A 72,089-nucleotide genomic window follows, 5' to 3' on the forward strand; every position below is an offset into this window, starting at 1 on the left:
CTATAAAATTATAACCATAAACATCACAAAATGTGCCATTTAAAAAACATAATGGCCAATCAAGAGCAAGGAAGTATGAATGATAAGATGCAAATTAACACCATTATAAAGTTTAGTGAGATTTAAAGATATTGAAATCCCTGGCACCAACCCTGCAATATTTGAAAGTGCAAAATAGAACTACATTTTTAAACTCATAAATATTTCTTTTATTTTTTTTTTCAATAGCAATTTTTTTAAAAGTAGTAACATTCTCTCCACTAAAGTTAACACTAAAAATTGCAGATCCTGGATGTAACTTGAAGTTCTCTTTGCCTTTACTAATGTAAGTAATGGTCAGACCAAATTTCCACACAATTTCCTGAAAATAGCCATGCCATTTTGGTTCTAAGAGGTATCACCTGTTTGTTTTTTCTACCAGTCAGGATTTGCAAATCCCCTGAATGATGAACACAAATCATTATTTTGCCCACTCAGTTATTATCATAGTGTTGGATGGGATCTCTGAAGTCACCCACCTGAAACTGAAATCCCCTTTTACGTTTCCAAGTTAATTACTGAGCCTCTGCTTAAGATTTCTAATGAAAGGAACTTGCTACCTCCCAAGATATCCCATTCCACTTTTGGATGCCTCTGTCGAGAAGTGTTTCCTTCCAGTGAGCCAAAATTGGCCTAAATTAGTATTGCTGTTCTCTTGTGCAGCGCCATTAGCTACTTTAGTAAAAATATTTAATTTCTTGCTTTTAAATCTAAAGGTAAAATTGTTTTCTTTTGACAGCAGAATCCCAATCCAAGTTTCTACCAGCTGATATCTTAAAAAGATAGGGAAGACAGAGAACATTCCATAGTATACACTTATCTCTGGAATTAGAAATAGTTCTTTAAAATGATATTAATAAATTATAAAATACAGCAATCATATTTAGTATTTTCATCACTGGCAGTGTCTTGAATGTCACTCAGTCTGCTTCCTCTCTTCACATCTCTCTCCATTCTAAACAGAAAAGCTCTTCTTAGTACTGCCCCTATAGAATCAAATAAAACGAATTCTGTATTTCATGTATTTTGTAGTAACAGAATTCTCTAAACAAGTGACCCATAAGCTCATTTTCTTTATTAAATACTACCATTTCCATCTCATAACTTACTTTATATTTAAAATTTGTCAACACGTGCCTTCTGGACACAAGGATGCATGGACAAAGCTGCTGTAAAATCATTCAGTTCTCATTGTGGAACTTTGCCATGCTTTTAAATGGATTTTGTTATTTTCTTTTCAGCTTGCATGAAGAATACAACTATGCTGGCACAACTTAGATTAAGCTTTTAAAAAAGAATCTCATAACCTGTCTTTAATTATTTATTAAGTGAAAATAGGTCAAGAAAAATGTTCAACTTTCAACGTTAGCCAGCATGTGATTTTTCAGGTACAGATGATCCCACTTGTGGATTACTCAGGCTCCTAGCGGCTTCTCCTAGGTCTCGCTCTTTGTTTTCTGGCCGTCTCATGGCAAACTAGCACTTCCACCAGAGGAGAGATGTTGAGCAGGGAATGGACTTGTGAGCAGCTCTGGAAAGAGGGTCTGTTGAGGGTAAATACTGGAACAAATTGAGTATTCATGGATTCCCTTTAGTCATCATCTCTTAATTTCTGTCCAATTATTACTGGAGGGAATGAAAATTGACTGTTTTTGATTGCAATGTGCCCATAAGTAGAAGCCATTATTCCCAAACACTCTACTGATGCTCTCTTTTCCGTCAATCTCATTTTCTGCCTTAACTGGGCCACACTGTGCTTTAAGATTGATCAGAATACACTACTATAGCCCCAAAGTAAAAAAAAAAAACAAAAACAAAAAAAAGAGTTGTTACAAATTCTACATACAGGCAAAATAGGTTTACTGGAATGTCTTTAGTCACAGTTGAAAGTAGCAGTATTGAAAACATTAGTTTCTCCATAAATATATGGAAACCATTTTCAAAACCTATTTTTTTACATGAGAAAAATTATACATTTTATAGTCATTAACTGAATGGTTGCCATCCCTTTTTACATAACGTTTCACCTCTTATCTCCCACCCTATCCCTGAACTTGATGCAATAAATCCCCACCTCTCTAGTTTACAGTAGGAAATTGTGTTAAATTATAAATATCATCATCAATGTTTAACTCTATATACAAATAACGTATTGGCAAGTATCTAGTTTCAAATCAGATTCCTATAACATGGCAAAGCAGATGCTTCTGTTTTAAAATAAATTAATGACAGCATATTTTGGTGAAGGGCAGGAGGTGAATTGGGAACTTGTCAATGCTCCAGTTTGAACTGGACACTTGCCTCTTTACTTCTTGAGAAAAAACAATTGAAAGTCATATACATATTTCATTAAATTATGCAGCAATCTTTTTTTTTTAAATTGTCCCAGAACTGTTTTACTGGAGATCTCTGGTCACCGAATCAAGTCCGATATTTCAGGACAATAGGAACTATGAGAGAAAAGAAAAACCAACAGTATGTCAATTAGTTAAGGAGCATTTATTAAGTGCCTACGACATGCCCAGAAAGTGTAATACAAAAATAAAAGTACAGAAGATCCTGCTCTCACAGAGCTTACATTCAATTGTAGATTATCTACAAAATGCAGATATATGTAGACATCCACAAAAAACATATAAAACAAAAGGCATTGGTGGGGGGGGTAGGGAGAAACAGTAGCAGCTAGGGGAAAGAGGAAAGTTTCATATAGAAGATAACACTCGAGCTTAGTTTTGAAGGAAACTAGAGATTCTAAGAGTAGGAGAAAGGCATTCTAGGCAAGGGGATTAGCTAGTGCAAAGGCCCAGAGATGGGAGGCCAGTTTGGCTAGGCCATAAGATTCATGCAGGGGCCGGAAAGACACATTAGGGCCAAATTAAAAAGCACTTTAAATGGCAAATAGAGGAGTTTATTGCTGATTTTAGAAGAGGTTGTTACCTGAATTTAAAGAGTGGAGGAGTAACATGGTCACACCTATGCTTAAGGAAAATCCCTTTGGCAGCTGTGTGGAAGATGGAATCATGTAGGGAAATGCTTGAGGGAGGGAGACTAATCAGAGGGCTACTGCAATTGTCCAGGCAAGAAGCCTGAATTGAAGAAGTTGCTGGGTAAGTGCAGAGAGGTATTCAAAGACCGTGTTGAAGTAGAAATGACATGATTTGGAAATTGATTAGCTATGTGGGTCAAGTCAGAGTGAATGAAATTCGACATGTAAATGCTACATTTGGCTGTCTACCTTTGGAAAGTGAAATAGAAGTTATGGCAAAGGTTTCTGGGTTACTTTTTTTTAACTTTTGTCTTCGACCTTATCCAACCAAACAGGAGATGCTATATACTAATAAACAATAATAGCAAATCAGAGGTCTTCAAAAGACTGTCTTGAGGAAATTTCAAATTTAAAAAATATCCACAGATCCCTTATAAAATAGGCATGGAAAGCAAAAATAATCTTATTTTGTAAATGGAGATATATTTAACTTTCTTGGTCAATCTTCAAAATGACAAAGTCCAAATAAATAAAGCCATCAAATATAAGTATCAACAACAAAATGGCCTGACAATATTCAGTCCATTCTTGAATCAAAGAACATTATTTTCATCGAAGCTAAGCAGCAGTGTGGAGTTGATGCTTTGGTCTAGAGCACAAGGCCAGAAGTCATGTTTCTAACTAGATAAATGACATGCCCTTAACTTAGTTATACTACATCAACTGGATAAAAATAAAAAAGCAAATTAAAGTCAACTCCAATGGATATTCTTCAATATTCTCCCCCAACAGCTATCAATACTTACTGATAATCACCAGCAAAAGGATAAAAGCAACCAGAGCCATGATGGCCTTCATCTGCAACACAACAAAAAGGATAGAAAAACCATTAATACCTGCTAATAACGAACAGGTAAGCTTTAGAAAAAAATCACAGTGAAATCTCAGTTAACCAAAATGCCCCCAGGAATGGGTTGTTTTTACTAATTAAAATTTATTTCAACCCACGTTGTTGAAAACCTGTGTAAAATGTTTTAATTACCAATATACTTTGATGCCTTAATAAATACAGTACTCTGCACAAGGCTGAATCTTGCAGGGTTATAGAATCATTATTTTAAATCAAATCCTCCTTGCAGAGGATTGTGAAGATTGAAGCTATGACTCAAAGGAATCCAGTTCACAGGAAGTACTAAGAGAACTGATATCTCCATTTGTTCTCATGGTTGCAAAAATGCATCACGGTTTTAAGCTTTTAACCATAATATCTTAAAAGGCCCCAAGGATGCAGGGTATAGGTGGGATAACATAGAGGTCTGTGTCTGGGAATCATTTTGTCCCCTCTCCTTATGCATTGTTCTCTCTCATTCGGAATCTCTACCTTTCTATTAATCTCCGTCTTAGTATTTTACAGTCTCTTCTTTAGGAAAAACTGAAGTGTATAATTTCATTATTTGTTGTCATTACTGACTAAAATGTTTTCTTAAATAATATTTTATTTTCTTCAATTGTGTGTAAAAACAATTAATAGTATTATTTATTAATAATACTAAAATGTTTAAATTTTTTAAAGACTAGTAGAAAATTATTTTTAATTTTTTTTACTCTCAAATTCTAAAACTAAATTAAGATTTTTAAAAATTTATATGACTTTAGATCAATTCCATTTTTACTCATTTCATTTAAAACACTTTGGATAAGTGGTCTTAGGCAGAAAAGAGGTTTCTTATCCTTGCTGGAAGAAATCAAGTGAAATCCACACCAACTTTAAAACATTTTGATGAAACTGATTTAAAAACAAAACAAAACAAAACAAAAAAAACAAATCTGTGATATGAGTGAGCTTTAGATATTTTGCCTCTTTATCCTAAAGGTGGAGTGACAAATATTTGGACTATAGGCATACCCCCTAGATGGTTTCATGAAAACATGATTTTATAGGGTATGTTTAATGTCGATACAGTATAGGAATAATGTTATAAACAGGAGATGTATTACTGTGCAGATAGTACTAGGGCTGAATGTAATAGAGCAGAATAAGTGAAGAACACTGAAGGGAAAGAAGCATATTCCAGACATAGTGGATGACCATTACAAAGGCATGGAAACAGTAGATGGAGTGTTGTGAGATAGGAAGAGCTAGAGGACCAGTTTATCTGTATTTTACCTAGAAGATATAGAGGAGAGTTATATACAATGAGGCTGGAAAGGTAGCATAAGACCAGACTGTAAAGAGCTTTAAGTGCCAAAGAGAGGACTTTTTATTTCATCTTAGAAATAGGAAGGAACCACTTGATATTGAGTAAGAGCATAACATAGTCAGACTGCTTTAGGAAAACCATTTCTCCTAAATGATTTTGTATGGCGGATGGATTGGAGGAGGGGGGGACTTGAGGCAAGGGAACCAACCAGAAGACTATTGTAATCATCCAGGTGAGAGATGATGGCCTGAACTAAAGTAGTGACTGTGTGAGTGGGAAGAAAAGGAAATATTCGAGAAATGTTGCAGAGGTGGAATTAGCAAGATTTAGCTGCTGACCAGATACAGGGGCTGAGTGGGAATCAAGTTCAGGATGACATCAATGTTGCAAACCGGGTGGATGGAAGGATGGTGGTACACTCAAGAGAAACAGAAGTTTAGACGAGGGCTGGGAATGTTCACAGTAAGCCTAATAAGTCATAGGGTGTGGTAAGACCAATAGCCTCACCCCCTCTTTACGTATGCATTTGAAAATGTCCTATTGACTGCTAAATACTAAAAATGAATTGATAAACTGATTTTTGATGACTTTAAATAGAAGTCCTCATGTAAAAATTTCTATAATATTCTACTCCCTTCTCCATGCAACTTTTGAGAAAGGCTAAGTTCCTTAAAGGGTATTGCTGAAACCATTCTTGAGACCTGATTGACTCAGGAGAATAAGGTAGTTGACTTTACCTCCTGGGTGTCGGAAGCCAAACAGCCTTACAAGCTTCAGTCTAGATTGGAGGCTTGGCTAGCCCACTGCACTAGGGAGCACAGAGGCAGGTGCCCTTCAGTCATCTGAATCGACCTGTTGTGTCCTTGATGCACACACAGCCTTGTGGAATAGCCTTCTGCTATGAGTTACTATAGCTCCTTTGGCTAACTCCTGAGTGTCTCACATTCCAGTATTTTTAAATAGTATTTTCTCTTTTCCAATTACATGTAAAGACAATTTTTAACATTCATTTTTTAAAATAAAATTCTGAGTTCCAAATTTTCTAGCTCCCTCCTTTCCCTCTCTAAGACGGTAATCAATTTGACATAGGTTATATATCACATTCCAACACTGAGCCTAAATTACCCGAGGGACCTGACTGAGTCAGGCCCAGCCTGGGCCTCTTCATACGCACTTGAAAATGTCCCACTGACTGCTTGGTACTGAAAAGTGAATTTATAAACCGATATTTCTTGATGACTCTAAACAGAGGTCTTCCAGCAAAAATGTCTGTAAATAATACAGAGTAGCTCACACTGAACAGAACACACATGGCTACAATCAGACAAAACATTTTTTTCGGTGCCACAAATTGTAATCACTCAGGACCTGACCGAATATCACTTAAAGACAAATCTGTAACATTTTAGCGGCAACACGTTCAACATTCTGTTGTATAAATATACAAAACTAAAATGAACTAGAGGACATCCTGTAGATCTTTGATTTGGATTATTTTAACCAAGAAAGAAAAAATGCAGAAAGCCAAGCCAGATGGAAACAACTGCCATATTTGGGGGGTGGGGGTTTCCACATACTAACTTAAGTACTTTAACATTTTTTGTCCGAACACTAAGTTGGTACGGACAAACTTCTAAGAGTTTTATAACCTTACCCAAAAAGATATATCATAAAGTCCTATCAAGTTGTGCTAGATTCAAAATTCAGAAGATAGGAAAGGAAATTCTTACATAACTTTTAAAACACTTCAATGAATAGTGTTTTCTTTCTGGAATATACAACTCTGCCAAGGACTGCCTAAATGCAACAATAGTAGTACTGTATCTGTTTGTGAGAAAGAAAGGGAAAGGGGCCAATTTAAACTAAGAGTCAAAGCTCAGGGAAATGAAAAAAAAAAAAGAAATTTAACTCTCCTAATTGTAACCACTTTCACTTATTTTATAAAATTATTTCAGATTTGTTAAAAAAATCTTTCTAAGTCCTTCCTATAATACAATTTGGTGGAATTCAATACAATACAGCCTAACCTTGAACTCCGGGCAAAGGGGTTTAATCACTAGTCCTGGATGGATAGACTTTGTGATAAGGTTTCAGTTAAGATAATAAGATTTAAAGCTGGAAGATTAGAGATCAAAAAAAAAGAAAAAATTTCATTTTCCAGATGAGAAAATGAAGACACAAAGAGTTTATGTTCATTTCAATGAAATCTTGCTCACTTGAAAAAGTCACCTCATTATAGATACAGAAGCAGTGGTGTAGCACAGCATAAAGAGTTCTTAGAGTCAGAAAGAGATCAAACTTTTTGGCTCATTCACATCCTATGTAACTTCATTTCACTGAATCTCAGTTCCCAAATACGTAAAATGGTGACATTAATATTTATAAAGCCTACTTTACAGAGTTGTGGAGCTCGAATGGGAATATACATGAAACATGTAACAAAGTGCTATATGAACATCACTGTAAAAAAATAAGTATTTTCATAAGATCACAAAGTTAATAAGTAGCAGGTCCTGGATTTGAGCCTAAATCCTCTGGCTCTCAATCTCCTGATCTTCCTACAATATTATGCTGTCTTCTCTTTACTGAAGCTTTTGACACATACCTTGATGATTATATCAAGTGAGCCCTATTTCAGAGAATTAACTACATATAAAGATAGGCTTGCCAAATGTTGGTTTACAAGTTGTATGGTAAAAATGATGAAAAGGTCTACTAGAATCATTCTATTGATTTTCTATGCTTTTTTGTTTTTTCATCCTGTATTTTAGGTATTGAGCTGGGTACGTGGAGGGTAGAAGAAATACGAATTTAACTCTCCTTTTCTATTGATAATCTTCAAACTGTTAACTAAAAAAAAAGTATACCTCAATAAATCTTCAAAATCGGAATATGGTTTCCAAAGCCTCCTGCCTTTCCCAAGAAGGTAGAACTTGTACATACTTAAATCTGGATTAGCAAAAATTTCAGACTAACCACTGAAGCCAGAGCTGCCCCGGGTCTGTAGCTCACATATTGCCTTAGGTCATAGGATTCTTTCCCCAGATGGATCATTCTCCCTGCACCACTATTACAGCGATTAGTCAAAAATGCAATAAGGATGGAAAGGCAGCTCTGGCTGAAGATTGGCAAAGCAAAATGCCAGCCAGGGAAGCAATGGGCAGAGAAAGCAGAAAAACATTGCTAATCCCAAAAATGAGATTTGTGTCTGTTAACAGGCACTAACTACAAAAGGAATGAATCTCTCAAGTTCTCAAGAAAGCCAAGAATGACAAATAGGTCAAGGGGAGAACTGAAATTTCAAATTCATCATTTGAGCATAAAAGAAATATTTTTCCTCTAATGCCTGGTAGTCACGCTAAATTAAAGAGGTATGAATGGTTCACATCAAATTTTCTACAGGAATGTCTCTGTAAATATACTTTTCTCCATTAAAAATTTTTGTGAGACTAGTAGAATTGGCTGGAATGATGTTGGATACTTAGATTTTTGTTAAAAATGAATTTGCCAAATAGTTGATTTCAACATTGCCTACTATTTTTCTTTTCTGTTTGTTTGTTTAAAATAACAATATCATTTCTTCCCATACTTTAATGGAATGTTGCATTTTTAGGTGGGGAACTACAGATGTGCAATACTGCATATACTACAAATAAGATCAATGTGATGATTGATTTTGCTGAACTGTTTTTTTCTTCTTTTCTGATCACTGTCATGAGAGTGGGAATAGATATATTCAGAAATGAATGTGATATGAAAAGAAAAGGCATCAATTAAAAAATATGGGGAAAGGATGAATGGACAAAGAATCCTGATGAGGACTTAGAGGGAGTGACTGAAAATTGTTATGATATTTTATGTACTGAAATTAATTTAAATATAACTAAACAAGTTCAGCTCACTGTGGGGCAGCTAGGTGGTATAGTGGATAGATGCCGGGCCTGGAGTCAGGAAGATTGATCTTCCTGAATTCAAATCTGACCTCAGACACTTACTAGCTGTGTGACCTTGGGCAAGTCACTTAGCCTTGTTTGCCTCAGTTTCCTTATCTGTAAAATGAGATGGAGAAGGAAATGGCAAACCACTCCAGTATCTCTGCCAAGAAAATCCCAAATGGGGTCATGAAGAGTCAAGTACGACTGAAAAATGAACAAACAACAACTCAGTTCACTGTATTGATGTTCAATATTAAGTTTTTAATAAAACACTTCACTACAAAAAGACCCATTCTTAAGGCTGCGAATGGTCTACAGAGGGAAAGCACAACATAAACCACGAGGACTACAGCTTTTCTAATATGATAAATCTATCTAGAGGGAATAAGCTATTGAAAAGATACTGTAAATTATGTTTTATAAAAGAACTGTGCGGCTCAGCTTTTGAAAGTGTTCTTGAAATCCCTCTGCTTCCCATTGCCTCAATAGAATTTATCACACCTTTTTTTTTTTTACTGCTTTACTTCACTATAGGATGATAACCCACCACCTTCCCGTGTACTCACTTTGCATCCACGCCACCACATTTGTCTTCGAAGCTGTTTAGATCTGTTGCTAAAAGCTGTTGCGTTATCTGATAAGCTTTCTAAATCACAGAGGAGACAGAGAATGATTAAAAGACACAGCAGGATATCCTTATCAGGTCACACAAGGACAAGAAAATATCAATTTCTAGTTCTGCAAACTTACTCCTCTAATCATAAATATAATATCACCCCCAAAGAAATGTTACAGTATCTATTTCAAATAAAAGAATTTCAAATGATTATGGTTTGATTATGTTGAACTAAGGCATAACTTTACAAATAGTAGGAGATTAATAAGTGATTCCTGAATAAATCAATGAGTACAAATCATTCCCCACAGGCATGAACTTCAGTGAGGAAATATTTAAAAATTAAGTGGCTTAAGTGTTTAAGTGATTAGGGGTTTAGACAAGAAAATGATTTACTATATAAGTTAGAGAATGCCAGGAACTGAACTGAGCCAAACCAGTGAATTTTAAAAAAACAAACAAGTTTCTTGTTTAAACAAATCTATAAAGGACAGACTATAAATAACACACGAGGAGGAAAATCTGTGGGTAAATGAAGGTAACCAAACCAAGACTAGCAAAACAAAGAGCATGAATGGTAGAAAAGCCTGACAGACCGTCTTGCTAAGAACTAACTAGTGAGCACAACTAAGCAGAAGCCTCTGACTCCTTAGAAAGCCTATTAGAATTCTAGAAGAAAATAAACTCTTACTCAAAAGATAACTTTTCCCCTCAGTTCTAATCTCCACTTTTTAGGAGGTGATCAAGTAAATACTTGACAGCTGATTTGTATGGAATAATGAAAAATTATTGGTAAAAATGTCTTACTTAAATGTACCGATGTTTTACTTAGAAAAACGCTGGCAACATTTAATCATATAACCAATTCTGAATTTTGAGTTATTGATGCTAATATTGTTTATTAAATCTGAAACACCAAAATAAGAATATAAGCAGTATTAGCTATAAAAAGAAAGTATTTGCACCTGATTTGTCTTGTAGCTCATCCAGTCTCTCCCCTCTTTCAATCACTTTTGTAATATTCTCTTGCATGACATCAATTACTTCATCCACCTGATTCTGTACACTAAATTAAAAAAAAAAAGCAACTATTCTTAGAGACATGGCAGCAGAAAGTACTACATTTTAGCTCTTTCACCTTAGTACCCATGGATCATACGAAGAATCGGCAATGACGTTTAAGATGCAGAAATTGGAAGTGGGGAAGGACTTGATTAAACCTATACGCAGAAAAAAATCCACATATAAGAACAGACCACAATTTTCTCTTCCTTACTATTCCCCAATTCATGGGTACATATTTTGTTTCCAACTCTTTGCTACTGTAGAGAGCACTACCATGGATACTCCGGTATACACTGGACCTTTGTTTCCCTCTTAAATATCCTTGAATGCCACCAGTGGGATTTCTGGATGAGAATATGAACCATTTAATCCCTTTTTTAAAAAAAGCATTTTTAATTTTGAGTTCCAAGTTCTCTCCCTCCAGCCCCTACCACACCTATTGTGAAGGTAAGCAATATGATACCCAGCATACATGTGAAGTCACATAAAATATATTCCATATTAGCCATGTTGCAAAAACAAACAAAAAACAAAACAAAACAAAAAAAACAAAAACAAGAAGAAGAACAAAGAAAGTGAAAACAATATGCTTCAATATGTTTCCAGAGTTCATCAGTCCTCTCTCTGGAGAGGGACAGCATTTTTCATCAGAAGTACTTTGGAATTGTTGTGGATCATTGTATTAATCAGAGTAGATAAGTCTTTCACAGGTGATAATCATTGAACTATTGCTATTACTGTATACAGTGTTCTCCCGGTTCCACTCACTTCACCTTGAATCAGTTCATATATGTTTTCCAAGGTCTTTTAATCACTTTTTGATAGTATAATTCCAAAATACTTTCCAGAATGGTTAAACTAATTCAATATTCTACCAATAGCATCCAAGTGTGCCTTTCTTCCTGTAGCCTCCCAAAATTGTTTTGTCCCATTTTTTTTTTATCTTTTCCAATTTTCAGAGTTCGAGGTAAAACTTCAGAATTATTTCAATCTGCACTTTTCTTACTACTAGTGAGTTGGGGCATATTTTCATATTGTCACTTTAGTTTGTGCCACCAACTGGCAGCTAAGTGGTTCAGTGGATAGAGCTCTGAACATGGGAGTCAGGAAGACCTGAGTTCAAATCCTGTCTTAGACACTTAATAGCTGTGCGATCCTGGGCAAGTCACTCAAGCTCTCTGTTTGTCTCAATTTCCTCAAAAATGTGGACAATAATAGTACCTATCTTCCAGGATAGTTGTGAGGATAAAATGAAATATTATTTGTAACACCTTTTCAAACTTTAAAGCACTATATAAATATTAGCTATTATTACTATTATTATCTATTGAAAATTCTTCATGTATATGATTTGGTCTCTTATATAGTGGTCATATATTTTATGTTTCTTCTCTAGATCATGTAGTGCTATTCCTCTCTTTCATTCTATTAAAAAATTTCCCCTGACATCCTAGATGTTTTATCCCCCCAAATGATTTTTTAAGATGTCTAGTTCTATAAAGCACTCAACTTTGTTAATCTGCCTGGTATTGAAATCTGTAGTTAATCTGAATGTAGAAGGAAATGGCAAACCACTCCAGTACCTTTGCCTAGAAAACCCCATGGACAGCATGGTCCATGGGATCACGAAGAGTCAGATACGACTGAATGAGTGGACAACAAAACAGAAATCTGTATTGTTATTTTTATTATACTAGCACCAGCTAATCATTAGAACTGAATATCTCTAAATTTATTTGTTTTCTTTGATTTCTGTAAAGATTGTATTTATAGGATCATAGGCCTAGAGCTAGAAAAAAGCTTTCAGAGGTCATTTAGATGAACCCCTTCATTTTAGAAATGAGAAAACTGAGAACCAGCGAGATTAGGTAATTTGCCCCAGGTCACACACAGAAGAACTGGGATTTGAACTCAGGTGCTCTGGCTCCAAATCCAGTGCTTTTTCCATTTTGCACGTCTATTATTAACTGAGCACCCACATATTTTATGTATTTTAGCCATTTCAAATGAAATTTCTATGAACATTTCTTTCTCTATTTTGGGGAGTTAGTAAAGCTTTTGATCATTTTAATTGGTTTCATCTCTGAATCTGAGGTTTTCCAAGTACAGTGCTGTGTCATCTATAAATAGGTTTAATTTTTGTCTACACTTTGCCAATATTTGCCTTTCATTTTGTTCTAGTCTTCTGACGTGGCTAGCATTTCTATAACTATGCTAAACTAACTATGGAGAGGAGAATGCAGTCTTGACTTATCCCCTCTTTGTACTAAGAAAGTTGCTAGTGTTTATTACAAATAATGTCAGCCCTTGATTTTAGATTGTATGCTTTTTTTATCATATTAAAGCATTTCATTCTTGTGCATTTAAGAGTCTCTAACACGAATGAGTGCTATATTTTGTCAAAAACCCTTTCTACGCCTACTGAAGTAACCAGGTGGTTATTATTTATATGATTGTTAATTATTTTCCAAATTATAAGCAATCAACCATGCTTACATCCCTGGCAAGACTCAAAATTTAACTGCACTAAATTATTTTCAGACTATATTGCTGTGCTCTCTTTGCAAGGATTTATTTTAAGATTTTGCATCAATAGTCAGTGAGAAACTGGGCTATAGTTCTCTTTTTCTGCTCTGTCTTCCTCTGATTTGGGTATCAGGATTGTGTTTGTCATCTCAAAAGAGTAAAAGAAAAGAAATTTTGTGAAGTAGGTATTGTTTTTTAAATAGCTGATGGGATTTGCTCGTAAATCGATTTGGTCCAAGGTCCCCCCCATCCCCACCCCTTGGCGGTTCACTTATGGCTTACCTTAATTCTTCTTTTTCTAAGATTAGGTTAAGATCTCTATTTCTCAAGGCTACTAACCAAGATGATTGCCTGACTGCCCAACTCCCACACAACTACTCCAGCAAAACTGAATTTCACACCAGACCAAATAGTGATCAAGAATTCAAATGAGGAACTACTTCTTCTACCCCAGAATTGCACAACAGGACAGCCAGAAGCCAAAGGGAAGTAGAAAAGAGGGCCACATGTAATGGGACAAGTACAGCCTGCAAGCCTTCTGGCTCAGAGGCCATTTTTCTCTCCACTATTCTGTACTGCTTTCAGGGTTGTGTCTCTCAAAGGCTTTACTAGAAAAGTACAACGTCCAAGCCAAGGAAGAGGAGTAGCCCACAGAATCTGAAATATGTCCTTCTTCCTAAGCTACTTTCAAAAGCCTAAACTCAGTTCTTGGGTAGAGCAAAGAAATATGCTCACTTTAAAAGCTAGAAATTGCAAAGTCACACAATAATTTATACAAAAATTCTGAGTTTTATGCTTTATATGACTTAAAAGGGGCTCTATGGAATAACAAAGAAAAATCTAGTAGTTGTACTTCATAGTTTATGTAACTTTATGATGGTTATTACCCTCTCCCAAGCAAACTTACTTGTGACCAATGAACTATTTTTCTTTTTATTCTTCTTCTGGGTATATTTGGCAAGTTTCAAAGTGGGAAAAGAATATTCTTGCCTACCACAAGATCCAATAAAACTGACCTAAGAAATGACTCTCACATTTCCACTGCAAATGCTGAAGTACTTCTGGTTTTAATCATTTCTGGATAGTCAACTCAATCACACATGCCAACAAGTGTTATAGAGAATCCACAGTCGGAAAAAGACCTAAGAAGGATCCTGAAGACTGTCTGGCATGCCTATTTTGCACCTGTTCCCTCATCCATGCTAGGTAGAAAAATGAATGAATGATGAAAACTTGACATGCTACTTCTGAAAAGAGACCCTTCCCCAATCTAAACCCAGAGCTATAACCAGTATTTCTAGCACTGATACAAGCACCACAAAGTGTGTGGGGGGGGAGACCTTGGACCATCACTGTTCAGGAGGTTGTCACTGAAGGGAAGAAGCAGGGCAGGGAGAGATGGAGAGATTAAGATGGGGTTAAGGAGCATAGTGGACAAGGATGGGGAACTCAACAGCTTTATATTTTAGCTTTCCTTAACTTCTCATTGACCTTAGTCAACTCTTAAGGCTAGTTATCTATCTCTAGTCATAGAAATTTTCTACATTAAGTAGAAGGAATTTCCTTTTTTTTTTTTTTGGCTAGGCAATGGGGTTAAGTGACTTGCCCAGGGTCACGCAGCTAGTAAGTGTTATGTGTCTGAGGTCAGATTTGAACTCAGGGCCTCCTGACTTCAGGGCCGCTGCTCTATACACTACACCACCTAGCTGCCCCCAAGTAGAGGGAATTTCATCAATCAATTAATCAATAAATCCAATCTGTTGCCAAGACCTATTGATCTCACCTTTGTAAATCCTCTCAACTATGCCCTCTTCTCATTCATCTACTAAAGTGATTTTCCAAAGAGATAGATTCCATCATGTCATTTGCTGCTCCTCAATAAATTCCAGTGGATCAAATATAAAATCCTTTTGCCACTATACTGCACTAATGAAATCATGGATGGGTCCATAAAGCAAACTGAGTGCTAACTTTAGTTGTTTCTACATGCTGAAGGAATACATTTGCTTAATGTCCTTTAAATGTCAAACTAGTACAAAACCCATCACTTCACTCTAGTTAACAGCTCCAACAAGGCCCACAGTCAGCCAACAAGCATTTATTAAGTAGCTACTATGTTCTAACCTGGGACTCTGCTGAGTGCTGGGAATAAAAAAAAAAAAAAAAGAGGCAAAAACAGTCTCTGCCCTATTTGTAACTCATGAGACCTTTGTCAGTATTAGGGTATATAGAGGGAAAAAATTATATGTATGTATATAGATAGATAGAGGGCACAGGGTGGGTTGTAGATAAAAGGGTAATATCTGGAGAATAAAATTAAGGGATGAGAGAGGATTATATTGGGAGGAGAAAGGGAGAGGTAGAATGGGGTAAATTATCTCACATAAAACAGACAAGAAAAGGCTCTTACACTGGAGCGGAAATGGGGGAAGGTGAAAGGGAATGAGTGAATCTTATTCTCAACGGATTTGGCTTAAGGAGGGAATAACATATACACCCAATTGGGTATGGAAATCTATCTTACCCTACAGGAAAATAAGGGGGAAAGGGGACAAGACAGCAGGGGAATGATAGAGGGGAGGTCAGAATGGGGGAGGGGATCATCAGAAGTGTTGGACAGAGTCAAAAGAGAATAGAATATATGGGGAGCAGGATAGGTTTAAGGGAAATATAGTTAGTTTTTCACAACATGACTACTATGTAAGTGTTTTGCATAACTACACATGTATAACCTGTATCAAGTTGCTTGCCTTTTCAATGAGGGTGGGTGGGGAGAGAGGAAGGGAGAAAATTTGGGACCCAAAGTTTTAAAAACACATGCAAAAAAAAAAAAGCCTTCACATGCAAAAAAAAAAAGAAATCTACTGTCAATGTGACATGAGAAAAGTCACTTAACTCTCAGTCTTCCAGGCATTTCTCTAAGAAATGCACAGAAGGAATCAACCAAAATTGGTAAAGAGTTTCCTGATGTAGGAGCTCCACATACCAAATCATAAGTTTATGTCTAGCTCTGAAATTAATTTTGGGAGTAGGACCCTATCTCACAAACCTCATTCACAGGTACAGCTTAATAACTGCTAAATGTTTCACAATTATTATCTCATTTGATCCTCACAATAACCCTGGGAGGTGGATACTATTATTATCCCCTTTTTATAGATAAGGAAACTGTTAAAGGCTGTGCATACTTTGGGGTTATATAAGCTTTTTAAAAGAAAGATCCATGATGTCTTGTACCGAGTACTAAATAACTATTCATAAACAAAACAAAATAACAACAACAACAAAACCCTTATTTTATTGAGAATAAAATAGCTCTTTGAGTTCTTGCATTTTAAAAAAACAAACAAACAAAAAAACCACCAGCCTCTGCTCCCAAGAAGTTTACATTCTAAGGGAAGAAAGAGCGTGCAAACAATCTTTCAAATTCTCCACAGGACTTTTTTTTTTTAACCTTATCATGTGCTATAATTAATGCTGGTACAGAAACAGAGGGATGGCCTCTTTGCAAACAAGTGTGACGGCACAATAGCATGATCAATTATCCTAACAAATTATGTTTCTTCGTTGGCTTTGGCTGCACAATGAACCAATTCTGCCAACTCCTCTAATTTGCTTTTTCAAGCAACCCTGAGCCATCCCTCCATTTATCTGCAAGTTTCATCTAAAAAAGTGCAGTTCTGATATGGTTCAGTTTGTCCATTGTTATGCCAACTCATTGGTTGTTGGACAAGGATCTGACATTTAGAATACCAATAGTCTGTACAGATGCCTGAAAATGGTATGATTCTTAGTAGCTTCTGTCTGCTTTTCTGCCACTTTTCCACTGTCACCTCAGATATGGAAGACGCTGGGCATATAGGCCTGAGGTCAATTTTGCACCTATGTTTCATGGGTGGCCATGGCTACAGAATTAATTACTTACTGGCCAATCTCCTGGCAATGAGCCTCTCCATACTGAAGCTGACCTTCAGGAAGAAAATAGTTTCTTACCAGGACTTTCCAGCTTGGTAGATCCTGGAATAGCCTTCAAGAACTAGGGTAATCTCTATGAAACTATAAAGGCATGTTAATAGGACCTTTGTGAACTTATTGACAGAAAAAACTTGTATTATGGTCTTCTAAACAGTAAAAGAGTTTACATTCATCAACACAAAAACCTTAAGAGAACACACAATGTTGTTGTTCAGTCATTTCAGTTGTGTTTGACTTTTCAATGACCCCATTTGGGGTTTTTTGGCAAACTTACTAGAATGGTTTGCCATTTCCTTCTCCAGTTCATTTGACAGATGAGGAAACTGAGGCAAACAGGGTTAAGTGATTTGTCCTAGGTCACACAAATGTCTGATGCCAGATTTGAACTCAGAAAGATAAGTCTGCATGATTCCAAGCCCAGTGCTCTATCCACTATGTCACCTAACTGCCCCAACAATATTTTAACAACAGTTTGTTATTTATGATATTTCCTTAATACGTAAGGCCATTTCATAGAGTGATGTATCAACAGTACTAATTTTTCTCAGTGGGTTCTACTGACTCTTTTTGAGTTGGATTGCAGTTCAGAGTAAGAAGAGAAAACTGGTGTCTCCAGACACACTGACAATCTCCTTATTTTCTCGGTTGTGTCACAGTCACATAGGAAATATCATATATGCCATAAAACTTTCATAGGATCATAGATTTTTAGCTCAAAGAAACCTCAGAGGTAAGCTAGTCCAATCTTCTCATTACAGAAACTAGGAAATGGAAGTTTAGAGGTTAAATGTTTGCCCAAGGTCACATGGGTCATGTCAGTGGTAGCATTTGAACCTAGGTCCTTTCACTCTAGGGCTAGTGTTCTTTCCACTGTAACCCTTTGCCCTTTCAGTGTAGATTACTGTTCCCTGCAAGTCTGAAGCAATCAGTATGGTAACTTTGCTAATTTTATCTGATTTTCTCTTTAATGAAGCACTAAGTAGAACTGAATTGGCAAAGTGTTACTTTAGTATTATAAGGTAATAATAATCAAATTTCCTTTCATTTTATCAAAATTGCCCATGTAGTCTATTTTCTCTTTAGCACAATGTCTGTGGGTATATACCTTAAAAAAACAAAACACGCCAAAATTATAGCAATGCTTAATTAACTTCTTCTCAAAATGGCATCATCTTGGAATAGCAATCAATAAGCATTTATAAAAATTTACTGTGTAGACATAGAAGGGCTGCATACGGGGAACAAGAGAGGAAGGGAATAAACATTTAAATAGTGCCTGGCACTGTGTTAAACACTTTACAAATATTATCTCATTTCATTCTCACAACAACTCCAGGAGGTAGGTGCTATTATTATCTTCATTTTGCAGTTGAGGAAATTGAGGCAAACATAAATCAAGTGACTTGCTCAGGGTCACACAGTTAGTAAGTGTCTGAGGCTGGATTTGAATTCAAGTCTTCCTGACTCCAGGCCCACCACTCTATCCATTAAGACACTGAGCTGCCCTTAGAACTCTACAAATACAAGTGGTCTGATATCAAAAAGGGAGAAGTTATATAAAATGTTGACAATTCTCATTACTAGCTGACAAACTAATAACTAAAATACTAACTGCTGAAACATCAAACACATGAAGGTGAATAAGATTTGACCTTTGTGGGTCCTCTTGGCAGAAATCTGGTAAACATGACATCGTGCCTTCATTCAAGTATCGACAAAAATGTCAAACAACACAAAGCCAAAAATATAATTCCTTCCCTGGGACACTCCACTGAAGGATTCCTCCCAAGGTAACATCAAATTCCCTAATGGTTACTCTACAGGGACGGTAATTCAGCCAATTCCAAATTCATTTTATTGAACTATCATCTTTTCTATAAGAAGAGCACAGGAGATTTCATCAAATATATTGCTAAAATCTACATATCCTCTATCCTCTGTTCTTGTTGAATCAATAGGCTCTTTGTGAGCATTGTTTCCTTTTTAAGATGGTCACTACCCATCACTTTAATTATACATTTGGTTATTTTACCAGACCAGGCAATCTCATTGGTCTATAGCTGATGGATGTAATTTCTTCCACCCCCCTTCCTTATTTTTAACTTGGCCAATGTTTACCAATAATAATGGCTTTTGTATAAATAAAATATCACAAAATAACAGAGAATTTATAGCATTTTAGAGCTGGAAAGAACCCTAAAAATCATCTAGTCCAAATCTATCACTTAGGAAAATAACACCTAAGTACCTAAATGATTTTCCATGACATGAAGCAACGTGGCGATGCTAGGAAGCAAACAAGTCCAGATTTTATTGATCTATTTGGTTTTTCCATGATTTCTGTTTTCCCAATGTATGTTCCCTTCCCCCCCTCCCAGAAAGTCATCCCTTGTACAACAAAGAAGAAAAAAGAGAAAACCTGATACAATAAATGTATAAAAAACAACGTATCAAAAATGTCTGACTTCATAGACAGTATTCCACATCCAGGCCCCGCTCTCTGCAAAGAAGCAAGGGGAAGTGCCTTCTCCTGTCTCTTTTTTGGGGCCAAGTTTGGCTCCCAATGCTCTTCAGTTATAGTACACTACTTCTTATTTAGTACAATGCAGTGTCCATATAATCCCCTTTATATTTAAAAAAAAGAGACCTGCTTAATTCAATAATGTTTCTTCCTTTCCATTTGTTTCCCAGACTTATATTCAATAATAGAAAATCACTTGTCTTTCCAGTATGACTTTTAAGTATATTACTATCCTTACTGAGAAAAAACTCTGTCCTATTATTTAAAAGAAACAACATTCAAAGGGCTAAAAACTAACTGAGTTGGTGTTTGCCCTTTTATCATGTAAATTTTAATCACATAAAAAAATCTGGAGTTGAGCTAAACCAAATGTTTAATACTGCTGCAGTTAATATTTTTGAAATCTTCATCATAGCGTTTATGCTGAATTTTAGTACGATTTTTCAAATCCAAAATTCTGAAAATTACCAAAAGTTTAAAAAAAGTATTAAATATGATCCTTAGTTTAAGGCATCAACAGCAATTTTTAAATTTGTTACACTGTTGGTGGAATTTTAATTACCATGAAGTTACGAATGAAACATTACTTCTGAGCATTACGTGAGTCAATGTGTATTAAATAGTCCTAAGATAATAAATTCACTGAGAGTATGCAGTATTTGAACTGAAATGCACTGAGAAAATTCCAATATAGTAAATACAATGGAACAAAAGAATCATTTATCTACAATGGGAAAAGTCTACTATGTATGTACCTTTTAAAATACAAATAGAAACATTTCATTTATAAAGTAGGCCTGGCAATTGTAGAAGCCAAATTTGCTATTTCTATTTTCTAACTTTTTCCTTTGGCTCAGTACACCCTTTTCTGTAAATTGTGTTCCTTTGTGCCCAAGAAGAAGTTGTTTGAAAACCAGCCTAATCTAAATGACTCTAAGGTAACCCTTACGTTTATGCCTTCATGTATTATTTGGACACTGGAAAAATTTAGACTTGGCAGTTCTATTGATCTCTTGAGTTGGTAAAAAAAAAAAACCACCTTGTAAAGATGGCAGCTTTTCCCCAGTTAGTCAATTGCTTAATAAAAGTCTGGGAAAATATAATCTGCTAAAATGAGTAAGTAGTTTTAATTCCACAACACAAATAAATTTTAAAAATCACATAGTTAACTTCCATTGGAAAATGCTGCATGTAATTTAGGTAATGATGCAATCACTGTGAGATACAAGAAAGTAACTTTCACTGAAGATAAAAGGGCAATATAAGCTAATATTTTTTAAAAGTCCAACTACAGGGGAAAGATTTTCATATAAAGGATGTATTTAGTTAGTGCAACCAGGGATCAAATTATAATTTACATTTCTAGGAAAAAGGCAAACTGCTGGCTACATAATTAGAGTCACAATTTTGCCTAAAGAGAGAACAAAAAATTTAGCAGTTGAATATCTACTTAGGACCATAAGACTCTTCTACAGCTGGAGCAAAAGACAAATCAATCAATTATCATTTATTAAGTATTAAGCACTTCCCATGAGCCAGGCCCTGGCCTCAGTGCTGGAGATACAAAAAAAATGGTAAAAACACAGTCCTTATTTATTTCCAAGGAGCTTAAGTTATAATGGGGAGATACCATGTAAATAATAAGGTAAATGCAATTATATACAAAGAATACATAGAAGGGACATATATTACAGAGATATGTGGGTGGAGTTGTTGCAATGACGAAAAGGGTTTCCAGTGTTTTCATTTGGGGAGGGTCCATGGCAGTGGCCATTTCAAACTTTTTATTTGACCCAAAACAATTAATTTGGAGGAGAAGAAGAGTGGAGTCAAAAGAGCACTAGACTTGTATCACAAGACCTGGATTTGAGTGTGAAGCCCACCATGCTTGTGCTTGGGTAAATCATTTAACCTCTGAACCTTGGTGTCCTCATCTATAAAATGGAAATAATGACACTCTCTCAAAGTATTCCTGTCAGGATCAAATGAAACACTGTTTGTAAAGTGGATTTTTATTAAACAAAAAAGTGCTCTTTAACTATAAAGTATTACCATTAACTCAATTGCCTATAATAACTCTGTACTGTTTTCCTTCAACACTCTCTCCTTTGGGGAGCTCTTCAACTCCCTCCCATGGACTCAATCATCTCTATGTAGATAATACCTAAGTTGATAGCTATCCCTAATGTCTACCTAACCTCAAGTCCCACATTACCAACTGCATGCTAGACATCTTCACTCACAGGTCCCACAGGCACCTCAAATTCAACATGTCCAAAACAAAACTCTTTCTCCCAGACCCAATTTTTTTCTAAATCTTCCCTATTTCTGTCTGCTGGGGATGATCATTTTTCCGGTCACACAAATTCACAACATAAGCATTAAGCCTTGATCCTCTCTTTTCTCCCCAACCCCACATCCAATCAAGTGCCAAATCATGTGAAATCTGCCTCCAAATTTTTGTGTCCATGCCCTTTCACTCACGAGGATAGTGATATGGGAAAAAACATTCAAAACATAGAATATTAACTTAACATCGTGTTCAATAAACTAGAAAACATAAATTACTTAGGAAAGAAGCCACTATTTGATTTAAAACAAAAAAAAAAATTGCTGGTAAAGCTGGTAAGTAGTATGGCAGAAATTAAGCTCAGATCAACATCATATGCTATATTCCACAATAAATTTAAAATGGATATGTGACCTTAATATTAAAGATCATACCATAAAAACATTTAGAAAAAAAGCAGACCATCTATTTTTCACAGCTATGGGCAGAAGACATATTCTTAACCAAAAAAAGGATAGAGTCAATAATAAAAAATATATAATTTTGATTAAATGAAACTGAAAAACTTTTGCACAAACGAAAGTAATGCATTTCACATAAGAAGGAAAGCAGTCAAATAAGAAAAACATCTTTGTATCAAATTTCTCAGACAAAAGATTGGTATCCAAGATATATAGACAACTAATACACATATGCATGCAAGTATGTATATGAATATATGAGTGTTTACAATACATACACACATATATGACCAAAAGTAATTTTCCAAGAGATAAGTGGTATTCTCAAAATAAGAACTGCAAATTATTAACAACTATATGAAAGAATGTCCCAATTCACTACTAACAATAAGAGAAATGCAAATCAAAACAACCTTGAGATTTTTACCTTATACCCAACAAACTGACAAAGATAACAAAAGATGGGAATAGTCAGTCAGTACTGGAGAAGATGTAGGAAGATGGGCACACTAGTGAACTGTTGGTGGAGCTATAAACCAATTCAACTATTCTGGAAAGCAATTTGGAATTATGCAAATAAGATTGCTAAGACATTCACACCATCTTGACCCAGAGATTCCTCTACTAGGCTTACACCACAAAGAAGTCATTTGCTAAGAAGAAAGCACCTACATACACTAAAATATTTACAGCAGCACTTTTATGTGGTCACATAGAATTAGTTGCTCATCAGTTGGAGAATGGCTAAACAAACACAAAACAAACATTACATGAATATAATGGAATATTACTACACTGTAAGAAATTATGAATATAATGAATACAGAAAAGCACAGACTTACATGTTCTGATGCAGAGTGAAGTAAGCAGAGTCAAGAAAATGATATTCACACAACATACCCAATATTACACAAAATAATATACAGTACACAATAACCTCTACTACATAAATGGAAAGAACTACAAAACAATCAAAAATGAATATCGCAAAATTACAAAGAACAAGCATGGCCCCAAAGAGGAGATGAGAACATGCATGGGAGCATAATATTAAATATATTTTCTGACTCTTTCTATGTATTGGTCAATTTTGCTGATTTTTTTTTTCTCTTAAGACTTTTTTTGGTGATATAGGATGGCTCTCTGGGAACAGAAGGGGAGGAGATACTGGAAGAAGCTGTATTGATGTAAAAAAAATCAATTAAAAATTATTTTCAAGAATATTAACAGAATATTAACTATGCCTGGAAGGGCCCTTAGAGACAACCCAATCATCTCATTTCATAAATGAGGAAGATGAAGCTCAGAGAGAATAATTTATCCAAAGTCACAGAACTACCTAGTGAAGAGAAATAATTGACTAAAAAAAGAGACTTTAAATTATAAATCCAATATCCTGTTAATGCAATTCTAAAAGGGGGAACTAAGATCTCAGATTTTTAAAACAATAATGTTTAAAATATCCAAGAAAGTTCTTAAGATGACTGCCTCATCATGGTATGGAAGTAGATCTGGGTTCTCAAATGCTGTGCCAGTACAGTGTAAGCTCTAGTAAGATCTTTCAAGTAGAAAAGCACTGAGTATAGACCCTAGTCCAAGAATTAGCCTATCTAAATTTGGGAAGGCTTAATCACCAGAAGGTTGGCAATCAGATAAAGACTTAGATGTAGCCTGTGTGCAGTTATACCAACAGAAGGAATAACCATACCAATGAAATCATGGGATCTTTGATGTTCTAAAATACTGCTTAAAAGCAGACCTTTAACATATCTGTCTGAAAAAATAATTTGTTTAACCTAGTGATCTTTAAAAAAAAGAAAATCACACACCTGGAATTTAATTTTTTCAACTCTGGTAAAATGATAATCAGACATAACTTTGTGAAAGTACTATTGATTAGGTTCTTATAACACAAGGATGATTTCAAGTTTACATGGATTCATCATAAACAAATCTACATAATTTCATGGATGAGTATTGCAGGAACTTACTGCCTAATTTTGTCATTCCGAGGTCCAAATTTTGGTCCAGATGGGCCCCTTCTGAAATCAAAGTAAAGAGCAGACATTAACAATTATTAGTATTTTAGAAGACATGACCTATAAACAAAAGCCTTAGTTTAAGTATAGCTAAGTCATTTCATGTAGTGAAATAGCATTTTACTGGTACATCTGAAGTTATACCATATTTAATTTATTCTTGCACTTCATTCATATTCATTGCTAACCCAATCTTAGACAATTCATATTAATGTTATCATTTCTAGGGAATTAGATGCACATAATTATCATTAATTATTCACTGATGCTTCTAGTAAATGAATTTCAAAACATCACAAGGAATAAATCATAGAATATCAGTAACTGTAAAAAAGATTAGCTGAGCAACCAAAAATATGCCCCTGGAAAAGAAAAATTCACCACTCATTTTTTTCAGTCAAAAAACGCTGGATGGCAGAACTGTGTAAAGAAATAATTCCTTCCAAAGATTAAAAATTTCAAAATATGTTATATTTGATTACTAGTCGGCATGAAATTTACATGACAGTATGGGAGATACAAATATGGCAACACTTTTCAAGTTATCTCTTTAATACACTCATAATGTATTTCATCTTAACTACTTCTTAACACTGTTCTAGATATTACAAGTAAACATGGCAAATTCTAGTGAATATGTGAGATAGGACAGGTACTAAAAGGCTAAAAATACAGCCAAGAGCTCACCTTCATATACCAACGTGATCTGTACTACTGACAAAAAAAAAATCAGATACAGCTTGGTGATGTTCATTGTACATACCTATATAACCTCAAAAAACATCCTCCATAGTGCCTTATCCATTTCCCTCAAACTTAGACACACCAGAACTATCTTTCTTTAAATCTCCTAGTAAGGCTTCTCTAAACCACGCACTCCTTCCCAAAACAGTCTCCTCAATACAGAGACTTTCAGAAGATTGTAGAATGAGAGTTGTGAGGATGCAAAGATCTTCATATCTCTCTCAAAAATAACTGAAGCAACAACAAGAAGCAAAACTGCTAAAAATCCATACAAGAATATCTGAATATCCCCAAAATGAGTGAATCAAAGAGTTCCAAAATAATACAAACAAGTTGCTCATTAATTGAAATAAAGGTCTTAAAGCACTAGAAGCAATGAATCTGGAAAAAGAAAACAATACACAATAATCTCAAGATCCTGAAATGGATATCACATTTAAGGAAGAATTAACATTGGCAAAAAATTACATGTGGAAATAAAAATGTATAGCAATTTTTTTTAAATTTTGGGAGGAACTGATGCTAGAATCAAATGGTTCTAAAGATCAGAAGGAAATAATTTTAAAAGTTACTGATATGGAGAACAGAATAGAAAATTTGAAAGTATCAATTGATAAAATCATGAATGAATTGCAAAATGTTAACCTTCATAAAAACCAAATGTTTTAAACCTAAGCCTACTCCCAAAAAAGGGGCAACTGAAAAGTACAATGGTAAAAAAAAAGTTCCTGAAGGTGAGATTAGCAAAACTAAAAGAAGTAACTAGAATGTACTAAAATTAAACAATATCAGTTTGCCAATTACCCCCAAAATGGGATGGAACAAATTTCATTTCTACATAGCAAGAGACTTACAAAATACTTACAGGAAAAAATCCTCTTCTTCATCTGAATCTTCTTCCAAAAGATTTCTCTGCAAAATAAAGCATTTTACAAAATAACAGATGTAATACAATTATCTTTCTAGAAAATACAACTTTATTCTTTAGCCTTCAAACTTTAATATGTCATGTATCACACATGAGTCTAAAACTTAGTTTAATTCTCCTATAACTACCTGCACTGAATTTAAAAAAAAAAATAAATATGACCTTATTAAGAAAGTAGATTTTAAAATATTTCTTTGCCAACAAGATTCATTTTTAAATGCTTGCTTGATTTCTATTATCAAGTATTACTTATATGCCAGTATCATTTCTGAAGACTTTATAGAAAAGCCTTCTCTCTAATTATTTGGCTAACACACTAGTTTGATACGTTCCAGGAAATAAATTTTCTTCCCTTTTTTAGAACTCCTCTTTTGGAATTGCCTTTACAGCCTTCAATACATCTTTTAGAAAGAAGATCCTGAATGTTGAAAAACTTTTATCCTTTCAAGGTTCATCTGATATTTAGAAACAGCCAAGTTTTCTGAGACAAAATCCAGTGAATATGATGTATGAGCAAGTTGCACTTTTTTTCTTTTTTTAATGTCAAACAAGGTATGACCATAAAAATCACAAATCTGATTTTTTAGTTCCCTAAACTTGCAAAGATAATGTTCCAAGTGAAGAGTTCACATGTTTTCTGAAGTGTGGGAGGAAGCAATATTAGAATAAGTGTATAGCCTCAAAAGATAATCTCTTTAAGGGACAACACTCTTTTTCATACAAGTTTCTGGTATATTTGATTTTTTAAAATGAGTCAACACTTTTAAGTCATACTTCAAACAAAGAAATGACTTTTTTTTAAAATGCAACTGTTAGACTATTTTCTTGGAATGATGTATATGTCACTTAGTGGTTGTGTGACTTAAAAGTTTATATCTGGACCCAGAATTAAAAAAAAAACCAAAAACATACAATTTAAGAGGTCACCCTGATGTAGAGTTTGGGATCACCAGCCTTTGCCCTTAACAGTAGATAAATTAAGAGTTTAAATGATAAAAACAGCAAGTTGGGCATGCACACACTAAATGCTTCATTTTAATGTTTACTGGATAACAAAAATCACAAGGGAAGGACAAGTTTTGCTTTGTTGAGCTAAAATCTTTGCATGATAAGGACTTCAATCAGCCAGCTGGATCAATAAAAAGAGATAAATGAATGCCTTCATTTCCTCAGTAGGAATTTAAGTGCCTGCTAAAAAGGTAATCTACTTAACAATCCATTTCAAAATGTCTACTTTTAAAATGCTTCATGATTTCCTGATATAAGTGCAATTTTCATGTACTGTTCTCAAAATAGACTAGTAATTTAGGTATTACATAAGCTGCTTTTAAAATTAGGTAATTATATATCTTTTAAAAAAACTAAAAAAGAATCTGTCAGTATGAAATTATGATACATTATGATGGTAGCATCTCAGTTAAGGAATTCATTGCTCTTGGTAACAATCTCTCTACATACATACTTTGTTATCTTATTGCTATGTACACCAATAATAGATAAGAAATTAATTAGTACAGTCAAATACTTTTAATTTTGCTCCCTAGAGCAAATGACTTAGAAAATAATAATAACAACTACTATTTTGATTTACTATTTTTAAAAGCTTCTTGCAAAGAACTTACCCTTTCACTTTTCACAGAACCAGTGACATCATCATCATTTAGGTGGCGTTTGAATTTAGGAGGCATCTTTATTACTCAAAAAGTTTTTTTCCTTTTCCCAACTTTAAGAGGCAGATATATTCCACCTTAAAGAGAAAAATCATTGGGTATTGATTAGTTCAACTGATGTGAAACTTTTAACTGCATCACAGATTTGATAGAGTAAAATGTGAAAGGTTTAACTTTTGTAAGACTAAAATGTGAAAGGTTTAACCTTCGTAAGACATTTTAACATTCGCTCAATTCTTCCCTTGTCTACACTTGAACACAATCTTGTGAATAATTTTTAAGTTATTCAGCTTTCAAAAATTATCTGGTTCTCTCAGACTACACTTAATCCCAAACCCATATTCACCACCTCTCTGTCCCTCCATCTTAATTCTATTGTTTCTCTAAAGCAAAACACTATCACTAAACAAAGATCATCAAATTTGAAAGTTGAATGGGACCTTAGAGATCGGAACACAAGGCCCAGCATTATTACATATCTCCATCAGGGGTTCATTCTTGATGCAAAGTGAGTCTCTTTTCTGACATGGAACCCTTTAACAATCTCATAAAGCCTTTTTCAGAATCCTGTGGAAACTCTGACTGAAGAGATACATATATACATACACACACATATATGTGTGTGTGAGTGTGTGTATAAATCCAGCACAAAAGAAAAGACCAGGCAGCATAGGAAGAGAAAGGCCAGAAGCTACAAGCACAAACAACAACATGGGGTGAGGGCTTGGGAAAGGGCTGGTCCATGTCTGGAGTTGTGCAAAATCCAGGAATTCCCGAAAAAAATGTGAGATTAAGTCTTGGACACCACAGTAAGAATGGGGCCTTCCCACATTGTTCAAGGGTACAAGAGGAATCAGAGTATGACATTAGCACAAAATCCCAATCTAAAAGCGAAGGCTGAAGTTATGATTAATCAGAAGAAAATGCTGAGCAAAATGAAGAAGTCCTATGGACTGAAGGAGAAGAGAGCAACTTCACGAGTCCAAGGACAGCCTCAGACAAAAGACATTCCCAGTCAAAAGGAGGATAAGAGGACCTCAAAAATATGAAACATGATACAAAATAAAATGTTAAAGAAAACAACAGTTAGGTAAAAGAGAATTAATACCTTAGAAAAGATGATGAAGAACTGAACTCACTATATGTTAGAAGGGGGCAACCAGAAAACTTGGCCCCAAGACGAAAAGAAATAATGCAATATAATCAAAAGACTGAAATAAGAGAATAAAATGTGATGATGGTGGTGGTGGTGATAGTGGTGATAGTAGTAGTAGTAGTAGTAGTAGAAGAAGAAGAAGCAGAAGAAAATAGCTAACATATACAGTACTTTCAGTTTTGCAAAGCATTTCATAAATATTTTCTCATTTGATCCTCACAAAAACCCTGGGAAGTAGGTTATTTTCCTGAAAATTGAGGCAGAAAGAAATTAAGTGATTTGTCCTAGTTACAAACTACCTAAGGCAGGATTCAAACTCAGGCCTTCCTGAGTAGATGGAGCCCAGGGCTGTATCCACTATTCTACCATTTCTGTGTCACCTTCAGAGTTAGCAAACCCCCCCCCCCCCCCCCCCCGCTTCACCCTTAGGGGATGACTCCCCCCACAGTCAACTCAGTCAACTCAGTCACTTCTGAGTTCCTGCCTACAATTCACTCTTTATTCCTGGCTCACTCTTCAATCTGCTTGACCTCTATACTGGCTTTCTAGACCCCTGGGGATGACTCCACCCTCATGGCCAACTCAATGATGAGTGAATCCCTTCCTGAATCCTCCACAGCCAGAAAAAGCCCAGATATGCAGGTTTTATTCTCTTCAACTCACTCTCCATTTTGCTCTACCTCCCTGAACTGGTACCTTCTGCCTTCCCACTTCCCCACCCGATTTCCAATTCCCTATTAAGGCTGTGTTACATAATGAGAATGTAAGTTCTTTGAGAGCAGGAAATGTCTTGTTTTCATATTCTGAGCACTTAGCACACTACCAGACACACAGTAAGCCTAAGTGCTTAAGAAACGTTTTTAAATGACCTAGGAGAAAGGATCAAGGAGAAATAATCAAATAATCATCAGGCTCCCTGAAAATTATGACTTGAAACCCAAAAATGAAAACTCCCAGAACAATGGAGCGAAAATCCAAAGCTTCCAGGTCAAAAAAAAAATGACAAGTAGCATAAAAGAAAAAATTCCAGTCCCCAAGAGTCAAGAGTCAGGATCACAGCAGCTGTCATTATAAAGGAGAAGGCAACTTGGAATTCAATATTGCAAAACACAAAAGATATATATAGGCTTACAACAAAGAAAAACCTATTTGGCAAAACTGGGTATAAATCCTACAAGGGAAGACTTCCAATCATTCCTGATGAAAAGGCTAGAACTAAGAGGAAACTTTGAAATGCAAACACTGGATCAACGGAAACATCAAAAGGAAAATTCATCTGATCACTTCCAAGGTACATGATTATAAATTGTTTACATTCTAATAGAGAAAAAAGAAATGTGTCCTTTCACAATTCTAATGTCTTTTATTGACATAATGAAAGGTAAATAGACAGGCAGAACCTGGAGGTAGTTCTGTTCTGTTTTGATGATCTTAGAAGTAGGAAATAGGAGGAATAGGGAAATATACTGAGGAGAAAAGGAGGGAAAGGAACTTACTATCTCACATAATAGGGGTATGTGAAATGAGCACTATAAAAACATGGAGAAAAGGACGAGAGGTACAGGTGTCACATGAACTTCACTTTCTTCTGAACCATACAAAGGCTGAACATATACACACAAAGAACATTAAGTTCAACAGTGAAATTAGGAAAGAAGAGAGACAGCATGATGTTGGGGGGAGGGGAGGTCATGAAGAAAACAAATTTCAACAATGGAAGGTGGAGGGAGAAGAGGGGATTTAAAGTAAAGAAAGAGTAAAAACCTGTGATCACAAGGCAAGGGGAAGAGAAGGGCAATGGAGTAAAAACAACTGAAATTATAGATCACCAATGTTAAATATGTTCTTTCACCTTCTTCTTTGAAAAGAGGGAAGTAAGATAAAGACAGGAAAAAGAACAAAGGGACAAGATAGAGGGAAATACACAATTAACAATCAAACCTATGAAGATGAATGGGATAACTTCACCCATAAAATAGAAGACAGCAATATGGATTAGAAAGCAGAATCCAATGATATATCATTTACAAAAAACACTTGAAACACAAATTTCATGAAGACTTCAAAATAAAATCCTAGGAAAATTTTAAAAAATCAGGAGAAGCAATCATTAATTTCAAACAAGTAAAAATGGGATAAAAAGCAACATGCAGGAAACTACATTATGCGTAAAGGAACCATAGATAAAAAATCAATACTTAATACATATGCACCAAATGGCATAGTTTCTAAATCTTTAAAAGTTAATCAAATTTCAGGGAAAAATTGGGAAACAGTGTACTCTTTTTTCACTATCATTTGATAGTGAAATGTCCTCTCTCAAGATCTAGACAATTCTAATAAAAAGGTAAAAAAGAAAACAAGAACCTGAATAAAACTTCAAAAGAGTTTGAGATGATAAGTCTCTGGCCAAAACTCTTTGGTATCAGTTTAAAAAAAAAAGGGCACAGTTAATCAGTGGAACAGATTAGATGCAAATCTAATATATTTAGCAAATCAACATATTTAGCATTGTGTTTAATAAAATCAACAATCCCAACCACTAAGGCAAGGATTCACTATTTGACTAAAACTGTTGGGAAAACTGGAAAGGAGTTTCACAGAAACCAGAGAGAGACCAACACCTCACACAATATATTAGGATAAGCTCCAAATAGATGTATAACTTAGAGATAAAGGGCCCTTTTATAGCAAAGCAGAGGTATAAGGAAAAGATTTCCTTTTAGCTCTACAGATGGGGAAGGGTTTTGTGATCAAATAAGGGATAGAGAGGATCACAGAAGATAAAATGATTTTGATTATATAAAATTTAAAATTTGTGGAACAAACTCAAATACACTTAGAATTAAAGGGAAGAAATTAGCAAAGAAAATCATCTTTGCAGCAACTTTCTCTGATAAAGGTCTCATAACCAATATATATAAGGACCTAATTCAACTTTGTAAGAACAAGGCATTCCCTAACAGATAAATGGCTAAAGACTGTGAAACAAGCTGTCAAAGGAAGAACTTCAGTCTATCAATGACCATGTGAAAAATGCTCCAAATCACTAATTAAATAATGATAATAATAATAGATAACATTTATATCAAACTTACTAAACACTAGGCACTGCTAAGTGCTTTACTAGTATTATCTCATTTGAACCTCACAACCACCCTGGGAAGTAGGTGCTATTATTATCCCCATTTTACAGATAAAGAAACTGACAGCAAACAGAGATTAAGGAACTTGCCTAGGATCACACAGCAAGTAAGTGTACTAGATCAAATTTGAATTTAGGTCTTCCTGACTGCAGGCCCAGAGCTCTATCTGATGTGGCCCCACAAAGGAAAAATCCTGGACTTTCCCACAAGGTCAAATCTCTGGCGTTCCCCTGAGACTATAATCCCATCAACTGGCCTTTCACTGTGGACCTCCCTATGGCCCCAGGCCATTTCTCCATTCTCCCTTGGCCTGTGGTCCAGGTCCCTGGAATTCTATTACCTCATAGACTACTTGGCCACTCCTAGATCCCTCCCATAGTCCTTCTGTATATAAGTTCCATCTAGTCTCCATTAAGAGGCTTAGATTCTTAAAATCTAGCCACTGCTTACCCAGGTTTCAGACTCCTTAAGAGTCTGTCCAATATGATGGATGTTCTAATAAACCTTGTCTTTGGCTGAAAGAAGGTTTGGGTTGAATTCTTTCAGGCAGGACCCACATGTTGTGATTTAGGGGTCCCAGGACCCCTGTATCCCTAAACCGCATCATTTCTACTGCCCCCACCTAGCTGCCCAATACAATTCAAATTAAAGTAACCTTACATTAATCAGATTAGCAAAAATGACAAAATTAAAAATGGCAGTTGATAGAAGGACAGTGGGAAAATAGGAACAATAATTCATGGCTGGCGAAGCTATGAATTGCTCAAGGTATTCTGGGAAATGACTTGGATTTATGACCAAAAAGTTACAAAATTGTGCATACCCTTTGACCCAGAGATACAACTAATCTTAGGCCACAAAGAGATCAAATGAATAGGAAAAGGACCTATATGGGTATGTATGTATACATACATCAATATATCAGTTCTTTTTGTTGTAGCAAAAAAAAACGTCCATCAGTTGGGCAATAACTGAACAAATTACAGTATGTTAATATAATGGAATACTATTGTGTTATAAGAAACAATAAGTTTCAGAGGAACCTGGGAAGATCACATGAACCTGTCAAACAGGACCTGTCAAACAATTTATATAATAACAAAAACATTATAAAGACAAATTTTGAAGGACCTGAAAATTCCAATCAAAACAATAACTAACTCCAGAGGGCTGATAATGAACATGCTACCCACATTCTGACAGGAAACAGACTCAAGGTAAATCTTTCAGACACAGAATACTAAGACATGCATTATCTATTACAGCCAAAGTAGGAATTTGTCTTGCTTGACTACGCCTGCAAAGATAGGTTTTGGTTTTGGTTTCCAATTGTGGGTTTTCAACAGTGGACCTTGAGAGAAGGTCCTCAAAATGAAAAGAAAGAAGATCACTGAAGCATTTTTTTAAAAAAATATATAGAAAAGAACAGATTGAAGGCCAGTAAGACTCATAGACATGTAAGGATGGCTTTGAAAGTTACATTTTTAATTTAATTTATATTTAAAAGAAGTTGTACATAATAAGAGATTTATTGTTACCTTCACAATTCTCATTGTCTGTTCTGCTTTTAAATGGAAATATCCATTTCATTTGGTGTTTGTTAAGTTCAGAATTTTTAAAAAAAATTTAAATACTTAAAAAAATCAAACTTGTGGTTAAGTAATTAACTTTGAATGATCTAGAGAATCTTTCCCTGGAAAGAGAGGCAGGAGTGTGATATATTAGAAATAGCACTAGATTTAGACTGAGAAGACCTGGATATGAATGTTGTCACTGACACTTATTAGCTGTATATGACTCCCTTAACCTCAATTCAACAAACATTATTTAAAGTGTCAGACATTGTGCTAAGCGCTGGGGACAGTATTTGTATGTAAGTGAAAGCATTTTGTAAACTGCAAAACTTTGTAAGGTATCATGTGCAACAAAGCTGTGAATTATCGTAGGTTGAGGCTGACATGGGTTTGATTATAAATTATAAAGAAAAACAACAGACTATTAGAAAATCACAAAGTTTAGTCTATTCTATGTACATGCATTTTAAAATAAAAATTCCCAGGACTTCACTCCCACAAAAGGATCTTCTGTATGAATAAGCAATCCATAGAAGTCAGAAGAGGATATGAATCAGGTTACATTCAAAGCTCTCAAATGTAAATCTGACTTAAAAATGGAACTGATTAAAACATTTTAATCAAAGGCTGGGAGTTGGTTCAGGTTAAAAAAGATTCAAAAACGTAAATTTCCAGAACTGTTAATCAGTCTCCCAGTGATTCCATCTAATCCCCAAGTCACTCCTTAAATGAATATAATTAGTATGGGACTGACAAGGAAGAGTCAAGAGTTCTACTGAATGACCTAAATGTCCTGCATCATCAATTAAATCACCACCACTTATCTCTGACTCACAGAGGGATTTAAGCTCGTTTTTTGTTTGTCTAGATTAGGAGACTCTTCTATTTCGTTTATCGTAGTGTTCATGTGATTCCCAAGATTATGTGCCAATGTAACTAGGAAACACTGAATATACCAACACCTTCAGGCTTCCCATTTTTTCACAGCCACAATACCTCCCAAAAGCACCATAAAATCCAACTATTATTACCATAAATTACATCAAAGCTCCTGGGGCAAAGATGAGAGCAGGATTAGGCAAGGTAGGCTTATGCAGGGAAGAGTAACAAAGGATACTAGTCAAACTGGCCTTCTCTCCATTCCAAAGAGACAACGCTTCATTTCCCATCTCTGTGCCTTTGCAGTAGCCATCCACCAGGCCTGGAATGCATTCCTTTTCTTCCCCCCACCTCATAGAATCCCTGGCCTTTTAAAGATTCATTCCAGCTCCACCTTCTACATGAAGCCTATTCTAGATCCTCCCAAATGCAGTACCCTCCTTCCTTAACTACCTTGTGTTTATTCTGTATATGCATATATATATACATATACATATGTGTGTGTACTTATTGTGTCCTTGGTTAGAATGTAAGCTACTTTAGCATTGGGATCATTTCATTCTTTGTATTTAAATCTCTGGCACCTAACAGTTTCTGGTACACAGGGGGTACTTAATAAATGCTTGATTGACTGGTGGACTGCTTAACCCAACATAAAGGGAAGTGGTTAAAAGGAACCAGTTCCATTAGTTTAAATGTTTAATGCTAAGGGGACCTAATGAGGGAAATGATCTTTCATAAAACATTTGGCCTGGGAACACAATGTTATGGGGAAAATCCCTGCAGCATTCTCATTTCTCTTTGCTTACTTGAGACATAAATAATAAGTAAATAGAAATATATACAAGTAAATAGAAAATACATACAAAATAAATACAAGGGGATACACTAACAGCTGGGATGAGGCGAGGGGTAGGTAAAGGTCAAAGGCTAGAGGTAGCCCTTGAGCAGAAAGTGGAAGAAACACAGAGATTTTGAGAGGTAGAGAAAGGGGGCAGGAAAAGGAAGAAGTAGACAGGGTGTAGTTTATTCCAGGGAGGATGGAATTCATTTAACCTGTACAAAAGCAGAGCCTGATGGAATTTGGGAGATGAGAAACAGAAAGTAGGCCAGTATGGTTGAAAGGTAAGGCAGTCAGTTCTGCTACTTAACCACATTTTGGCAAGTCAATCCCCTGGTCTCAGTTTCCTCATCCCTAAAATGAAAGTACTGGTTTAGAAAGGCACTGAGTTCCCTCCTAGCACCAAATTTATAATTCTATGCCATCTTCCCTGGGCTAAATATATTTTCATCCAACTTGTAATTTGTGTCATTAGCATATCACTTCTTTTTGGACAAATGAATATAGATTTAAAAATCTGGTATCTGAAGACTTCTTCAAAGGGCAGGATGGAAGAGGGGGGACTATTAGGTAAGGCTTACCAATTTATAAACATCCAACTTGTCATTGTACCTTAAATATGACAAAGAACCAGGTTACTATTCATTATGACCCCCAAAATTCCAACACAACCCCTTAACCCTGTAACATTTTTATAAAATCTGACTCTTAATGAGCTAGATTAGAGGGCCCATCAGGGTATTGTACAAAGAACATTAGATAAGTAGTCAGACAGCCTGGGTTCAGACTCTGCCTCTGCCCTTCATCTCTTTGAGCCTTAACTTCCTCATCTGTAAAATAAGGAGGTGGGAATTGACCAGCTCTAATGTCCCTACAGTCTCTAAATTCTCCTCTAGGATAAGAGCTTGTATAAAATTACACTCTTTCTTCTTCTTCCTTTTTTTTTTTTTTTTTTGATGAGGCAGTTGGGGTTAAGTGACTTGCCCAGGGTCACACAGCCAGTAAGTGTTATGCGTCTGAGGCCTGATTTGACCTCAGGTCCTCTTGAATCCAGGGCTGGTGCTCTATCCACTGCAACACTTAGCTTGCCCCCAGTCTTTCTTCTTTCTCTTCCTTTAAGATCTTTAGTTTCCGGTTCACAGAAATGCAGTCAAGGGGAAAAAAAAGATAGATGAGTTATTTCCAAAGCCAGTCACTGGTGACACATTCATACCAAAGAGTAAGGTTGAATAAGGGCTGGCCCACAATGCCTAAGGCAAGCAACACAGCACAGTGGAATCATTGGGTTGGAATCAGCAAGATCCCATCAAATTCTGCCTGAGACATTTACTTTGCCTGCAGACCCTGGGCAAATCACTTAACTTCTTTCAGACGGGTAACCTTATCTGTAAAATAAGGACAATAAGAGCACCTATCTTGGTGACTCTTGAATGAGATGTCAGCAGTAGAGCACTTTGCAAAACTTAAAATCGCTATAAATGCTGGCTATTAATCTTCCACAGCAGTCAATAAGATAGATATGGTGGCTTCAGAATCACCGTATGATGGAACTTCCTCTATTCCTGGCAACTTGGAGAGTTGCCTGGAGCACCCACAGCCAGTAGTCAATCAGTCCGACAGGCAACAAACATTTAAGTACTTACTATGTGCGCACTGTGCTAAGCGCCGAGGCAAAAGAAGCTCATTGTCTAGTGGGGGCGACAACATGCAAACAACTACGTACAAACAAACTACGGACAGGAAAAACTGTAAATAATCAGAGTGACAGAATTCTTTAGTTCTTAGCAATAATTTTGGTTAAAAGTTACGTAGTGTTTGCAAAGAGCTTTACTGGCATCGTGTGTCCCAAAAGTCTTAATGCAGCTGAAAACTACTAAAGCTTAAATACTTCTTTTGTGGTATATCATTTGTTTTACTTAATCGGAACTAATAGGGATTGGGAAGGGCTTCCTGTAGAAGATGGGATTTTGGATGGGACTCGAACCCAAGTCTGCCCTGGCTCCAGCGCTCTCCCCGCGTCGCCAGGCTGCCTCAGTCATTACCAGCCCATTTCATGCCCCCAAAAGATGCTTTCACTTCAAGCAGGGCTGCGACCGCACTCGTACCCTCTCTTCCCTCCCCAGCCAAGCCCCCGCCCCCCGCGGACGTCCCTCCCATGCTCCCCTCTCCCCAAGCCCTCCGGGCTGCCCGATCGCGGCCCCCGCACCCGCCCCTGCCTCCGCCCTCAGCCCGCTCCGGCTCCCTCCCACCCCGGGGCCGGAGGACGGCCGGCGAGCACTGGCCGCACTGGCCGTTGGGGCCGGCGGCTATTCCGTGCGCAGTGACCCTTCCGACCCCGCCACCAGCGGATCCAGACTGGGGCTCCGCCGCTACCTGGGCGTCCGCCGGGAGGCTTCCGCTCGCCCCTCGGAACTAGGCCGGGCCGGGCCGGGCCCGAGCGGGCTGGGCTGGGCCGGGGGAGGGAAGGGGAGGAAGGAGGAAGTAAGGAGGAAGGGGAGGAGGGGGAGGGGGAAATGCCCGCGGGCGCGGACCCAGCGTCAGCCGCTCGGCTCCTCCGCCGCCCGCTCGGACCAGCAAGCATCCAGGCGCTCGGCGCTCGCCGCTCCACTGCAGCGCAGGCTGGAGGGGGGGGCGGGGGGGAGGGGCTGCTGCGGCGCAGGCGGCCGCGATCGCCGAGTGCATCGATGACCCCCGAGTAGGCGGAGGGAGGCAGCGGGAGCTGGGGCTCTGCGGCTTCGCCTGCAGCCGCTTCGATGCCCAGGCTGGGGAGCTGAGCCCTGGCGGGGCACACGGCCTCACTAGAGGCTGGCTGAGACGTGGTGGTCCCTGCGACTCCACCCTCTCTCCCCTCCGTGCACACACTCTCTCCACTTATCTGCTCGTGGGGGTCATTGGGGGGGGGCTGCAGTTTGTGGGAGATAAGCCATCTGGAAACACCTGTCCGCAGGAGGATGTCCATCAGGGTCAGACAGAGGACGGTGCCCTCCTCCCCGCATCCCCATCGGGTGCTTGTGAACGATTGGGGATGATGATGATGATACAGGTAGGGAATGGGCAGAAAGAGAGGCATTTAAGGATCGGGAATTGGAGAGAGAAGGAGATTCCACCCCCCCCCCCCCATCAGGTAGAAGAAAGGCGAGTGTTTGCGTTAGGAGTTTCGGAGATTCCTTATAGAAAAAGAAAGCCCAATCGGACGACTTTTGCCATGGTTCCTTTTTCCACCTCTTGGAAGACTCATCCCTGTTTTTATGTGGTGGTTAAGCCCTTCAGACCTGTGCATCTGTAGTGTCTGGGTAGGGTATTCCCAACTACTTTCATCTTATGCCAGAATTCGTAAATTCTCAGTGATAATCATAGCTTAAAATTATGCAGTGCTTTAATGTTGGCAAAGAGCTTTTACATGTACCGTGTGCCTCAAAAGTCCGAATGCCGTTTTAAGCTATTAAAGCTTAAATATTTCATTTGTGGTATTTCATCATCTCATTTGTTTTACTTTTCTATTTTTACCCTACCTACATTGGTATTATTCATTAATTTGTTTTGACTATATTCGTTGTTTTGTCTATTATTTTGTGTTCTTTCATTTTCACTGTTAGACCTTTGTTTTTCGTTTATTACATTGAATCATCCTGTTCCCTGCCTCTATCTGTGCAAGCTGTTTTATAAACATGTTACCAATGACTTTGACCAGGATTCTTAACTTGGAGTCCATAAAAAAATTCGTAACTATTTCAATATAATTGGTTTCCTTTTAAAAGAAAAAAGTGGTGCAGTAGGTATCACCTACTGTAAAAGCAGGTACACTATATCAGGTATAGAGGGAGGGAGGGATAGAATTTGGAACTCAAAACTTTAAATAAAAAGAATGTTAAAAATTGTTTTTACATGGAGAAAATAAAATATGTATATATAAAAAAAAAAGAGCAGGTACAGTAAGTGCTGGGCCTAGAATCAGGAAGACCTAAATTCAAATCCAGCTTCAGTAACTTACTGTGTAACCCTGGGGGCAAGTCATCAAACCCCTGTCTGCTTCAGTTTCCTCAACTACAAAATGGGGATAATAACAGCACCTGTCTCCCGATGTTACTGTGATAATCAAATGAGATAATATTTGTAGAGTGTTTAGCACAGTGCCTGGCACATAGTAGGCAATTAATAAATGCTTGTTTTCTTTATAATTCTGTGTATTTTATTTTATGCATTTAAAAACATCATTCTGAGAAGAGTTCCACTGTATCGGCCTTACTAGACTGCCAAAGGGGGTCTAGATGCAAAAAGGTTAAGATCTCCTGCTTTAAGAATACCTTACACAGGGGCAGCTAGGTGGTACAGAGGATAGAGCACTGGCCCAGGAGTCAGCATGACCTGAGTTCACTCAGACACTAGTTGGTGACCCAGTCACTTAATCTTGATTGCCTCCATTAAAAAAAACAATAATAATTAATTAAGGAATACCTTACACAACAATTTGGAATGTTCAAAGGACTTCCACATGAATGATTTTATTTGATTGTGAAGTAAGTAGGACAGATGACAGGGATTATTAGCCCCACTTCATAGAGGAGTAACTGCATGTCTGTAAGGTTAAGTGACTTGGTTGAAAGCACAGAGCTCATAAGAAATGAGACTTGGATTCCATCCACACTATTCACTATTTCCATTATGCCATGTTGTTTTTTTTTTTCTTTTGGTTAGGACCTGTGATTTCATTAATGTTGGGATCTTCCAGTCAGAAACATCCCTCTACCACAGAGTTGTTTAGTGTCAACTAGAGGTTGAATGATTTGCCCATATTGCCCAAAGGTATCAGAGATTGTACTCAAATCCAGGTCTTCCAACTCTAAAACCTACTCACTTGTCTGCAATGTCACACTGCCTCTCATACCACAGATTAAAAAAAAAAACAACAGAAATGAAAACATTAAGAGTAGTTCAGACAGTAGGAAAGAGGAAAAGCAGAAGAAAAGAAGCAGCCCCAAGAACAGCAAAGAATAAATAACAACAGTAGCAGCCTGTAACAGTCCTGGTTTTGCCAACCACCTTTCTATATTTCAGCCATCACCAAACACCTAAATCTTTGTGCAATATGATTTGTGTGATGTGTATGTGATGTAATCTATAATAAGAAACTTTGTTTACCTGGAATATGCCCAGTTGTCTATTCTCCATATTTACATATAAATACACAACTATTCCAACTAACAGTAAAATCTTGCTTATTTGTGAAACAGTAGAAAGACCTCTGACTCCTCACCTCCATTTGTTAGCATTACCTTCTACATAAAGCCTTCCCTCATTGATCTAGCTCCTGACTCCCAAAATTAACATGGATTTGTTTTTTATTTTTTGTATATGTATATGTATGTGTATATTTGTATATGCTTACATATATTGTCTCTTGAGAAAATATAAGCTATTTTGTATCTACTTATATATGTTGTCTCCCTCCATAGAAAATGACTTCCTTAAAATCAGTGACTTATTTCCCTTTTGTTTTTGTGTTTCTAGTGCCTAACACTGGACTTCGCATGTAGAGGGTGCTTAATAAATTTGTTTTGATTGATTTTCTCCATAACCTCAAGCAAGTCTTTTAACCCCTTTATAAACCTGTTTTGTCATCAATAAAGTTGGGATGCCTCGTCTAGTTTACAGGGCCGTTGTTGAGTATGAAATAAGACGATGTATTTCTCTTCACAAAGACAAAGATATAACACAGTGCCTCATACATAATTGGCAATTATTAAATGTTTGTTGATTAATTAGGTGAATATGTATTGTCATTATTAAAAAATGCATGTAATAGGGCCTGGATTTTTCTCCTTGGAATTTTTCTCCAGAATATATTTTATTTTTATATGAATAACGTTTTTTCCCAATTACATGTAAAAATAGTTTTAACCCTCCCTCTTCTTTAGCCCTCCCTGGGACAGTAAGCAATTTGTTATGGGTTATACATGTGCAATCATGCAAAACATTTCCATGTGAGTTATGTTCTGAAAGAAAACACTGACCCAAAAAAAAACAAAACCCTCGACAGAAAAATAGTATGTTTTAATTTGCATTTAGATTCTATCAGTTCTTTCTCTAGATGTGGATAGTATTTTCATCATGAGTCCTTTGGATTCTTGGATCATTGTGTTGCTGAGAATAGCTAAGGCATTCACAGTTGATCATCATATAATATTGCTGTTACTGTGTACAATGTTTTCCTGGTTCTGCTCACCTCACTCAGCATCAGTCCATACAAATCTTTCCAGTTTTTTCTGAAATCTGCCTGCTCATCATTTCTTATAGCACAATAGTATTCCATTATAATCATATACCACAACTTGTTCAGCCATTCTCCAATTGATGGGCTTCCCCTCAATTTCCAAGTCTTTGGCACTTCTAAAAGAGCTGCTATAAATATTTTTGTACAAATAGGTCCTTTGCCCTTTGTAAATCTCTTTGGCATACAGATCTAGTAGTGATATTGCTGGATCAAAGGGTATACACAGTTTTATAGCCCTTTGAGCATAGCATATAACCCTTTGGGCTTTTCTGAACTATACTTTGTAACTCTCTTGTTTCTTGATATATTGGTTACAAGAATTTTATCTTAGACCTGTCAGAGAGCCCAAACTCATTGCAACACCATCACCAAATGCCTAAATTGTTCTGCAATGTGATTTGTTAGTACCTCCTGCTGAGATGTAGGAAAAAACTCATTGTGGAGTCAAAGAGCATCCTTTCCACTACATTCATGTGTAATTATTCTCACATTAATTTGGACTTTCAATATCTTTCCATATTAAACCTGTCCAAATGGGACTAATGATTTATTCTTCCAGAATAACATCGTTAGGTAAATCTTTAAGCCCTGTCAAGCTCTACATATTGTTATTGATTAATAGTATGATTGATGAGATTTTAAGCAGAACAAGTACAAATTCTGTCTCTTTCCGGGCTGGCTGCAGTATAGTATAGATGCAGGGAATAGTATAAACCTCCAAGGGGGACCTTTATCTCTATGTTGGAGCCATTGCCAAGTGGCACATGGGTGCCTGGCTGTACTGTTGCTTCTCTCTGTTGTGCCTGTCCATTCTCCTTGTTTTAAGTGAAGGAATATTGGAGCTAGCTATGACTTGGTGAATTCAGAAAGCTTAGAATGGTGAACCACCAGAGGTTGGGGAAGTAGGTTTCATGTTGGGCTTTGTAGCCATCCAGTCCACCAGCAAGTCCTTGAGGAGTGACCTGACGGACACAGCCCAGAGATAGTTGAGATGAGAACTCATTCAGCAGCTATGCTACATTTGGAAGTGAACTTGGTGGGACCAATCCTACATAGACATTGCCTTAAATCTGAGCCCACTCTCCCCAGGGACCATGATGGCATAGAGGAGAGTATCTATCATTCCCTCCTTTCAGGTGCTGGGGAATGGAATATTTGTAACTTGTGTTCTTGCCATGTCTTCTCAGTAAATGTACTCTTGTAAAAGCTTTAAAAAGTCTTTGACTGTAATATTAACACAGATTTGCCTTTGGTAACAAAGTCAAAGATCAGAGATATTGTTGCTGGAAGGTTTGCATAATAAAGGCATGAATTTAGGGTAAAGATTGTGTCTCAGGTTGAGTGGAATGACAACAGGGAGCGGAGTAGATGCTCAACATCTACAAACTACCTTGGCCCAGCCCCACACATGATTTTTTCGGGTAGAATCCCCATAATGGTTTGAGGGTTTGAGGGCTGATAATCAGAGTTTTGACTAGAATTAAAAAGAATTTTCTAACCTCAAATCAGATAGTTTACTGGGGCAGACACCTTGGGGATGGGGATAGCAGGAGGAAGACTGATAAAAGAACAATCAGTCCTAGCCTGAGGACCTCTTCTGGCTTCTGCTGATTGCATGGCTTGGTGTAGCCATGTTACCTACTAAACTACATTTTGTGGATACACAGACTAAAAGAGATTAACAGTACCTTGCAAGGATAATGCTTCCTAGCTGCTAAACCCCAAGTAGATTAACTCAGAAAATATAGAAGCTAGTGACCAACAGAGACACCCAGCAGAGACAATATAATGCCCAGTGGTTAGTGTAGATGTGTCCAATGACCAACAGAAATATTCAGAGGACGGCAAAGATATGATGCCTAGTTAGGAGCAGTAGGAAGCACTGTGATGAGAATGTGCCAGGTGTGCCAAAGAATATTGGCAGCTATTCAGCATGAAAGATGTGAATTACCCTAACCATTTATATTTCCTGGCACCACAGATTACTTACATATATCTACCATGGCCATATTTCCTCAGATGTTCCCAAACTTATTTGGCCTACTGTCCCCTTTAAAAAAAAATTATTCAGCATCCCCACCCCCACCCTGGAAATGTACTTTCTTTAACAGTTCTTTTAAAAATTTGCATTATTTTTAAAAATTTAAAGTACTTTTTAAAAAAATGATGCATCTTAAATTTAATAATTTATTGTAAATTTGTGGGTTTTTTCCTGCATTGAAATTTTGATGACACAATATTGAGTCATGTAATCATATAGTATCATATTGTAAACAAGCCATTACATACTCATATTCCTACCAGTGCATGCTAGACTTCCTAACAATGCACAACATGCTCACCTGCCAGCACTTGCTTGTTAAGACCTGTCAGCGGATTTGACTACGAATCAGTTGTAACTTGCATTTTGTGTGTTTATTTGGAAAATAATGTAATCACTATGAGTTTAACTCTGTTACACAAAGATGAAACATGTTTGAACGGTTTTTCAAAATTTTCTTCTCTTCTTTCCTTATGCTTCTACTGCCCCCTTATTTTCATTCAATGCTCCCTAATTGCACCCAAAGCTACTACCGCCCCACCTCCATGACCCCTATCATTCTAGCACCTCCCAGGGGGTGTTATTGCCCACTTTGGGAATCTATGTGTTTCCTGTATCTGTATCCCTCTATATGTGATTCCTATTAATTTGTATTCTCTGCCAGTGTGCACTGGACCTGAGTCTGGAGTAAGGAAGACCTGACTTTGAATCCTGCCTCAGACACTTAATATCTGTGTGACCCTGGCTAAGTCACTTAACCTCAGTTTGCCTCAATTTCCTCAACTGTAAAATGAGCATAATAATAGTACCTGCCTCTCAGCATTTTTGTAAGAATCAAATGAGGTAGTCTTTGTAAAGTTCTTAGCACAATGCCTAGCACGTAGTAGGTGTTTAATGAAAGCTTATTTCCTTCCTTCTACTCACCCCATTGGTAGTGTAATAATAACCCGTGGGAGAATATAACACTCTTAAGTACAGGGGTGAGGAATTCTTCAAGATATAGTAAAAGAAATATTGACTCTGGAGTCAGAGAGAACATTGGTTTGTATATTGTCTTGGATACTTACTACCTGTGTAAACCTTAGGCAAGTTAGATAAGCTTCCTGGGCCTCAGTTTCCTTATATGTAAAACAAAGAGTTTGGATGAGATAGCTTCTGCAATTCTGTCTAGTTGTAGATTAGAGGTCCTAAAAATTTAATCTGCTTTGCTCTTTTGCTTTGAACTGATGTGTATTTTCTGGTTAACTTAGTAAAAGTAAATATGTTGAGGGGTACCTATGACCTATGGTTTTGAGTGATGTTGACCCCCACAAAATACCTTGAATCTGAAGTAGTTTTTTGGGGGAGCCCATATTAGAGTGAAGGCCTAGGTGCTGTGTTGACATTTATTAGGAATCCTGACAAATTTCTCTAACTTTTTGTGACTTGGAGTTTCCAAGTTCTGTGGATAATAATCCACAGGTGAGAATAACTTTATAAATAGCCACATGCTCATGTGCTGCAGAAGATATGGACAGGGTACATATGTAATCTAGTTCACTCTGATATGTAATATCCTTTTACAGAGATTAAATGTTAAGTTTTCCAGAGCTGCACCCAAAGATTAGGTGCTCAATAAATATATGTTAATTAATGAATTCTAATTTCAGGGCAGGGGCAGGGAACAGCTAGGTGGTGCACTGGATAAAGTGCCAGGCCTGGAGTCAGGAAGACCTGAGTTTTAAATCTGGCCTCAGATACTCACTAGCTGTGTGACCCTGGGCAAGTCACTTAACCTTGTTTGCCTCAGTTTCCTCATCTGTAAAATGAGCTAGAAAAGGAAATGACAAATCACTCCAGTGTCTTTGTCAAGAAAACCTAAAATGGGGTCACACAGAATCAGACATGATTGAAACGATTGAACAATCAAACTTCTTTTTTTTAATTTTGTTTTTGAGAAGGAGGAACATTGATGAAAGAAATTTAAAATAAAGGAAATAGGGAGAAGAGATGAAGTGAGAAAGGGAAAACAGGAGAGGGAGAAAAAGAAGAGAGAAAACATATGTATAATCATGAGCATGAAAGAAGGGCATATTCATTCATTTCTGGAGCTTAGCCTGAATTTTAGCCTTCAGAAGTCACTTGTTCAATACTTGTTCCATTTCCCTGTCTGAAATATGTGAAAAATCATGAGAGACAGTGTGATATAAGGGATAGAACCTTGGCCTGGGAGTCATGAGGCTTGACTCTACTGTATTAGCATGTGACCTTGGACTAATTTTCCGTTATTAAGAATTCAAAGTTTTCTCATCTGCATAAGGAGGTGATTATACTAGATTACCTCTACTTTCCCTTTCATTTCTAAAATTCTGTGATTATAATCTCTGCCTATTATCTTCCAGAGTTACTATAGTGCTTAGTAAAAATGTTTGTTTTCTAAATTTCCCATTAACTCTCACATGAAAAATTTTAGCTAAGTATTTGAATATATCAATTTCATTTAAATACTAATTAGTATTGTTTTCTCTATCACTGTTTTATTAGATTAGATGATAATTATAGGCTGTTACCACTGTTTTTCTTCTGACAAGACACAACTGAGTAGCATTGTCTATTTTAGGAGGATGCAAAGGAATATTTGACCTTGCTGAAGGATAAAAGAAAGAGAGAGGTATTTTGACTTTTTTTTTTTTAAAATCTTGAGCCTCATCAGATAATATAGTGGGATAGTTACTAAATAAGGTCTTATGCATTGATAATATGCACTCATCTCACATACCCATTTATACCTTTGTAGTGGCATTTTAACTCAGCATTCTGTATTCCTTAGAGGCTCTTAACTTCCCACATCCAAGAAAAGACGAAAGAGTCACATTAATAGCAACGAGCTCAAGTTCACCACTGAGAAACAAAGTGATTTTTATTGGAAAATAGCTTTGTGCAACTCAGAAGTCCATTTCAAACAAAACAAATGTAGCTAAAATAAGAAACTGACAATTGATTTAAAAAACTACCTCATTTTATTGTATATTTATTACAGATTTCATTGGTGCTTCCAATGAGTGAATTCCTAATAAAGAAACTTCTTCAACCAATGTCATTGGCTGGTTTGCAAATTATAATCTAAAGATGGTTGCATCAAGAACTTGGATAAAAGTTTGATGTTCAAGATATGTAGGGAATTGCCACAAAATATATAAGAACAAGAACCATTCTCCAGGAGTCAAATGACAGGAACAATTTTCATTTTTAAATAGATTTTTTTGCTATCTTTTGTTTTTACATCACCTACATTTCCTTTTATTACTCTTCTTCTCACTCCCAGAAAGCCATCTTTTATAATAATTCTTTAAAAAAGAGATAATTTTAAGAGAAAAAATGTAATCTCTCAACATATTTTTAAAACTGCCCCCAATCATTAGTTACAAGAGAAATGAAAATTCCAACTGAAGTTTTACCCCATACCCATCAAACGGACAGAGATGATAAAATATTCGAATAGCCAATGTTGGAGAGATTCTGGAAATACCAGCACATTTGTGTCCTGTTGGTGGAACTGTGAATGTATCTAACCCTTCTAGAAAATTGTTTGAAATTATGTTGAAAAAAAGTCATTAAGATCTTCATATTTTTTGACCCAGTTATCCCACTACAGGTATGTCAAGGAGATCAAAAACAGAAACAAAGATATACATATATATGTATATATATTTAATATATATGTGTGTGTGTGTATGTGTGCGCACGCACACACACACACATGCCAGCATTTTGTGGTAGCAAAAGAAAACCCTGGAAACATAATGAGTCAGTTGGGGAATGAAGGAAAAAAATATGGTTTGTATGAATGAAATGAAATATCGTTCTGAAAGAAATGAAAAATATGAGCATTTCAGAGAAATGTGGTAAAACATGTTTGACCTGATGCAAAGAGCCAGAAGAAAAATAGACACAATTACAATTGGGTAAATGAGCACAACATTAAGAGGAAGCTGAACAGAGATTAATTGTAGTGACTCATCTTGGCACCACAGAGCAGATGATGACACACCTTTTCCTCTTCTTGGTAGAGTGATAGAGAGTTACAGGTACAAAATGTTGTATGGGCTATCAAATAGGGCTGCTTTGTTAGTCACTTTTCTTTGTTACAAGGATGGATTCAATGGGAAATAACTGTGAGATTAGAAGGAATAAAAGCATAAATACTAGTTCATTTCCATTCATTATTTTTATCTAGTAATATATTCAAAACTCCTCTGCTCTACTGTATTTCTTTTCAACCATTAATAATTTTTTTCCTTGCTGTGTCTTCAGTAAAGGTAGTTGGGCATCTAGCCATTTTTGAAGGTTACTTCTAAGCCATTTTCCAAAAGGGACTTGATAACTTCCCAGTGCTTTTCCTAGGAAACAGAGAAGGCTTGTAGCTTACTCTTTTTGCAAGACCCTAGCTCTAATACTGGCATTATTAGAATGCCTTAAAGCATGTCATTTTGGCAGTGTCTATTTTGCCTCATTTCCCCCATCAATAGTAGGCTGATGATACATTCGTCAACTTCATTGTACAGTGTGATGAGAATGATTTTTTTTTTAAAGTTAGTGCTTTGAATTACTTTGAAAAATGACCCTTTGGAAGCACAAATGTTTTGAACCTGTTTCCCTTGCCATATTCATGGGAAAAGTAGCATCTTGGGGCAGCTAGGTGGTGCAGTGGATAGAGCACTGGCCCTGAAGTCAGGAGGACATGAGTTCAAATACGGCCTCACACCAAACACTTGACACTTACTAGCTATGTGACCCTGGGCAAGTCACTTAACCCCAATTGCCTTAAAAAAAAAGAAAAAAAGAAAAGTAGCCTCTAAAAATCAGTAGGAAGGACATTTTCTGTCTGTCTTTGTGGATTTACAATGAGGGTAGAAAAGCAATCTTCCTACATACATGAAGTTCTGTGTGTGGTCACAGACCACATGGTGTGGTCTGTGGTTATGCATTATTTCAACCACAAAGCTGAAAATGGGAGTGTGATGGGGGCTGGTCAGAAGGAAGCCAGCATTTTGTACCATAGTATGGTGGTTAGAGTGATGGAATTACAGTCAGAAAGATCTAATTTTGAATCTCACTAATGACATTTACTAGTTGTGTGAACTTGAACAAGTCTCTTAAACTCTCTGATTTTCAGTTTCTCCATCTGTAAAATGGGCTAAATAATACCTGTAGTATCTATCTCAGATCAGAGTTCTGTCTCAGAGGATTAGGAGGATCACATGAGATCATAAGATGAGAAAAGTAAAGCATTTTGCAAACATGAATGTGCCATATAAATTTCAGTTGTCATTATTATCTTTATTATTTCTAGCCTACATTGTAGCTGCTGCTATAGAGCTTTATTTATTGTTTGTTTGTTCTGAACTTCACGGATACCAAAAAAAAAAAAAATTAAATATTTCTGTACACCAGACAGAACAGAAAAAGAAAGTTATATGGGAAACTGAATTTCTCTTATGTACAGCTTCCTTTTTTAAAGTATATAATTCTATATTATTTTCAAAGCTGAGCCCTTGTCTCTGTTTCCTTCTGAACTTCAGTTCTCTTCTGCACATTTTTACATGCTTCAATGACCCTCATTTCTTTGTTTTCTTTTTCTTCTGTCAACATGATCTCAAGCTTTCCACTATCTCTTATACAGAGTGGGGAAAAAAAGAAAAACAACAAAAGTCTATTGTTGTAACAAAGTATAGTCAAGTGAAAGAAATATATAGATATTCCATGACCAAAAAGGTATATCTCATTCTCCACCTTGAGTCCTCAGTAAGGAGGTAGGCAGTAGCTTCATCATTGGTCCTCTGGAATTAGGTTATTTATTACATTGATCAAGATTCCTTAATCTTTCCAGGCTGTTTTTCTTTACAGTTGTTGCTGTCTCTGTGTTTTTCTTGTGGTTCTGCTTACTTCACTTTGCTTCATTCACTTCTGACAAGTCTTCCAGATTAATCTGAAATTTGCCTGGTTTGGTCATTTCTTATAGAGCAGTAATGTTCCATTGTATTTATACAATATGATTTGTTCAGCCAATTCACATGTGCTGGGTACTCCCTTAGTTTCCAGTTCTTTGCCACCAAGATAAGAAACTACATTTCCTCTTTCTTTGATCTCTTTGGGGTCTAGGCTTAGTAGTGGTTTCAGTGGATCAAAGGGTACGCTCAATTTGGTGACTTTTTGTGTGTGCATAACTCTGAAATGCTTTCCAGAATGAAAAACCATTCTGGTTTTCAAAATGAGTGGGCCAATTTATAGCTCCATCCATCCAAGGGGGAACTTCAGAGCAGACCCTTATTTCTTCATTATAAAGAAGAAGAAGAAGAAAGGAGGAGAAGGAAGAGAAGGAGAGGAAGAGGGAAGGAAGAAAGAAGGAGAAGGAAGAGGAAGAAGAAAGAGAAAGAAAAAGGAAGGAAGGAAGGAAGAAAAAGAAAGAAAAAAGAAAGAAAAAAAAAGAGGAAGACTCCCTTATAAAGCAACTATATGCACTGCTGGAATATGTGAAGAAAGAAAACAGGAATTATTCTGTTTATTCCCAAGAAAGTGATACCTAGGAATTTTTGTTCCCAGAGTTTGTACCCCCAAAAAAAGCTTCACCTGAGAGAGTAAGACTGAGGACTGCAGAGTTCACTGGAGTCACTTGAGGGAGGGAGATTTCCCACCCAGGAATGCCAGTTTGGGGTTGCAGCTGTGGAGACCTATATAAAATGGCCATGGGGAGGAGGAACAGGACAAGGCAAGGGGAAGAGCTGTCTAACTATATCATACTGTTGTTGCTACTGTGCTGGAAGACTGCAAATGCCGTCAGCACTCTCTAAACTTGGCACCATTAGGAAAGCCCATCTCCGATTCCCTGGAAGGCGTATTAAAAACGTCTTCCTAGATGCAAACCAGAGGACAGAGCCCATTATCATTTATATAATTCATGGTAAGAAGTGAGCAAGAGTGTCAACAGGGCCATAGTTTCTTTCAGTCAACTTTATTCGCTGTGGTGTTTACTTCCTGGGTGATTTTCTTGAACCACAGGCTATGACACTGCCAAAGAATTTTTAAATTTAATTTTGCCTGCTTAGTGAAAGGTGGAAAACAAAACCAAGTGCAGTCATCTCCATTTATCACACATGTTGGATATGCCCTCGACTCGCATACACACGTTTCCTTTGCTGTAACAATGACTATTCATCACTTCTCTATTCACATATCCTCCTCCCAGGCTGTTTTTAAGACCACTGCATATGCTACAACCCATATACAGTTGTTGCCTCTCGAAAGGATCACCTCTGAGCTGGTTTCCCCTGGCTCTTATGACTTTACTAGTGAATGCATCCATTCTTTCTCTTGCAGTGGAGTACAAGGAAAGTTCAATGTACCTGTGCCGCATGTAGGTTTTCTCCTTCACCATGGCGGCCACTGCATCCTCATGTGTCACAAAATCGACGTCGGCCTCTCCAGTTGCCTTCCCATCTTGCCCAATTTCAATGTGTACTCTCAAGGGGCAGAGTGGTGAAAAGAAATGGTAAATGTCATTCACTGTTGCTTTATAAGGCAGTCCTCTCATGTGTACCCAGTGGTGGCCAGTTGCATTGTGAAAGAGGAAATCTCCATATGTGTTGTCAGGTATTCTGCTGGTACTGATGTTGAAATCAATGCCGTGATTGTCACTGGGTCTGTTCTTGCAATCATAGCTTCCATGTACCCTCTCACGGACTCTAGGTCTCATTGTCTTATCAGAACCTTCTCCCCTTATGGTTTTAAGGCTCAATCCAGGACCTTGCCTATCATAAGGGCCCAGTCTCTGCTTGACCATGAATGCCCGAAAGGGTCCCCAATGAGTGGGCATTTGTATTGAACTGTCTTTGAGGTTTTCCATATAGTTAGGCTCTGGTCTTCCCTTGTGTATCCTTATAGCTTTTTCTACTGCTTCCTGGGAAGCAAATTGCACCAAGGCAGTCCCTGTGCTCTTCCCCTCAAAGTCCACAGGAAGTATTATTCCACTGGGCACTGTTTCCAACCCTGAAAAGAAATGCCTAATGGTTTCCTTATTACAACCGAAGGGGAGCCCTCGAATACAAAGAAGGCCACCATTAGCAATTAGGGAGCCATCGGGAGTAGCACGATTGAAAACTTGAATCATTTCAACATTATTCCAGGAAAATCCTTCATTGTACCCAGGTCCAATGCATTGACTCTGTTTCTTCATTTCCAGCCGAGGTTTATCATCTGATTTAAGATCTGCAAAGGCCTCACTTACTTAGTCTATGTCCTTTTGGAGAGAATTGAGTCTACACAAGTCTTCTTTGCACTTGACCTTTGGAGAAGCTGCTTTCAATCCTGTTTGGATCATCTCTGTATCTTCACCATGTTCTGGTTGCTGCTAAAATGGTCAGGAGCATTTAAACAAAAAGATTTGGGCTGGTGTGGTTAAGAAGATAAGTTCTCTTGATAATTTTCATTTACAAATACAGAGACCTGCAAGATATCATTGCATTTGTCATTGGAGTTGTGCTGTAGTAGAAGAATGAATTTTTATATCTTCATATTCTTTTTAGATTTTTGTTTTATTCTGAATACTATTTTTTAAGCAAATGAAACACTGCACCTTCTACTAACCCCTCAGTTTAAATGCCCAAACAAAACACAGGAAAGCCAAGATTTAGGTCTTGTTTCAATGAGTTAATGTGACATCATAAACCAAAAGGGCTGTGTTTGGGTGCTATGGTTACAAGCAGGATAAGAATAGTTAGGCTGGAACGATGTCACAACATATCTTACTGGGTAGACTCATCTCACAACATCCTCCAGAAGAGTAAAAGCAAAACATTAACTCCCTCGTTGCCTAAATATCAAGAAATTTGGTTGTTTGCCATGGGTGTTACATTTTATAACACACACTTTTCCCCTCTATCTCGTCAGGGCATGTGCCAGTTTGCTTAAGAGTTTCTTTTATTCTTTTTGTTTACTTTTTCTTTTTAGTGTGATAAACATGGTTAACCATTGTATTGCTGGTATGTGTATCTGCCTGCTGAAATGCAGTAGAGAGGACCAAAGGAGAGTATCCATGATGGAGAGGAAGGAAGGAAAGGACAGAGATAGAGATAGGGGGAAAGGGAGGGAGGAAGAAAGACAGAGACAGAGAGGGATGGAGGGAGATAATGAGACTTACTACTGTGGTATCTTTTTGTCATATAAGTTCTCTGGCTGGGGGCTCAGAGCTGTAAGAAAAAATTGATTGATTTTAAAAAATAACTTCCAGGGCAGAGAGAGGAGACTTATACTGGGACTGCTCAACACTTAGCACAGTGCCTGGCACATAGTAGATACTTTAAAAATGCATTGTTTGATTTATTGATAATTGACTGACCTCTTTAGGAAATGAATGAATCAGAAGTCTGACTGGAGTGAGTTGTGATTAGCTGGGGTAGTATTAGAGGTGGGATGTTCAGCATTTTTCTTCCCATAAAAAATGGGAAAAACCCTGTGTCAGGTTTGAGAGGAAAATCACTCCATGGAAGGGATAAACTGAAGGAATAGTTAGAAAATCATGTACAAGAGAAGAAGCTGAAGGAGTGGCCAGCTAGGGAAGTATGTTGTTCAGTCATTTCAGACTCTTTGTGACCCTTTTTGGGATTTTCTTGGCAAAGATACTAGAGTGGTTTGCCATTTCCTTCTCCAGCTCATTTTACAGATGAGGAAACTGAGGCAAACAGGGTTAAGTAACTTGCCAGGATCACATAGCTAGTAAGCATCTGAGGCTGGATTTGAAGTCAGGTCTTCCTGACTCCCTGCCCCAGCCACTGTACTATCTAACTGATCCACCCTAAGAGGAAGTGATAGACAGCTGACAATGCAGCTCTCAAACATAATGGTACATTCCATATGCCACTGTAGAGATTCTATGCTTCCTCCAACAATATAGATCACAATCTATCCATGCCTCCCCAGCTGCATAGCTTTTGTTCATATCATAAATTTACCATATGAGGTCTTCCCAACATTCTGGGGAGCCTACCTCATTTTCTCTTGACGTGATCATGATACCAATAGAGCATGAGGCTCCTTTGGTATCATGACAGGAGTGAAGCATAACTGTCTTGTCATGTGATCCACCTATCACTTTCATTCATACATTTCTTTGACGACATCTTTAAAATGGATTTCATCTTCATATGTTCTTGTTAGTGTGTAGTAACCTACTATGAGCCTCTCCATTACCCCTGAAAAACATTATAAAAAATTTGACCCATCAATCTGCTCCCTTATCCACACATCCAACCCTCTCACCCTCAGAATCAGAAGCTGGAGGAAGGCATGAACTTTGAGGAAAGTCAAAGATATGTGAAAGAGCTATGCTTCATTCTTTAAAGAACAAACATTAGTAACCATGTGAAAAAGTTTTTAAATACTTTAATAAAAAAGAATTCAAATTAAAACAATTCTGACACCTTCCAGGTGTTTAATTAGCAAAGATGGTCAAAAATAATAAAATATGGTGCTGATGGGTAAGGGGGTTCATGGAAAAACAGGCACAATATTAGATTGCTGGTAAAGCTGTGAATTGGTGCCATGGGAAAGCATTGTGGTGTACAAGATGAGCTAGAAAACTGTTCATATCTTTTCACCCAGTGATCCCACTACTAGGACTAGACCCTAAGTAAGAATGTTATTGGCCGAGAGAAAGAAAATTAACTTCTTTACAAAAATATTCCTAGCAGCATTATTTGTAAAGAAAAAAAAAACAGGAACTCAATCATGTGCCCAATACTTTGGGAATAGCTGAACAAATTTCAGTTTATGCATGTCACATTAATTTCATGGTTCTTGAATTCAGAAGTTTAGAGCCGGAAGGGAGCTTGGAGGTTATCTAGTTCAACTTGCTCATTTTACAGAAAAAGAAAATGAGGACTCAGAGAGAATAAGTGATAGATATGCTTTAGAACATATAGGAACGGAGCCACAATTTGATCTCAGATCCTCTGATTGCTGCTCTAGCACCCTTTCCCAGGTACCCATTGCCTCTGATATTGTGACATTAAGACATTACAGATGTGAAGAATGCACATAAATATGAGAAGACCTACATAAAATGAAATAGAGTGAAGGTATACACAATATACATACACACTGATTGCAACAGTTTAACAAGATCTAGAAAACACAAAGGAGGGGGAAAAACTTAGAAGGGTATATAGATTCAAACAGGATGATTGTGTCACTATGTTACTAAAGTTAATATAAACATTTGAAGATAAACCTGAAAGAATGCTCTTATTCTTGCTTGAATATTTGGACATTGTTTTCATATTGTGTTTTTTGATCATTGCTTTATTTTCTAAAAAGGGTTCTGATTCTCATCCGTAAGTTGGTATTTATTAAAAGAGAGGGGATCTTGTTCTGGTTACCCATGCCCCAAATGGGAAATGGTCTTTTCTTTTGGCAAAATTGCTGCATAGTTAACCAAAGTTGCTGCATAGTTAACTAGAGAGTTAGTTAACCTAATGCTCTTGGGTTGTTCATTAATATGCAATTATTGAGTTTATGCATGTCATATTAATTTCATGGTTCTCAAGTTCAGAAATATGCAATTTGCTGCACGGGTTTAAATTCTGGAATAGCAAACCACATTTTACAAAGGATACTGTTTTCAACCCATTAAATTGCTCCAGAAATATCCCAGTCATGTACCTCAAGGGCTCCTTTCTTATGGGCACGGAAATCCTGCAGGGATTGTTCAAGGTTTGCAATGCCTTGGTGGTAAATCGTCTCTTAATGATTGAGCAATAAGTACCATAGATAGTTCACAGATGAAGCAAAGTAATCATAAAAATTTTGGATGCTATAACCTCTTAGGAAAATACCTTCTAGTGCTACCATGGCAAGAAAATAATTTTAGAATTAGACAAAGATTACATTTAACTATCATTTATTTGTTGGACTGAAGGGAATTTAATTCTCAGATTCCATTAATGATCTAACTTTAAAAAAAAATTTAATGTCTTTAAAACCACCAATCAAATGAGTGATTTCATTGTTTTTTATTTTATTTTTGAATCACAGGCTTGTGTGGTGGAAAAAGGACCTTATTTTAGTACTGAGACAAATCACATGTAATAAACTGGGATACCTGAGACGCTTGTAGTTGGACAGCAAGTAATGAGTTTTTCAAAGCAAGTCTGTTGGATGCCAGGATTTAGCACAAAAACAACTGGGTTGTTTTTTTTTTAATTCTCCCCCATTTCCCCAGCTTTTTTCGGTAAAGAATATGTGGCTCAAAGGTTTAGAATGAAGTTACGGAGAAAACATTTCAACACCCTGTCTCTAATCCATTCCAATAAGCAGGCTGCAAAAACACATATGAAGTCCAGAGGAAGCATTGCCAACCTTCACATTTGGGGCTCAAGGAGACAGACCTCTGCCTTGGAACCACTATTGAATCTGACTTTCCAGTTTTTAAAATGTTACTTTCTGTTGATCTTAGGAACAAAGCATTTACCATACATGATGGAATGGGACTAGACCTGTGGTTTCATTGATAGAAGGACTTTCTTCTAGCAATAGAGGTTGGTTGGTACCTGTTCTGTAACTTAGAGTCTCAGAAAATTGCCTTAGGCACTAAGAAGTTAAGTAATAATAAGAATAATAGCTAGGATTTATGTAATGACATACATTATCTCACTGGATTCTCACAATAATCCTGTTATGTAAATGTTATTGTTATTTCCATTTTACAGATGAGGAAACTGAGTCTGTCAGGTTGAGTGACTTGTCCACGGTCACACAGCTAGTAAATGTCTGGGGCAAGATTCAAACTCGGGTCTTCCTTACTCCAAGTCCAGCATTTTCTCCACTATTTCACTGAGCTGCCTTCAAGTGACTTGCCCTAAGTTCACACAGCCTCTATTGGTAACAGGCAGCGCTTGGTCCCAGATCTTCTTCACTCTGTGATGGTTTGCTATCTACTACTCCACTCCGCTGCTTAACTTTAGCTTTATGACCACATGTGATATATCCTTTCCCGCCCTCCTCCACCTGCTAAATAAATAGATCTCAAGATTTCCGCATCTCATGCACCAGTGATGTCACGATTCTTGACAATGGCGACAGTGGCAGTTTTCAATAAACACTTACTAAGCTCTGTGTCAGGCACTGTGCTGAAGTTCTGGGGCTACAAAGAAAAACAAAAGACAGTCCCTACTCTCAAGGAGCTCATAGTCCAACGGGCGAGAAACGTGCAAACAACTACATACAATCTATAAACAGGATAAATTGGAGATAATCAACTGTGGGAAGATCTTAGAATTAGGAGAGATTGGGAAAGGCTTCCTGTAGAAGATGGGAATTGAGGGAAGCCAGGGAAACCTGGAGGTGGAGATCGTGGAATTTACACAAAGGACAGGAGATACAGCAAACTTCAGAATTATGTTAAAATATAATTACATAGATAAAAATGGTCAAATTTAGGTGGTTAATGAGTTATATAACAGTTCCCAGGATCATAGATTTAGAGCCAGAAAGGGCCTAAGAGGTGATCAAACTCGAGCCCTTCATTTTACAGATGAGAAAACCTCAGCCCAGAGAGGGAAATGACTTGCCCAAAGTCTCACAAGTGGCAGAGTTGGGGTCCAAACCCATGTGCTTTGTCTCCAAATCCATTACATTTTTTGCTGTGATATGTCATGCAGTCTCATTAGACTGACTTTAACACACTGCTTTCAGAGTAATTGGCTGTTTAATGGAATGTCCAACCTTAAAAACAACAACCCAACGTCTATGTACTCATAAACTTAGAGAACCATTAATGGACTAATCTTGCATAAAATATGAATGCTCGTTCAATCAAACAGGTCAAATGGGTGAGTAGCTATGAAGCTATGAAATTCCTCTATGGCCAGAACTTTCAGGATCCAAATTTTAGCTTGTAAATTGCTTTAGCAACCCACTTCTTAGGGCACTGAGGCATCTGATACAAGATGCATCTCAGTTCCAGGGGTAAAAAGGGACTGAAATAATATTAAGAGCAGACACTAGGCTTCTTTCCCATCATTGTAAAGCACAGGAAAATACTCATTTCTTAACTTCCCAAATGTGAAAAACAAACACATTTGAAAAGCCAAGTTCCAGCACTCAACAAACATTTCCAGCACTGTGTGAGTCACTGAAATTGTAGCACTAGGAGAAAGTAAAGAATACATGTAATTTCAGATTTCCTTTTTAACCATTTTCATGTGTCAACCACACAGTACTGCCTTATCATGGATAACTACCTCCAGTTATTTGCCAGTTCAGGATGTGACCAGTTTCAACTCAATTTTGTTATTTCATATAAAACCCAATTCCATACAGACATTGGCTTTTAGATGGGGAAAAAACTACGCACATAGTTTACAGAAAAAGATACTGCTTATATTCATGATTTCTGTTAAAGGCAATATAATTCTCTTAGTCTCCCAAGTTTCAAACTTTGGAATCATTTTTTACTCAACTCTCTCATTGATCCCGTATGTTCAACTAGTCACTAAAACATGTTGATTCTTCCTTTTGAGAGAGTTTTCATATTCGTTCCTTTCTCTCTCTTATTACCCAGAGAGGTGCCTTCACCTTAGGTTGGAGTCCAGGGGTGGGGAGCCTGTGGCCTCAAGGCCACATATGTCCCTCTAGGTCCTCAAGTGTGGCCTTTTGACTGAATCCAAACTTCACAGAACAAAGCACCTTAATAAAAGGATTTATTCTGCAAAACTTGGACTCAGTCAAAAGGCTGCATCCAAGGACCTAGAAGGCCACATGTGGCCTTGAGGCCGCTGGTTCCCCACCCTTGGTCTAGACTTTCATCCACTTGTACCTGGATGACTTTAGTAGGCTTTTAACCTCTCTGCTTCCAGTATGGGGAGGAATTCTCATCGTCCACGAATGAATGAATAAAAAGGCACTTAGGATGTACCAGACACAGTGCTAAGCCCTGGGGATACCAATTAAAAAAATAGATTTCTTGGCCTCAAGGAACATGCATTCTATTATGGGAATATAACGTACATAGGAGAGTATTAACCAAGTAAAGGAATTTTGGTCTAAGGAGTCACAGGGATGGTGAATTGGCAGCCAGTGAACAAGAAGCAATGATACCATTTAATGGCTTGCTGTGCCCAGAGGAATAGGTATAAAGTGGGAGTTGGGTTGGAGGAGAATGTGCATGTGACAGAAGACAAATAGAATGATAGCCTGGGTGGATAGCTTGATGCAGTGTGAAAGGCCATAGGGCTAGGTAGATACAGCAGTACTAACTACAACACTAACTAAATCAGCTATTACTGATTCACTTGATTTATTTTTAGTTTGATTATAGGGTTAGGCTTCCTTCTTTAGAAAAAACTAGTGCTAACAGCTAAGCCAGACTAACATAAATAGTTTCTTAAGTCTAGGTTACCTATAGATTTATTAAATAGATAGATTGAGAAGACTTTGTGATTTAATAGCAAAGAATTTAGAAGAATAAAATAACCATAAGATTATAAGGTTTTTCAAAAGGCTAAGTGCCCCTTTCTGGTAGAAAGAGGGGTTGACCAGAGGCTAAATTCCCATCTGGCAGCTGGAGAAAGGTTAGCCAGAGACTAAGTTAAGAACTCCCTCTTTATTTTTTACCTAAACTAGAATCTAAATTGAATAATATTCTAAGGAAGATGGTGGAGGGGTGACTGCTAACCACTGACCACAAGTTCCTCTTTCTCAGTATACTTTCTGGTTACAAAAGGTACCACCTGGAGGAAAGAATGTCTGGCACAGGATTAAAAAAATCTGAGAGAAGCTAATAGTCAGGTGACCTGCCTAGGCTAATTGAATTATGTTCAAAACAAGTTTCTGTCATTTTTCCAATTCTTTTTTGTTACAGAAATCATCTCTGTAAATCATTCCCTGTCTCTGACTTCTGAGGAGTCAGGGGCCCAGTTTAACATGCAAATGCTAGCTTTGCAAATTAAATCATAGATGGCTGGTAATTTTGTCCTCAGTTTCCTTTTTATTTCAGATAATCAATTTTTAACATGTCTTCACTTGTGAGTGAATTGGATTTAAGTCAGGTGGAGTTGCACAAAGTCGTCAGCTTCACTCTCCCTGAGTCAATGAAGTCCAGTGGCAGGACAAAAGTCAAGATAACTGGTGATGGCCTTAGATGCAGTGGATAACTTTGGCATCTTTAATGCCTGACCATGCTCTAAGTGCTCCACAGTGCCTGCTTCAGTCACCTTTGGTGACTGTTGGAACAAATTGTTCTCATTTGTCTATTCTGCTGGGGGAAATCTTCACATGCTTGGGGTAGACATCGCCCTAACTCACCAACAGCTTTGAGGCCTGTAGGTGACCATTAACTTGGTCTAGCCCATCTGCTGAGATAGTTTACCAAGGTGTGACTGCTGCTACAGCTCCTTGGAGCCACAGGTGAGAGTTGGGTGAATGAAGTGGACACCAAAGGTGGATGAGTAGCCCTGAAAAGGGCTTGGCAAGCCCTCGTACCAGAGGTGCTAGTCTTCCTGAGCACCCTTACACCCTTGTGAGAAGAATGATTGCAAACTTAGAGTACATTTACAGTGAGGCATAAATGCAGGAATCATGTGTGGCCAAGTAAGTGCCTATCTCTGGTACTCCAGGGTCCTGATGTCCTTTCTCTCCATCTGGAGTCCTTACACTGCTCTACTGGGCTCCATTTGCTAGCTGGATTGCTCAGCTGGGCTCCTTGGGTCTGATTCTCCCCACATTGAATCCACGGTTAGTTCTCTACTGTCAGGTATTATGACATTCCTCCCTTGAGTCACCACCTCTCTGTGTTTGTGTGCATTTCTTTTGCCTCAACTGTGTTTCAAACTCAAACTGACAAATTCTTAAACTGGTAGATGGGGTATCTCCAACTCCTGTGCTGCTCAATGCCATTGCTGATGGTACAAGGAGAGAAAATCCTTTCACCTGCCACCTGTCCCTAGCATAGGCACAGCAAGCATACTCCATAAAGCTGCTTCTGTCCTGGACTCATGAAATTCTAAGATTATATTGATGTTTTGAAGGCTTAGCTATTTAAAGCCCTCCAGAGGGTGGCCATGCCCAGACTCTCCCTCTAATTCAGAGAAAAATGTTCATGCTTCACAAAGATAAGGTATTAACATCTCAATTTCCTTCTCATACTTATTATTTACCGCCCCTTGTTAGGTGCATTCCAGCCTTTACCAAGAGCACATCACAACTGTATTTTAAGCCATGGTCCAGAAATCCAAATTTCAATCCAGAACACCATTTTCTTAGCAAGCTGTTGACTTGTCAAATTTGTCTCCTTCTTCTGAAACCCCTATAGTTAATCCAACGACAGTAGTGACAAAAAACACCAACTGTAACCTTAAGGTCTTCAGTTTCATTTCTTGGACGTCACAATCATCAGTAATGCTCTTAAAGTTCCTTCTGGTGATGGTCATCGCTCCATGAAGCAGAAAGTGTGGTTGTCAGGTTTGACACGTGTTGGGAGGCTTTCTGTAAGGTGGTAGATTATAAAGGCAATAAAAGTGATAGGAGTTTAGAAAATGGAGACACATCTTACACCTAGGGTGACCAGAGAGATTGGGGGATGAAGAAATATTCCAGATGGGCCTTATGATCAGAGATTACAACTGACTAGTCTGACTCACTACTGAATGTTTCAAATTGGATGTCCTATAGACATCTCATTCACAATTGATATTGCCAAAGCCCAGATTTGACCACATCACTCTCCTGATTAAAAAGCCTCAGTAGTTCTGTATTGCCTCCAGCATCAAATACATATTCCTGTTTGGCCTTTAGACGTTTATAATCTTACTCTATTTTACCTTTCTAAATCAATTTCATATTACATCCCTCAGTGTATCCCTCCATTCCAACCAAACTGGCTTACTTTCTGTTCCCTGATATAGTATTTTATCTCTTGCTTCTGGGCTTTTTCTTTGGTTGTCCATATGCTTGGGATATTAATCCTTCCTCCCCCTCTTTCTGCCTTTTAGAATTTCTAGCCACAGTCAAGGTTGGCTTCAGAGATTACCTACTAATACAAGGGCTTTCTCATCCTCCCAGGTGTTAGTCCTTCTGCTATCCCCAACCAAAATAACTATGTATTGACTTTGTATTTGTGTTGCATTTTCTTATCTCTGAACATTTTTATCCTCTCCCTTCTCCATAATTGTCTTAATTTTTGTCTCTGTATTTCTGGGTCTGGCATAGAATAGTTACTTAATAAATTCTTGTTGAATTGAACTGATATTATATAAACAAAGATTTGGGCAGGCCTCATCCCAATGCACGCATACTGACAAATTTGAGTTCTAGATTAAGGGTGGCTATGTCTCCCCTTAATACTCAGAGAAGGGATAGCGTTTTTCTGAATACTTTTGAGTCCCCATGAGTGTGTTTCCCACAATGGTTATAAGTCGATGTATCAGTTAGTCACCCAGATTTAACTAGCTTTTGGAAAGGGGTGTTTTCTAAGGTGATGTAGTAAGATAGTTTGTATAAACATTCCTCAAAAATCTGTGAAATATTTTTCCGTTACACTATGAGCTTCTTGGGAGCAGAAACTGTTTTTGTATTTCTTTGGTTTTTGTTTGTTTTGTTTCTGGTGTGTGTTTCTTTTATATCCCCAACACTTAGCATATTGTAGGTACTTAATAAAAGCTAGTTAGCTGACTGACTTCTCTGAAAAAGTGGGAAGCATTTGGGGTTGGAAAATATCCATTATTATTGGCTAAAATGCTACAAGTGGCCCATGACTCACTAGTAAAGCACTTTACCAACTTCCTCTCAGATATGAGCCACTTGAATCTCTCTTCTTTCTGGCTTTAAGGAGTGAAGAGGGAAAACACACACAGATGACACACAGAGACCAGTGGCACGAAGTGAGTAGCTTCTTGAAGATAATGAGATTGTTGGTGATCACTTTATTCCCAGTTCTGAGCAAAAAAACAAAAACAAAAACAAAAACGTTCAAAATGCAAATTGGATTCCTAAATTGCCTCTTCAAGAGCCGCCCCCCCCCCCCCCAAGCAATCTTTCATTGTCTTTCAGACATAGAGATCTCCCAGCCAGTTGAACTTAGCACAGGGTTTTCCTTCCCTGTCTCACACTTTGGCAAAGCACAAACTAAGGACTGTACTAAAAGTATCTTATTTTTATTGAGCCTTGGTTGGAAAAAGTAAATTAGGAGGCTAAACATTTAAATAACCAACGCAACCTTTAGAAATTGTTACCTTTTGCTTTGGCCAATAACAGAAGTGGAGAAATAGATACACCGTTCTTCCAATAGTTTCTCAGAGGAGCTAGAACCCGGTCACACTCTGCTGGAGTCTCTTAGTAAGGAGAGCTCCTAGCCAAGGAAAGGAAAACACTCTAGACTAGGCTAAGGATTCTAAGTCAGAGTCATCCACCTTCTTCTCTCTCACCCCCTTTCCTCCCTTCCCTCCCATCTTCCCTCTTCTCTCCTCACTTCTCCCCTCCAGCTCGTCCCTCTAATCCTGATCCTGAGATAATAGTACTTGCTGCTCAGCTGGAATTTGCCGCCAAGGGGCTTTTACAAACTTCTGCCTCCTAGGAAGCCGTTAGTCCAGCCTTGCCAGAAGGGCTGTTATACATGCAAGCCCTGAAGTCAAATCTCAGTGGATAGAATACATTTACAGCAATTATCACCCACATCAGTTTCAATATATACTTTTCAGACAGTAAAATAGATAACAGATTTGTAAAGTGTCCTATATAATGTTAATGAAATGTAAGGTCCATGACCCGAGAGGCAGCTATTGAAAGATTAATAAGGATTGCTAGATATATTTAGAGCATGTGATAAATAGGTTCATATCATATCAAAATATTCAGAACAAACAGACATCACTTTACTGAACAAGAGCGAAGGCTGAAAATAGGTTTTCACTATTGGATTTGCCAGATGTACCTGAAATCGGTTTACCTATCAATGCAGTCTATGAAAAGGCTAAGATCCAAGAGTAGAATCTAAAGGCCCTCCAGGGTCAACACCCACATCAATTTAACTGACAATATGTTGACAGAAGTGTTGATCAAGTGGTTGAGTCATATGGATTTGTTTACAGAAATAAAGGTTTATGATGGCAATTAATCACCAGAAATTACTAAAAGGTTGTTTTTTTTTTTGTGAGGCAATTGGGGTTAAGTGACTTGCCCAGGGTCACACAGCTAGTAAGTGTCAAGTGTTTGGTCTGAGGTCATATTTGAACTCAGGTCCTCCTGACTTCAGGGCGGGTCCTCTGTTCACTTCCTCACCTAGCTGCCCCTACTTCACTTCTTTGGACTCAGTTTCCTCCTACATAAAATGTGAGGCATGGACTCAGTGGCTTGTAAGGTCAATTACAGCTCTAAATTTATGATCCTATGATTTGGGCTTGGGCCTTGTGACTCTAAGTTCTGCTCTTTTCACCTGTACTGAACATTGACCTCATTAGAGAACTATGAATGAACTGGGTTTTATTTACCAACTTCTGCTGACTTTTCCCTTGCTCCTCACTTTTTCTTCACTTTGTGTCTCCATTTTTCTCCTTCTTCCCTTGCGTCCACAAATTACACTCAGTGTGTTACTCAAATAAATTTGTCCTGTGCTTGCACAAGGCAGCTAGGTGGCCCAGTAGAAAGAGCACTGGATCTGGAATCAGGAAAATCTGAGTTCAAATTCTACCTCAGACACTTAGCTGTGTGACTGCCGGCAAGTCACTAACTTCTGTCTACCTCCGTTTCTGTAAAATGGGGATACTAACAGCACCTAAACCCTGGGTTTGTTGTGAGGCTCAAATGAGATAAAATTGTAAAATCTCAGATGAAATAAAAATTGTAAAGCGCCAGGCACTCTACAAATGTTATTATAATTATTATTTTCGATTCAATAAACATTAAACTTCTACTATGCACAGGGGATAAAAAAACAAACAGTGCCTGCCCTCAAGAAGCTTACAATCTAATGGGGGAGACAACATGCAAATATATGCAAAGCAAGCTATATACAGGAGATAATTATCAGAGTGAAAGGAACGGAATTAAGAGGGGTTTGGAAAAGGCTCCCTGTAAGAGATGGGAGTTTAGTTGGAACTTGAAGGAAGCCAGGGTTATAAGTGCTGGATATTAGCGGCGATCACTGCTTTTCGGCCGGCTCCCTATTCCTGGGGGTTCAGGGCTTCCAGAAGCCGACTTCTTCGGGTATAACAGGGCCTGCTCTTGTACAAGCCCCGCCCCCAGCCCAGCGGCTGTCAATCACTCACTTCACCGGCCCTCCCTAGACAGCCGCTAGGAGAGGTAAAGGCGGTGAAGCCAATGAGGTGCCGGAAAAGGAAAACGTCTGGCCAATGAGAAGCCAGGATGGTCTGGTTAACAGACCAATCGCGACGCGGCGAACCCGGAAAGAGTTGCAATGTTCTAAAATCGAGTTGTGAGAAAGTGCGGCGGGCTTGGGGAGGGAGGATCGGGCATGTGGGTCCCGGGTGGTCAGTGAGCTGGCCCTAGTCGCGGCTTCGCCGGTCCACGCCGTGCGTGTGCGTGGTCGCTCCGCGTGGAAGGGAGCATCCGGAGGAGAAAAGTCCCTCTGGGGAGAGACAAGTCCCACAGCCTTGAGCGGTACCAGGGTCAGGCTCCGGGCCCACGGAGAAGCGCGGGCCCTTCTTGCCCGCGGAGGTGGCCGGCCCGGGACCATGAATCTGCTGCCCAGGAGCTCCAAGGAATTCGGGTCCGCAGATTACTGGGAGAAGTTCTTTCAGCAGCGGGGGAAGAAAGCCTTTGAGTGGTACGGGAGCTACCTGGAGCTGTGCGGGGTGCTGCACAAGTACATCAAGGCCAAGGACAAGGTGAGGGAGGGCCCCTCCCCCCAAGCTCCCGCGCGCGCCGACGTGGAGCCTCGGGTGTGGGCCTGGGCTCAGCTGTTACTGGGGGGACGGGGTAGGGTGGGGTGGGGGCGGGGATCCCGCAGCTTCTCTGCTTAGCGCCCGGAGCCTGGGGTGGAGAGGCTCCTCCCGTGACCCCGGGCAGGGACCGCCTTGGCACTGCATGGTAGGTGCTAAATAAATGCTCGCTGTCTCTCCCCCGCATCCTTTGGCACAGAGCCTGGTACCTAGAAGGCGCTGAATAAATGCATGTTCTCCCTTTTCCCTTTAGCCTTTAGCACAGAGCTTAGTATGCAGTAGGCACAGAATAAATGTTTGTTCTCTATGTCTGCCATATATTAGTGGCTTAATAAATGTCTATTGATTGTCCCCTTTTGTTAGATTATGAGCTCCCAGAGAGCGACTGTCTTTTGCCTTTCTTTTGTATCCCTGACCCTTAGCACAGAGCCAGACACCTAGTAGGTGTTGAGTAAATGCTTGTTCACCCTTTCCCCCAGTTCTTTGCACAGTAATGGCACATTGTAGGTGCTTAATAAGTGTTTATTGACTCACTCCAGCCCTTTCATTTTTTTTTTTTTTTGTTTTGGCTAGGCAATGGGGTTAAGTGACTTGCCCAGGGTCACACAGCTAGTAAGTATTATGTGTCTGAGGCCGGATTTGAACTCAGGCCCACCTGAATCCAGGGTTGGTTCTCTATGCATTTTGCCACCTAGCTGCCCCCCAGCCCTTTCATTTTACTCAACAGTGTGATATGATAGAAAGAACATTGGAGTGGGGAAGATCCGAATTCAAATCTGGACTCAGACACTTAATGGCTGTGTGACCCTGAACATGTCACTTAACCTCTGCTTGCCTCAGTTTCCTCATCTGTAATATTGGGATAATAACAGCACCTACTTCCCAGGGTTATTGTGAGGATCAAATGAGATGATAATTATCTTTCTGTTCTCTGATAGTAATCTTTAGTTTCTAACAGCACAGACAAGATGAGATCCTGATACTTTAAGAACCCTTATAGGTTTTCTCCTCCATGATGCTCGAACAGTTCGTCCTTCTCCTAGTTAACCTTTATTCACCTCCCAGCTTGAAAAGATTTTTCCTTTGGTGGGTCTTCTCTCAGAAGAGCCCTTTTCCCATCCTTTGTCTTTTTTAGGTGCTGGTGGTTGGATGTGGTAACTCAGAGTTGAGTGAACAGCTTTATGATGTGGGCTACCAGGATATTGTGAACATTGACATCAGTGAGGTAGTCATCAAGCAGATGAAAGAACGCAATGGTAGCAGGCGGCCTCAGATGAGTTTCCTGCAGATGGACATGACAAAGATGGAGTTCCCTGATGCCTCCTTTCAGGTGGTATTGGACAAGGGTACCCTGGATGCTGTCCTGACAGATGAGGAAGAGAAAACACTGGAAAAGGTGGACAGGATGCTGGCAGAGGTGGGCCGGGTGCTGCAGGTCGGAGGGCGATATCTGTGCATCTCCCTGGCCCAAGCTCACATCTTGAAGAAAGCTGTGGATCACTTCTCCAGGGAAGGGTGGATGGTAAGGGTGCACCAAGTAACCAGCAGCCAGAACCAGTCATCAGACACAGAGCCACAGTTTTCCCTGCCTGTCTTTGCATTCATCATGACCAAATTCAGGCCAGTTTCTGGCTCTGCCCTTCAGATCCTTGAGCTGTGTGCTCAGGAACAAAGCAAGCCTGTACGACTGGAGAACACCGAGCGGCTGGCAGAGGCAGTACGGGAGCGGCAGCGGTATGCCTGGTTGCAGAGCCAGCTGAGCCGAAAGACTGGGCCTGGGAGCGTATCCCTAGATTTATGTGATGGGAGCACCGGGGAGCCACGCTACACCCTGCATGTTGTGGATACCCCCGCTGTGAAGCTGTCCAGAGACAATCATTTTGCCATTTTCATCAGTGAGTTGAGATCCTTTCCTGCTTTTCCTAATTGGGTTTGTTTTCAAGAAAATGGGGCTTGGTTTGTTGGGGATGTGTATGTATGTACTTTTACACTAAAGTAGGTCCTAATGATAGTCAAACATAGAGCTCAGGCCAGATCACAAGGTCCCCTAGGTGCTGTGGTCAGGTAGATAACCATCATTGACGTGTAGCCTGGTTTCCTTGGCTCAGAGATCTAGAGCTGGGACAAACCTTAGACACCATCTAGTTCATCTGCCTTATTTTACAGATGGGAAAACAGGCCTGCAAAGATTGAGTGACTTGTTGAAGGTCACACAAGGAGTAAACATCAGGAGGAAAGAGGGAAAGCTCTAGTCACTTAAATTTTCTTTATTGTCAAGCCAGTGACCCTACATTCATTCATTGTTTGAGCAGACATTTATTAAGTACTTAATGAAGCTGAGTAAATAATAATAATACCTAGCATTTATATAGCACTTTAAGGTTTGCAAGGCACTTGACAGACATCTCATTTTATCTTTACAACAACTCTGAGAGATTATTATCCCAATTTTAAAGTTGAGGAACTTGAGGCTAAGGGAAGCTAAGTGACTTGCCCAGGGTCACACAGCTAATAAGTACCTGAAGCTGGATTTGAAACTAGGTTGTCCTGACTCGAGGCCCAGTGCTCTGTTTATTGCACCACCTGGCTTTCATTCAGTCATTGTATTTTTTCAGCACATATTTATCGAACATTTAATGGAGCTCGATGAATAGAAATAGGAATCGTGCTACGGAGGAAGGAATGTTGGACGTGGAGCAAGAGGGCCTAGATTCAAATCCTGGTTGTGCTATTTGCCGCCTGCGTGGCCTTGAGCAAGGTCACTGAATCTCTCTGGGCCTCGCTTCCTCATCTGTGAGATGAAGGCATTGGACAAGATGGGCTCTGAGGTCCCTTCCGTCCACATGGAGATCCTACCCTGTCCTATTTGCCTCACACTGTGATGCTCTGGGTAGATGCAGTGTCTCTTCCTTCAGGAAACTTGACATGAAGGAGGATCAGACCAGTGTGTTAATTGATAGAGTAATAATAACTGACATTTACATAGTGCTTTGGAAGGTTTGCAGAGTGTTTTCTTTACAGTAGCCCTGTGAGGTAAGTAGCAAAGTATCATCAGAGTTGGAATTCGAGCCTCGGTTTCCTTACTTTTTATTCTGTGGTATTTCCGTTGTACCATCTTGCCAACAGAAAGGTTCAAACCAGGGTCCTGGGGGCTAGAGGAGGGACCGTCTCCATCTGGGGATGAATGGGAATGGAACCGGAAATGGAATTTGAAGAGTAGGTAGGATCTTAACAAGCAGGGGTGGAGGAAGGAAAATTCCAGTCAGAGGGACCTCTGGGCTTTTGCTTATGGTGAGTAATCGAATTTGACTTGAATTGAGGTATGTATAGGGAGATGACAGCAACAGACATTTATCAGGTGTTTACTATGTTCAGAATACTCTACTAGGTATAGTATTGGTAAGGATGCAAAGTTGTGATAAACCACAGTCCCTGCCCTTATGGGGTTTAGTTTAGTCAGGGGAATAAAAAAAAATTAGTTAGCTTAGATGTTAGTTAGCTTATATTACATTATGGTTAAGTGCAAGGTAGAAAACAAAATGTGAGAAATCTGAGAGGTCTGTTAGGGTTCTTATAAATAAAAGGATTTTTTAAATAAAAAGAAAGAAAATCAGTAAAACTGATCAGTGCATCAGAAAAATAATTACATATAGTATTCTGCCCGTGGACTTCAACCTCTGCAAGAAGTAAGGGGAGGTGTTTTCTCATTTCTTTGGGGCCATGTTTGGCAATTTTGATTTTGATTATTCTGTGGTGGTTCTTTCCATTTACATTGTTGTAGTCATTGTGTATGTTGTTTTCTTGGCTCTGTTTATTTCATTTTGCATTAGGTTGTGGTAAGTCCTTGTTTCTCTGTATTCTTCATATTCGTTGTTTCTTACAGCATACTAATTAATCTATTAAGTACCACAGTTTGTTTAACCATTCCCCAATCAGTGGGCATCGACTTTGTTTCTAATTCTTTGCCATCACAGAAAGTTCTACCATACATACATACAGGGTATCCCAAAAGTCTTGGCTTAAATAGTTTAAAAGCTTTAATGGCTTAAAACTACTCAAAGACTTTGGGGAAACCCTGTAGGTTGGTATGTGAAACCTTTCTTTTTTTGGGGTATGTGCCTAGTAGAATCTTTGAGGTCAAGTGGTGTGGACATTTTGGTCACTTTATTTTCGTCATTCCAAATTGCTTTCCATAGTGATTATATCAACTCACATAGCTCTATCAACAAGGCACCTGTATGCCTGCTTCTCCTCAGTCCCTCCGCCATTGATTATTCACTTGACATTTTTGCCAGTTTTCTAGGTGTGAAGTAGAACCTCAGAGTTTTTGATTAGTAGCAATTTGGAACATTCTTTCAAATCGTTGTTTTTGTGACTTTGTTCTTTTGGTTTTCTTCCTACCTGTTTTGGCCACTTCTCCTTTTCTGGATCTTCATCTAGGTCACGTTCTGTTGATTGTGGTTGCTTCCCAAGGCTGTGTCCTGGATTTTCTTCTCTTTTCTATGGCATCTCACTTGTTGATCTTATTAGTTCCCTTGGGTCCTGTCATCGCTATGCAGATGGTTCCCAGACCTGTATAGCCAGTCTGGGCCTCCCTCTTGAACTCTCGGCCTTTGTTATTAACTGCCTACTGGGCATTTCAGACTGGATATCCTGTAGGGATCTCAAACTCAGCATAACCAAAATAGAACTCATTGTCTTTCCCCAAAAAATGATCCTTCTTCCAAACTTCCCCCTTACTCTTGGAGGCACCACCATTCTGCCAGTTATCCAGGATCTCAAACAAGGTGTCAGCTTTGACTTCTCACTCCCCCTTACCCATGTAACAGTCTGTTACAAAATATTATTGTTTCTTTCTCTATGATCGCTCTTGGGTATGTTCCCATTTCTCCCCTCATACCACCTACTTAACTATCTGCTCCTCCAGAACTATTGTAATAGCCTCTTTATTTTGATCTCCCTGCCTCAAGTCGCTCCCTACAATGATCCTCACGCAGCAACCTAAGTGATTTTACCAAGGCTTAAGGTTTGACTATATTACGCTTCTGTTTAATAAACTCCAGTGGCAGTTACCACTAGGATCCAATATAAATCACTCTGGTGCTTGGAACTCTTCAATCTGACATGTTCCTGTACTTTGTACACATTACTGCCCTCCATGGCCTCCGTGGTCCAGCCCTGCTGGTTTACTTGCTATCTCTTACCCAGGATCCTCCATCCCTTTCTCCATGCCTTTGTGGCCGGTGTCCCTCATGCCTGGAATGCTCTCCTTCCTCATCTCTGCCTCTTAGTATTTCTGGCTTCCTTCAAGACTTAGCTCAAATTCTGCCTTTGGCAAAGAACCTTTTCTAGTGCTCTCAGCTATTAACGCTGTCCCCTTCTAATTGATCTTCCTTCTACTCTGTATGTATTTTGTGTATCCTGGTTAATTACAAGCTTTCTCCCCCCATTAGGATGTATGCTCCTTCAGGGCAGAGACTTTTAGTTTGGACTTTGTATCCCCAGCACTTAACCCTATACTAGGAACATAATATGTGCTTAATAAATGCTTATGACCGACTGATTATTACTAATAGCCTACATTTCTTCTTTTGAAAACCATTCATATCCTTTGACTATTTATCTATTGGGAAATGGCTTTGTGTCATATATATTTTTTTAAGTTACTTATATACCTTGGATATCATATTTGGTACAAAGATTTTTCTTCCTAGTTGACCACTTCCCTTTTTATCCTATTTGCATTAATTTTATTTGTACAAAAACATTTTGATTTCATGTAATTGAAATTATTTGTCTTATCTTTTCTAATCATCTCTGACACTTGTTTGCTTAAGGCTCTGCTTCTTATCCATAGCTATAAAAACATCCTGATCTGGTTCTTTTCCAGTTATTTTATAATATGACCTTTAATTTTCAAGTTATATCAATTTTTAGTTTTCGGTGGTATATCAAAATGTTGGCCTAACTCTCTCAGATTTATGACAGATTGCTTTCTGGTTTTCCCAACAGTTCTTGTTGAATAGGGGGTTCTTTCCTCAGTTGAGCTTTAAAAGCTTAGGTGAGCCTTCAGCAAGCAAGAGGGAAGGATGATATTCCTAACACAGACAGAAGACTGAGTAAATGTGTGGATTTACGAGAGCACAATATCTAATTGGGTTTAGATAACGGCCCAAGAGTATGGCAGCTGCATGAATGGTCAAGGCACCAGAGCCATCAACTCTAACACTTGGTCGTTTTGACTTGTTTAGTGCTTTGCATA

At 38.1% G+C, this 72,089-nt stretch overlaps 2 protein-coding genes across 5 annotated transcripts in view; one reads left to right on the top strand and one right to left on the bottom strand.

The window, feature by feature from the left end:
* Positions 1-1,347: 1,347 nt before the first annotated feature.
* On the bottom strand, positions 1,348-38,145 carry VAMP4 (vesicle associated membrane protein 4). Of its 4 annotated transcripts, XM_027868514.1 has the most exons (9): positions 37,966-37,993; positions 36,174-36,204; positions 27,949-28,073; positions 26,264-26,310; positions 24,607-24,657; positions 10,743-10,843; positions 9,728-9,807; positions 3,832-3,883; positions 1,348-2,489 (listed from the first exon to the last, which is right to left on the bottom strand). In XM_027868514.1, the coding sequence occupies exons 3-9, from the start codon at positions 28,012-28,014 to the stop codon at positions 2,461-2,463; spliced, it is 426 nt and encodes a 141-aa protein (XP_027724315.1). In that variant the 5' UTR covers positions 28,015-28,073; positions 36,174-36,204; positions 37,966-37,993; the 3' UTR covers positions 1,348-2,460. The 4 variants fall into 4 exon arrangements, with proteins under 4 accessions (XP_027724315.1, XP_027724317.1, XP_027724314.1 ...); XM_027868516.1 differs by lacking the exon at positions 36,174-36,204 and having other exon boundaries at positions 24,607-24,654; positions 37,966-38,145; XM_027868513.1 differs by lacking the exon at positions 36,174-36,204 and having other exon boundaries at positions 37,966-38,141.
* A 27,247-nt stretch (positions 38,146-65,392) lies between these two features.
* The window catches only part of EEF1AKNMT (eEF1A lysine and N-terminal methyltransferase), a 21,846-nt gene continuing 15,149 nt past the window's right edge, over positions 65,393-72,089 (top strand). The window contains exons 1-2 of the mRNA XM_027868598.1: positions 65,393-65,773; positions 66,963-67,722. Coding sequence (XP_027724399.1) covers positions 65,621-65,773; positions 66,963-67,722 — 913 coding nt within the window. The 5' untranslated portion in view covers positions 65,393-65,620. The remainder of the gene's footprint in view (positions 65,774-66,962; positions 67,723-72,089) is intronic.

This window comes from Vombatus ursinus, unplaced genomic scaffold, assembly GCF_900497805.2.
Source record: "Vombatus ursinus unplaced genomic scaffold, bare-nosed wombat genome assembly UNPS02014789.1, whole genome shotgun sequence".
Classification (NCBI taxonomy): domain Eukaryota; kingdom Metazoa; phylum Chordata; class Mammalia; order Diprotodontia; family Vombatidae; genus Vombatus; species Vombatus ursinus.

Excerpts from the sequence above, each read along its gene's own strand:
- VAMP4 (XM_027868513.1), bottom strand. The coding sequence starts at position 28,014 with ATGCCTCCTAAATTCAAACGCCACCTAAATGATGATGATGTCACTGGT. Across the intron at positions 10,844-24,606 it reads CGGAATGACAAAATTAGGCA|TGTACAGAATCAGGTGGATG; the intron begins GTAAGTTCCTGC and ends TTTTTAATTTAG. Across the intron at positions 2,490-3,831 it reads CCTTTTGCTGGTGATTATCA|TTCCTATTGTCCTGAAATAT; the intron begins GTAAGTATTGAT and ends TTTCTCTCATAG.